This window comes from Elaeis guineensis, chromosome 8, assembly GCF_000442705.2.
Source record: "Elaeis guineensis isolate ETL-2024a chromosome 8, EG11, whole genome shotgun sequence".
In the NCBI taxonomy this organism is placed as follows: Eukaryota; Viridiplantae; Streptophyta; class Magnoliopsida; order Arecales; family Arecaceae; genus Elaeis; species Elaeis guineensis.
Genome location: NC_026000.2, coordinates 29,081,965 through 29,133,372, shown reverse-complemented (window position 1 = coordinate 29,133,372; position 51,408 = coordinate 29,081,965). Strand labels below are relative to the sequence as shown.

At 36.2% G+C, this 51,408-nt stretch overlaps 2 protein-coding genes across 6 annotated transcripts; one reads left to right on the top strand and one right to left on the bottom strand.

Annotated features, from left to right (window-relative positions):
- The first annotated feature begins 14,227 nt into the window (after positions 1–14,227).
- Positions 14,228–32,837, top strand: LOC105049779 (uncharacterized). Of its 3 annotated transcripts, none has more exons than XM_073261514.1 (9): positions 14,228–14,524; positions 17,598–17,733; positions 17,953–18,022; positions 18,128–18,221; positions 19,653–19,866; positions 20,913–20,987; positions 21,075–21,216; positions 24,864–25,034; positions 32,486–32,837. In XM_073261514.1, exons 1-9 carry the CDS (start codon positions 14,278–14,280, stop codon positions 32,675–32,677), a joined length of 1,341 nt encoding a protein of 446 aa, XP_073117615.1. In that variant the 5' UTR covers positions 14,228–14,277; the 3' UTR covers positions 32,678–32,837. The 3 variants fall into 3 exon arrangements, with proteins under 3 accessions (XP_073117615.1, XP_073117614.1, XP_010927829.1); XM_073261513.1 differs by having other exon boundaries at positions 20,832–20,987; XM_010929527.4 differs by lacking the exon at positions 20,913–20,987 and having other exon boundaries at positions 14,229–14,524.
- Positions 32,838–35,024: 2,187 nt separating this feature from the next.
- Positions 35,025–42,090, bottom strand: LOC105049778 (adenylate kinase, chloroplastic). 3 transcript variants are annotated; one of them, XM_010929525.4, is made up of 7 exons: positions 41,772–42,086; positions 41,282–41,377; positions 40,611–40,739; positions 40,385–40,519; positions 39,260–39,406; positions 38,981–39,055; positions 35,025–35,435 (listed from the first exon to the last, which is right to left on the bottom strand). In XM_010929525.4, exons 1-7 carry the CDS (start codon positions 41,991–41,993, stop codon positions 35,316–35,318), a joined length of 924 nt encoding a protein of 307 aa, XP_010927827.2. In that variant the 5' UTR covers positions 41,994–42,086; the 3' UTR covers positions 35,025–35,315. The 3 variants fall into 3 exon arrangements, with proteins under 3 accessions (XP_010927827.2, XP_073117618.1, XP_073117617.1); XM_073261517.1 differs by lacking the exon at positions 35,025–35,435 and adding an exon at positions 38,383–38,658 and having other exon boundaries at positions 41,772–42,088; XM_073261516.1 differs by lacking the exon at positions 35,025–35,435 and adding an exon at positions 38,384–38,653 and having other exon boundaries at positions 41,772–42,090.
- Between the last annotated feature and the right edge of the window lie 9,318 nt (positions 42,091–51,408).

Sequence of the window (51,408 nt, the reverse complement as noted above, 5' to 3'; positions counted from 1 at the left end):
GCAGCTCCGCCCGGACTCCTACGGGAGCCGGGCATCCACCCGCCGACAGCAAGTGCAGCTCCGCCCGGACTCCTACGGGAGCCGGGCTCCACTCTCGACATCAGCGCAGCTCCGCCCGGACTCCCACGGGAGCCGGGCTCCGCTCTCAGTATCAACTGCTGGTAAGCTCAATCCGGACTCCTATCAGAGCCGGATTTCACCCTTAACTTTGTTTGCAGTGCAGCTCCGCCGGACTCCTACGGGGAGCCGGGACCTCCACCGCCGACAGCAAGTGCAGCTCCGCCCAGACTCCTACGGGAGCCGGGCTCCACCGCCGACAGCAAGTGCAGCTCTGCCCGGACTCCTACGGGAGCCAGGCTCCACTCTCGACATCAGCGCAGCTCCGCCCGGACTCCCACGGGAGCCGGGCTCCGCTCTCAGTATCAACTGCTGGTAAGCTCAATCCGGACTCCTATCAGAGCCGGATTTCACCCTTAACTTTGTTTGCAGAGCAGCTCCGCCCGGACTCCTACGGGAGCCGGGCTCCACTGCCGACAGCAAGTGCAGCTCCGCCCGGACTCCTACGGGAGCCGGACTCCACCGCCGACAGCAAGTGCAGCTCTGCCCGGACTCCTACGGGAGCCGGGCTCTACCGCCGACAGCAAGTGCAGCTCCGCCCGGACTCCTACGGGAGCCAGGCTCCACTCTCGACATCAGCGCAGCTCCACCCGGACTCCCACGGGAGCCTGGCTCCGCTCTCAGTATCAACTGCTGGTAAGCTCAATCCGGACTCCTATCAGAGCCGGATTTCACCCTTAACTTTGTTTGCAGTGCAGCTCCGCCCGGACTCCTACGGAAGCCGGGCTCCACCGCCGACAGCAAGTGCAGCTCCGCCCGGACTCCTACGGGAGCCAGGCTCCACTCTCGACATCAGCGCAGCTCCGCCCGGACTCCCACGGGAGCCGGGCTCCGCTCTCAGTATCAACTGCTGGTAAGCTCAATCCGGACTCCTATCAGAGCCGGATTTCACCCTTAACTTTGTTTGCAGCGCAGCTCCGCCCGGACTCCTACGGGAGCCGGGCTCCACCGCCGAAAGCAAGTGCAGCTCCGCCCGGACTCCTACGGGAGCCGGGCTCCACCGCCGACGGCAGTTGCAGCTCCGCCCGGACTCCTACGGGAGCCGGGCTCCGTTCACGACCCCTATCGCCAGGAGGGCCTCACCCGGACCTCAACAGAAACCGGGCTCCGACCGTTATCGAGCTTCAATCGACAGATCCACGCCCCCTGACAGGCCCTCAAAACGGCCACGACCATGCTCCACTTCCTGTGGCGGACTCCGCGCAGTACCATCATTCCCTGGCAAGCTGCAGTAGCCATAGCCGCCCTGCTCCACTTTCTGTGGCGGACTCCGCGCAGTACCATCATTCCCTGGCAAGCCGCAGTAGCCATAGCCGCCCTGCTCCACTTCCTGTGGTGGACTCCGCACAGCTCCACTATCCCCTGGCAGGCCACAGTAACGGCCACGAACCTGCTCCACCTCCTGCGACGGATACCATGCGATTCTCCTGACGACAGACGCTGCTCCACCCCTCATAACAGATTCCACGTGGCGGGTCGAGGTGATGCCCACGTATCTGCTCCATTATATTTCGCAATCAATTCTCCTGACCATGGGCGGCCCACTACCAGGCGGTTACAAACGTCGCCATCAGTCCGTTGCCTCCCCCGCCTATAAAAGGGGGACTCAGATACGTTATTCTTTAAGCTCTTTTGCCTTATCTCAAAACTCTGCTAAATTCTCCGTTCGAGCACTCCATTCTTGTTGAGGCAGAGAACTGACTTGAGCGTCGGAGGGTCTTGCCGGAGCAACCCCACCTCCGGTTTAGACTTCCCTTGCAGGTCCCGGCGGCGACCGCGGCTTCCCCAACTCCAGCTTCTCCGGCGCAGGCGGATTTTTGCACCAACAAATTGTATGTTGTACTATAAAAAAAATATGAAGAAGATGTTATGTTCTGTGTATGGTCACCCTCAGTATAAATCAAGAACATCAAGTTCTTATAGGCAGAAAGATATACCTTATAAGGTATTACGTTACTTATCACTGACATCGAGATTTCAGCAGCTTTATATGTCATAAAAAACTTCCAACCACATGATATGGCATGCTTATAATCATTGTAGAAATGGATATATAGCATATCTTGCTGATGGTAAGGCATGGAAGCACTTCAATCATACTCATCCATCATTTGTATTAGATAAGTGAAATGTGTGAATTGGATTATGCATGGATGGATTCAATTCTTTTAGGCAATTTGGTACTCCTTACTCATGTTGGCTGGTAATTGTTATCGTATATAATTTGCCTCCTCGGATGTACATGAAGAATCCATACATGTTCTTGACTATGGTCATTTCAAGCCTAAAGAATTTGGATAAATACTTAGATGGGTTCTTAAGGCCCTTAATAGATGAGTTGAAAATGTTATGGAGCATCAGGGTTAACACTTATGATGCATCTAAAAAACAAAACTTTCAGATGAGAGCGGCACTTATGTGGATAATCAGTGACTTTTCAGTTTATACTATATTGTCTGAGTGGAGTACTCATAGGAGGTTGGTGTATCCTTATTGTATGGAGCATACTAAGTCTTTTGTACTTGAAAGTGAAAAGAAGATGTCATATTTTGATTGTTACTATCAGTTCTTGCTTGAAAATCATTCCTATAGAAAATAAATGGATAAATTCAAAAAAGGAGTCATTATGAATGACTTGCCACCTCCTTGGTTGTTCAGTGATGAAATATTGATTCGAGTATTTGCCCTCCTTGATATCACATTTGGAACAAAATATGGTAATAAAAAGATAGCTGGATTTGGTATAGAACATAACTAGATGAAGAAGAGTATTTTTGGGAGCTGTCCTATTGGAACACTAACCTGATTTGTCATAATCTAGATATAATGCGCATCAAGAAGAATATGTTTGAAAACATCTTCTACATGGTGATAGATGTTAAGGGCAAAACTAAAGACAAGCTAAAAGCTCGAGAGGACTTAAGGAAGTATTGAAAGCATTCGGAGTTGGAATTGGTGCATTCAAATTGGAGGATTATAAAATCTAAAGCTTCTACATACTAAGCAAGGAACAACAAAGAGATGTATGTCTCTAGCTTAAAGAGCTAAAACTCCCTAATGACTGTGCTTCAAACATATCTCGGTGTGTGAATGTAGAAGATCTTTGGTATTATAAATTTAAAAGTTATGGCTGTCATGTGTTTATGAAGAGGTTACTCCTAATTACATTTCATGATATGTTGCCCAACCTAGTGAGGGATGCATTAACCAAGATTAGTAATTTTTTCAGGGACATATGCTCAATAGTTATGCAAGTAAATCATATAGAGACACTTGAGAAGAATATTATAGAAACTCTATGTAAACTTGAAAAGATATTTCCTCCAGGATTCTTTGATTTAATGGAGCACTTACCGATTCATCTAGCCTATGAGGTAAAAGTTGGTGGGCTCGTGCATTATCATTGGATGTATCCTTTTGAGATGTAAGTCTCTCAAATTTTTAGAAATTTTTGGTTTAACTCTAAGCATACTAAGTTGTTATATACTAATTTTCTTAATAGTGTTTGTATAAAGTAGGTATATGCATAATTTAAAGAAGAAGGTGCAAAATACGGCTTATGTTGAGGGTTCAATTTATGAGACATACATCATACAGAAAATTTCTACATTCTACTCATTTTATTTTGAATCCAACATCTAAACAAAGTTAACTCAAATCCCATACAATGATGATGGACGAGATGTAGAACCCATGCGATATCTTTCTATTTTTCGCCATCCTGATTAACCATTTGATCCTGATAACTCCTGAAAGATAATGTCTAATAACAAGTACAAGGCTGCACATATTTATGTTTGGTTAAATATCAAAGAAATTATGCCATTTTCAAGTAAATATTAGAGTTATATTATGAGTAAGTTATTATGCATTTATTCTAATAAGCTAACTATAATTGAATTACAGGAAATATAATGAATATCTAATACAATTGGACCCAAGTATAGATAATGAGGACATAGATAGATTATGTGGACATGAGTTTGCAGATTGGTTGAGGCAGTTTGTAAGTTCAAAATACTTTCAAATTTCTTTTCTTCTCATATGGTGATAAGATATGTGTTGATCGTTATTTTCATTAATAGGTGATAGAATAAAGGAACCAAATAGATGCCGCATCTTGCAAATAGTGCAAGGTCCTTCATATATGGTAAAGTGCTACAAATGATATTTTACAAATGACTTCAACTTTCACATACAACCGCAACAAGAAAAAGATATAATGAGCAGTGGTGTTTGTATAAAAGGAAGTTGCTATAATGACTATGAACGTGACTACTATGGTATGTTGGTTGAGACATTAGAGCTGGAGTATTTTGATATTGGAAATAAGATTATCTTATTCAAATATGATTGGTATAATATAGAAAAGGGGTTAAGAGTACATCCTTATCATGATCTAATCAAAATTAAATATAAATCTAGACTATTCACAAATGAGCCATTTGTGTTGGCCCAATAGGCTCAACAAGTGTACTGCATGAGTTATCCATCAAGAAATAGAGAAAGAAGGGATTGATGGGCAGTGTGCAAAACTAAAGTTAAAAGCAGAGTTGATCTTCCTTTAAACGAAATATAAGATGAAACTATGATTCCCATGATGGAAATAGTTTATCAAAAAGATAAGATATCTATACCAAAGTCAGTTGTACTAACAATTGACCTTGATGACCCAAATATTCTCATTGATTGGAGTCATGTAGACATTGTAGATGAAGAGGAAGAGCATAATTTGGCACAACCTATGGAGGAAGAGGACGAAGAAGAAGAAGAAAAATTTGAGGAGTTTGAAAATAAGCTTAAAGAAGAAGATGACAAGATTCAAATTTCTAGCACTAATGATGATATGCATGATTGACTTGTCTATGTTTTTCTTATAATTTTTTATATTCATATAATGGATTTGGATTATGATTTTATTGTTTATCTGTTACATTGTCCATATGTGGCTTTTTGTCTAGAATATATTTTGTATTTTTGGTCATTTGGCTACTATATATTGTAATTAGTACTTTGCATTTTATTAATACCAGATTATTTCATCACGAAGAAGTTTACTATATTTTTATGAATATTATCTCTTCATGCATATAACTAAATATTTTAGACTTTAAGATGAAATGAAAAGCCACTAATATATAATATAAATTTTATTTTGGATTGCAGGTACAATGGTTAGAGATGGTGCTAGTAGACGAAACTCAGCAAGAGGTAGAATGATAGGTTCAAAATCATGAGGAGGACATAAAGAGGGATACTCAAACTCATCACCGAGACTATCTCTAAGGTTGCATGCAAAGGCAGCCATTTCTCCAGATCAACGTGAGGAATATGTTGATGGTGATAATATTTTATCAATCTTGTCTAGCATAAGAGGCATGAATTAGGAGATCCAAATATCTATTAATCCTGCAAACCGACAATCATTAGATTTGATGAATAAAATTGAAATTTGGTTACACATATAAATATGCATACATACATACATACATACATATATATATATATATATATATATATGTGTGTGTGTATATGTATTATATTAATATATAAATTTATGTATCTTAAACTATATTTTATAATTTATTTGATTTCTCACAGCTTTGTTGATTCTTCAGTAACTTGTGTCATTATCTAATAATGAAACAGTACTTCTCACAATCTTAAGAGAAAGAGACGATGGTGCCAATACAAATTTATAACCTTTTATGGAATAAATTTCAGATAATCTTTTACAGTTTAAGAGCAAAAGAAAGAAGAAGAATAAAAAGGATTGAAAAAATATTGATGGAATTTGGTAACACCTCTAAATAATTATGTATAATTAAGAAAAATCTTTCATTTTGATTTGAAAGATGACCCATGTGATGTGAATGTGTAATCTTTGGGATGTAAATATATAATATTTGTGTTAATAAAATTATGTTGTATTTGAGAAATTAATTTGGAAGTAGCATGTTAATTGTAATGCAGATTTAAAATTTGATAAATGTTCATATTTTAGGAGAGATTCTGCCAGAATTTTATGAAATAATAAATTACTTAGTCAATTTAGATTTGGATAAAATAATTATTTAGTTTCTTTTATGATAATTTTTTTAAAGTTATATCTTTTTGAGTTTTGTTAGGAGAAATACACATGGCTTGATGATCAAACTTCTGAGGTTAAGCATGTACGGGAGCAGACTTCTAAGAGATGATTTTCTAGTATGCTTAATCCAGCAAGAAATGATGCCTTAAAGAAGGTTGGAGATAAAGAGGATATTCTTGAGGCCAAAGGTCATTGGCCTATTAGGATCGCATCAGATGTTTGGAATAAGTTGATTGATATATAGAATTCTCTAAAATAAAAAAATAAATCAGAAGCTGCACGTAAGAACCAGATGATAAAGAAGGATGGTAGATCACCAAATATACAGATGGTTCAATCATATTTTTTACACATAAAAAAAATGATGCATTAAACTATATTTTTTTACTTTAGAATATTTATCATTCAGTTATTTATTTATTTATATACACTTTCTCATAATTTTATTATTTCTCCTTTTTAGACTATGGAGTTGGGTAGGCCACCAATACAACTTGAGGTATTTGAGCAAACTCACAAATAAAGAAAAATTCGGATAGCTTTGTGGACAACAAGTTCAAAAAACTTTCGATAAGTTTATTTATTCTACTTAATGATAAATTTATTATTTATCAATATATTATAATGAATATTAAGTTAATATATTTCTTATAGTTTTAGAAAGAATATTCTGCTACTCTCATAGTTAAGTATGACTTAGATATCTCGTCTCAACCTAAAATGCATAGGTCCAAGCAACTGGGGTCCAAATATGGAAAGATTATATAGATTTAGGTCTAGGGAAGATCCTAAGCTATTATTAAAATTTATTGCTAGTTTCTATTCAGCAACATCAAGATATCCTACTTCTTCAACGCAGTATCTTATTGAGAAGCAAGTTCAGCACTTAATTACATAACATCATGATTAATGGTGAGAGGAGATATGTTAAGAGGTATACCAAGAGCTACAGTGGGACATGGTTCAAATGAAAAAGTAATGTCGGAAAAGATGAAGAAAATAATTCATGCTATAATGTCGGAACTCAACCAATCACATGCCTTTCAGCCTGATCATGACCATTTAGATGTGTGATAATTTATTTTGGATTCTAAATTATTTTATTATGAGATATTTTGAGAAAACTTAATGTAATATTTTGCTACTATGAAATAATTTTAATTTTTATCTTGATATTTATAGTTTTTGAGAATAATATAATGTTATAAATGAATGAATGAAGAATATTTGAGTGGTTTATTAGATATTTTAGGATTATTTTTGAAAAAAAATTAGATTTAAGGGTGAATTAGTGATGGATTTGGGATGGAATTTATGATAAATTTATAACAAAATTTTGTGATGGATTTGTTCTGAATGTTATGATAAATTAGTGATGGAATTTTATGATGGATTTATAGAATTTTATGATGGATTTGTTCTGAATATTGTGATAGATTTGTGACAGATCAGTGATCGAATATTATGATGAACAATCTGATATAAATTTTCATCACTAATCCATCATAAATTGTCATCATAAATCTATCACAAATTTCTATCATAAAATTTTGTCACAAATTATGATGAATTTTGTTCTGAATATCATTTACTATTCGTGATGGAATTTATGATAGAAATTTCTATCACAAATTTTTTTTGTGACTACATTTTCAATGATGGATTTTTTCATCACAAAATCAATCATAAAAATTATTTGTGATGAATTTTTAGGCCAACAAAATGTGACGGATCTTATCCGCAAATGTGATTGATGTCAAAGGTATACTAATATTCAACAACAACCTGCAAGTCAACTGACCCCAATCTTGGCATCATAATCATTCGCTCAATGGGGTGTCGATATTCTTGGTCCATTCTCAAAGATGACTGGGTAATAAAAATTCATTATCATTGCAATTGATTACTTCACCAAATGAGTAGAAGCAGAATCATCCAAAGAAAATTAGAGATTTCCTTTGAAAATCAATTATAGGTTGTTTCGGGCTACCGCAAGCTATAGTCACAAATAATAGATGACAATTTGACAATCTTAGATTCAAAAAATTTTATATGGAGCTCTATATTACTTATAAACTAACCTCGATTAGACATTCTGGATTAAACAGAGAAGCTAAAGTGACAAATAGAACTATTCTACAGGGCCTTAAAATAAGGTTGAGCAAGGCTAAAGGGCTATGGGTGGATGAATTTTATAGCATCCCATGGGCCTATTGAACCACTCATTGGATTCCAATTGGGAAGACTCTATTTAACTTAGCATTTGGAACTGAGGTTATGATCTTGATTGAAATTGATTCACCTACAACAAAAATTGAACATTATGATAAATCAAGCAACTCAGATCATCGACGTTGCCGACCTCGACCTAATTGAAGAAATATGAAGGCAAGCAAAGATGAGAATGGTATTGTATCAATGATAAGTAGCCCATTACTACAATACTTGGATTAAATCAAAATTTTTTCAACCAAGGGATCTTATCTTAAGATGGGCTGAAGTGTCAAAGCCAATCGAATTAGAAAAGTTATCTCCAAATTAGAAAAGTTTTTATAGAATTAAGGACGTAATTCGATCAAGAGCTTACAAAATTTAAAATCTTGATGGTTCGCAAATAACATGAACTTGCAACTTCAAGAACCTTCGGATGTATTATTAGTAAGTCTTTTTTTTTTGTATCAATTACTCAAAGTGCTTTTTAGCAAACTTATGTATAACTTTACCCAATAAAAAGTGATAATTAATTTGATTCACTATGGAACTCAAGAAGGTCTTCTAGTTATGGTCTATAATACTCGGCCATATGCCAATTAATTTGGTTGGCTGATATCCGACCACAGTAAGAAAATATACATGTATATATACACAATGGTCGATTAATACTCGACTAAATTGGTTGGCTAGGATCCTGCCGTGAAAGGGTTACAACTGTGAGATAACATCTAAGTATGGATAAGGTCAATTGAAACCCAACCACACACACACACACATAAAAAAAAAACTCAACTGCATATAATATTAAAATTTTTCTGACTACAAAGTATGCTAACAGAAAGAAGTACAAATCCGATCTTGATACTTAAAATTTTGATGAAAAATTTCATTCTTGACATTTATTCGACTATGAGCTCAGAAGCTCCTCGGAGGAACAATAACTCTGACTCATTCAAAAATTTTGAGGTTAATGACTTCTTAAAATAGATGACAAATGAAAGTGAAAAGAAAATTTTTATTGCTGAAGAAAATTATTCTTACAAGCTCGAAATAATGTCGACAACAAAAAGGCAAAATAAGAACAACAAAGAAAAGAATATTAATCTAAGTTTGGACCTTAAAAGTAGCAAAGAAAGAAGGCTCAGCATTTGCCTCTGAAGAGGTATTTGGCCTAGCAGTAGTGGATGTTGGCTCCTCTTCAACTTTCTCTGCAGCTCTAACCTTGCTTAGATCAACCTCAAGATATAACTGGGCTACCCAAGCCTTATAGTCTTCAAAGCCCAACTAATATACTTCTGCTAATCCCTCAATGACCACCTCAGCAAAATCCTATGATTCCTTGAAGTCAACAATTGCTCGAGCAACAAAGTCGCAAACAACAACCTCAATAGTAGCTGCTCTTTCTTCGTTAGCTCTGGCAGCCTTTTCAGCAACAACTGGCTATCCCTCCGAGGTCATTAGTATTGGCTTACAAAGATCAAGCTCGGTGATAGTTTCTTGGAAGAAGTAGTCGCCTTCTTCTCTTTTGCCACTTGCGCTTCAAGTGCAACCGTCTCCTCCCATGCTATATCAAGCTTGGCCTTAAGCCAAGTAACCTTCTCTTTGTTCTTCCTCTCCCACTCCTCAACAATCTTAGGAGCTCTTTAGTGACTTCGGCCTGAACTTCAGCAGCCTAGCAATCTTGAGTGGCTGAGTTGGCCAAAATTGACCGGCCTCTCATGTGGAACAGTAATATCATGTGTTAGCTATGAAAGAATAGAAAAATATTTTTGAGTAAAACGATCAAGCATCAAAGAAAAAGAAAGAAAGGAGAAAAGAAAGTATGACCTCGAGAAGCAACGATAGCAAGAAGAAATAATCTCATCTAGAGGACCAACTTTTCTCTCCAACCAATTGACTGGTAGCAAAATTATTTTCATGATTAGCTCTCAATTGAGCTAATGGTTGTAGAGTCCGAAATCACTAGCTTGAACTCTCATTCTTGGAGCAATGAAACTTTTCTCAGACGAAGCCAAGGGAGGATGGTTGGCAGGATGTGAGGAGGGTTGTGGAGTCCCTCCTTAGATAGCGCCCAATGATTGATCGAAGGATGCAGTAAAAGATTCAACATCGATAAATGCTGGAGAGGTGGAAAAAGGGCTTAGGATGCACTTGGTTCTAAGGGTGCAAGTGCAACTGCTCTGATTAGTGCAGCCTCGATGATCGACTTTCATTGGGGTAGAGCTCGAAGCCCCAAACCTCAGGATAGGTAGTGAGTCATCCTCGATGGCGTTATCCTCTATTCTTGAGAACTAGATTCTACCAGCTGCTTCAAAGTCAAGGTCTCCTAAGAAGAATTTTCTCACAAAGATCCTGACCTCTTCCTTGCTACACTCTAATCATCTCAGTGGTAGGCTTTCTGACCGCAAAATTGAGCAAAAAAGTTAATAAAAAATATGAGAGAATAGTTATGATAATCGTAGAAGAACTAAAGTTATACCGAGGGAGTAAACTAGACTCAGTTTGGCATTACATAAATTTCGCTTAGTCAGTAACTGTTGCTGAGGCGGTACTTGAGCACTAAGCAAAATGTGAAAATCTTCCTCATCCTCATGAGGACCTGAGGATTCTAATTTGAGGAATGACTGGGCTCACCCAGACCTAGCTAAAGCCCTAGGGGTGGTCGATTGAGATGAAGAAAAATTGATTCTTTCGCCCATGAATTGAAGAAGGGAGCTTGGTAATGCATTATTGGTGGTGAATACGAGGGCTCGAAAAAAAGATGGCCTCAACCTAACGTAGAGGATATCATAAAGAAAATAAAAGAGCAAAGTATCCGAATGGAATTCGAAGTGACTTGAGTGAGGATGATTCGATAAAAATCAAAAATATTACATATAAATGGATGAAGAGAAAAATGGAGGTCAGATCATAGAAACTCTTTGTAAATGCTGATGTGTCCCTCTAGACCAAAAGTCACTCGATTTTTTGGACTCAGGACTAAAAGCTGCTACTGACTTGAAATGTGAAATTGATTCTGCAATCTCTCCAAATCAGCTTCTGTCAACATGCACCCTTTATTCCCTAGATTAGAGAAATGCTCGAAAATTATACTTTTCGATCTTCAAATCGAGGAATGCTCTGATGGGACAAAGAGCCTACTTCGGTTGAGGTGAGGTTTATCCCTGGGCCTCTTCTAGAGAAGTGGAGGCTGAGAGTTGTGGTCCCTTAGGTGACTCTCATCTCCAAACTCGTTTCTAGGGTTTGACATTAAAAAGAAAAGGGAGGAAGACAAGAAAATGAGAATGGAACAGAAAAACGAAGAAGATTTGAAGGAAACACAAAGAAAATATATAAGCAATAGAAAAAAAGAGAGAAGAAAGAAATATCCTTTGAAAGTTGCAAAAAATGGCCAGAAAAAATGAAGAAAAGCAAAGAATTGGAGGAAATAGAAGGGAGTAAAAATCCTCTTTCGGCTAAAGATCTGACTAGAGAAGAAAATCCCAAATGGAGTAAAGGGAAGCTATTATATATATGATATTTGGATGGTCTAGATTGACATGTTGATGTACTGCAAAAAGTCGATCTTGACATGCGGCATGCATCCACACCACAAAAAATTCATGACTCTTCATCGTACCCATCTTATGATGATGCTACGTGAGATGAATCCATGAGAGATACCTCAGAACCAATCTTATCCTGACATGTGGCATGTTGCAATCAACCCAAGAACGATCGCAAAGATCACTGAATCATTCAAAATAATTATGATATGTCACCTCACATCAATCATCATCCACTATAATAGTTATGAGACTTATGAAGTGATATCCCTTTTCCAAGATGGCAATAAATGTAGAATGGCATAAAAAATGACTCGTTAGGATCATACCAAAAACTAAGGTCGAAACCATAATTACAATACTCCCTTCACTTGAGATGATAAAACTATCTTAGGTCTGAGAGTGGGGGGCAATTTTTAAGGTATCTACTAGGCTTTTTGACCTCGGATGGTTCCCGCAAAGAGTTCTCAACAATAATCTGATAATCACCCCCAACTACGAAGGTCTTATGGGATTACACCGATAAGTTAAGTATATGCAAGTAGTTTGAAGCTACCTTATGCAACTAGCTATGAGAAACTTGAACCAACAAAAAACTTTGGTAACCTGCCAACTAGGAGCTCAAAATCCTACCGACCTACTAGCCACAATAATCATAACCAATAACTCGGGATACTAGAGGTCATGGATACAGTTACGATGCATGAAAGGCATATTAATTACTCAAAATTAACTGTCCATAGCTATATAATGGTAGGTGTATTGACCACCCACTAATATCTCGACCAATTCGGTAACTCTCATGTCTCAAGGATAAAGGAGTCTAAATTTACAAGTAATGGTAAAAGATAATCCTCCATATAAGAAGTAAAAGGGAGATTGGGAGTGAGTTTTTCTTACAGAAGGCAAACACAACCTTTTCCCTTCTTTCTTCATTGGTTTTTTCTTTTAACTATACTCTATGACCCAGCTAACTTAAGAATCGAAGGATCTTTCGTCGAATACTGTTTAGTAAGTAGATATTTTTGTAGGTGTCCCAGAGTGAGAGCACCACCTTCTCCATACTTGACCTATCTCCGGCTATATTTTCTATCAGAGTTTAGCAGCAACACCTATATAAATACTAATGTAGGCACAAATGCATGTTATTAGATATTCTCCTTTGCAATGACGAAATTCATTTTAAACAAAATTGCATGTACTACAATGCCCTTAGTGCCAAATTCTGAATACTAGCCATAGTTCCATGTTAAAAAACCCCTGAGGAAAACCACCAGCAATAGAAAGTCCAGCTATTACTTATGCCAAGAGTTTGAACCGATGGAGGGTCGGGTTTTTTTTATGATTATCAATGTCCATGTGCCAAAGCTAGCTCACTTTATATTTCATTATTGCCGTGCCAAAAAAAAGTTCTCACATGATGATCATCCTCATCAAATTTTGATGTCTACCCTTCAGTCACCACCTTCATGCACCGGGGATATAATTTAACTATCTTGTTTTCATTTCATAAATAGTAAAGCAAACTAGTATATATCCTGCATGGTTATGAAATATATATTTTTTCCCTTTTTGCAATTATATTAAAATATGATACTATGGCATAATAAAAATTATATATCATAATGTTTTTATGCTAATTGTGCTACAAGGTGTAATTTTTTAACAAAAATTAAATATTAAATGAAAAATAAGAAAGATACACATTGAAGAAAAAAGAAACCAATTCATCTGAAAAATTAAAGTTGGAAAGAAATAATGAATAAAAATAACAAAGAGATAGAGGAAAATAATACGACATATCTGAACCTTAATTCAATGTGAGAGAAGGATTGGATTTCATGCAATGAATCAGGACTCCGATACCGAAAGGATAAAACTCCTCGAACTTCAAATGGATCAACCATAACAATTAATAATTTCTTAATGACTTGGATATGGATTTGATCGGGCTTGCTCTCGAATATCAATATCCACATGTCGAGCGGAAAGCTTGGCCTTGTTTGGTACCCATGTGGATCAGCCATGTCTACGCTTGTGATCACTTGCAGGTAAGAAGTGCATAAAAATTATATATATTACATGCAGTTTGTTCATGGATAGCATCATTGTTTAGTCTTTACGGCTTATCTCATGGCGACTTCCGTGTTTATCCATCCGCAAGCCTGACAATTAACAAATCAGGCCAAAACCCATCAATGTCACGGTGCCCCCCAAAGTCTCGCGGCGCAGCCGGCCACCAAACATTTAAAATACTCCCCATCCTTCACTCAGAGGCCCATTCGCTCTCTCTCGCCCCGCCCACCTCCCATGGCTTTCTTTCGTTCGGTCTCTCGCTCTCTCCTCTGGAGGCACCCCAAGCCCCACGCCTCTCTCTGGCGATCGCTCTCCGGCGCTGCCCCCAAGGAGGAGAGGATCGACGCCGCAGGCTATCACGTCGCCGGCGGCCCATCCTTCATGCGGGGAGCCGTCTTCTGGGAGCCCAACCGGCCCCTCACCATCGAGGAGTTCCACATGCCCCGCCCCAAAGCCGGCGAGGTCCTCATCAAAACCAAAGGTCACGAATCCTTTTCTTTGAGCCTTGTTCTTGAATTCTTTTCCATGTTTATGCTGGAAACCTGTTAATCCTATCTCCTAATTTGTTGGATTCATCTGGGTTTTCAACTTGATAGCTGAACCACTTAATTGATTTCTATATTGGCTGTAAGTAGTTGGTCTGTCGTACCTTGCTTCAAGATCTGATCCATTGCTGGTTATCCTTTTAATTTCACCGTAGATAACAACATAAAGAAAGAATCTTGCTCCCTTTTGTTCGTCAAATGATAACAAATAGAGTTCCTTTTGAAGTAGAAGACTACCTTAGAACAGGCAATAACTTTCCAATAAAGCTAGGAACAAGCTATGGCTACCGGTACTGGTTTGAGTGGGATCTCGGATCTGGTGCTCTTTGTTTGGAGAATATGATAGCCACATCTTTGATGGGAAGAAAAGGTTGGAATATTCCATTTAGGGAGGAGGGGTCTCTGGATTTGTAATAATCATAGCCGGAATAGCTAGGAGTCAGTCTTGTCATTTTTCTAAAAAATTATGTTGTCTCTCTTTCTATTCCATCTTTCTATGATATACCAATCCTTTTACTGATTTTACTTTTCTCTTACAAAGTTTAACATTATAATAGGGTTATAATACAAGGGAAAGAAGAGACATCCCTTTTTCTTTTTCTCCTCTTTTTGTTCTTCTTCTCAAGCCTGTGTTACTAGCTTGTGCCGCCTGTGCCTGTGTTCTTTTCCCCCAAAGAGTTCCGGAGTTCCCTATTCACCAAGACCCAATCTGGGTTGTCTCATGTGGTAGGATACCAAAATCTCCCTCGAAAGGAATTTACCAGAATATTAGTTTCCATTCTTTAGCCACACACTACCTCACTAGGTACACATGCTCTAGAGGTTCCTTAAAATCATACTTGAGCAACTGCAGCAATCTCCATCATTGCAAAAATTCCTTCAAGCTTTTGTGAAATCCTTTTTGCTGATTCTAGAAAACCCTGGAGCTTTGTTGCACATTAGAGATGCTTAAGCAACACTTACGTTCCCTATCCATTGCTTAAAGATGGTCCCTGATTTGAACCTTCTTGTCCATTATGTCACTTCAAATATTGACTGGTGAAATCCAAGTGTCCTTTTTTAAATAATTATTTTACAAAACTTTCTTTGATGTTAGTTGAATTCCAACTTGAAACCTTTGTTAGCTTTGTATGACCCAATTAGAACATAATGGAATACTATTTTACATTATTTTGTAGCCCTACCCTTGCTTATTTGTATTTGTGCTTTGAACTTTAAAGGACAAAATGCATTTCCTTTAAGCATCCTTCCATGTTCATTTTAATTCAAGTATTGCATCCTTACAACCAATACATTGGCCTTTCTGTTTTGCCCCTCGTTACCAGTATTCTGTCTAGATAACTTTATAATTCTACCAACTTCTTGTCACCCACAATAATCCTTTTCTTTATCCCCATGACATGCTTCATCCCACTTAACTTTTGTTGTGTATCCTTATTTGGTGCTCAGTGCTCTTCATTCCATCAACTGCACACCACATTGTTCCCTATTAGAAAATTCTTCTCACCACAGGGCTTCTAAGGTTTCAAAACAAATCTTGTATGAAAACAATATTGAAATCAAGCAAAAATGATTATGCTGATGTTGCTTAGAAATAATATTCTCGCAATTATTAACAACCCTGAATTGTTCAATACATTTTTTTTCCCACTAGCCATATGATTCACCAAATTACAGTCAGTTATGGAGTCAATCTAGAGTTTTTTCAATTATTAATTAATTTTTCATTTTATTTGGGAATTACTTATGACTTCTTCAAGGAATATCCATGCCGATTTTATTTATTGTTTTTGGTGGTGGTAGTGTTGCTACTATTTATTATTCATTTACTCTTGCCTCTTTGATTCTTGTATTTATAATTTTTATCCATGCCAATAGCATTTTTAGCCTTTTCTGTTTTTTTCTTAATTTTTGATTTTTCCAAATTGTTTCAAGTTCTTGATGAACTCTCTGTGTTGTTATTTTCTGAATTCAAGATCCTTGCACCCAGCACCATGGTTCCTAATGCTGTTGTTACGATGCAATTATTGAATAAACTTATAAAACATCTCTGTCACTATTTATATCATTCAATTTCAGCCCTTCCACAATAATAGTTTCTTGGGTCCATGACTTCTATTTTATGTCTTTAAGTTTTAGATTCTCTTGCAGCCATTCTTTTACATGTAAACTGGCAATGGTAACAAAATCACAAATTTAACCTTCGACCTTTGGTGCTCCTTTTCAATATAATGGAGGGATGATTCTAGATTTATGATGACAATTGATTTTGAGTTGGTGTCAGTTTTAATTAGTTCTTTCCTTTTTTTCACTAAATTCACATTATGTCATCTTTGCCTATGTTGCTAAATTCACATTATGTAACCTTTGTCTATGTTGCATTAATGCGCCACAAGCATTTGAATTTTGTCCATAATTCCATTGTTTAGAATCTAAACTGGTTCCATTAACATTATCTTGTCAATAAACAACACATACTATTAGTATCCTTAACTGCAGCTCATTTATGAAAACCATATTCAGAAATCTTAAGACTTAAAGCTTGCCCTTGAAATAGTGTGAAAACAAAATAAAATTAAGTAGCCTGTTTATTATACAAATTTTATCGTACTTAGCTTTAGTTTATAAGAATAATATTATACATCTTCATATATGTTGTAGCAATGTGCTGTCATTTAATTTCTAATCATTTGATATTCTCTAAATACTTCTTTCTATTTCATGATACTTGGTCCTATAATCAACTGGTAAAGTAGGATCTGCAAATGCAGCTTGAGTAGTTGGAATAAGATTCATTTCTCATGTAGTCATACATTATTAAATTTGGCTTTGATGTTACCTGTCCCTCTAGGTGCATTCAAATTTCTTACTTCCTCTTCTTTGAAGTTCATTTGCATGCTAACAAAGTTCCAGTTGGCAGTAATTGCCTTTGGGAATTCTTTATCATGGTATATTTTATTCTTAGTATCCTGCTATAGAATTGTATTTTACCTTCAATATCCTTTGCAGCTTGTGGAGTCTGTCATTCTGATCTTCATGTCATGAAAGGTGAACTTCCCTTTTCAAGCCCTTGTGTTGTTGGTCATGAAATAACCGGAGAGGTTGTTGATCATGGTGCACACACGGATACTGGGGTTATAAAGAGGTAAATATACAAATAGGAAATTCTTGAACAATGATAACATTTGTTTTTCTAATTTTTAATATATTTCTGTATTTGAAACATTACTTGATAAAACATTTTTTCTAATTTTTAATATATTTCTGTATTTGAAACATTACTTGATAAAACATTTGAAGTAGTTTAAAAAATTTATCATGTCAGATGCAATTATTATCCAGCTTTGTTGGTATAAAATTTCAGGTTCCCTATTGGAAGTCATGTTGTTGGAGCATTTATAATGCCTTGTGGTAACTGCTGCTTCTGTGTGAAGGTAGATTTGTAGAGACATGATGTTTCTTTTTGGCTTTGCATATGTTGATTCATGAGTCATCAGGTTTGTACCCCTGAGTAGAATTTAACTTGATTCCACCAATAGGGTCAGGAAGATCTTTGTGAGGCTTTTTTTGCCTACAATCGTGCAAAGGGAACACTTTATGATGGTGAAACCCGACTATTTCTGCGCAGCAATGGTACTAGTTCATATTTAAGTTCAATATGTTCCATTGTTTATTGAGATTATTGCTGCTTTTGCTTTAAGTGAACAATTTACTATCTTCAAATTCTAATCTTGCTGTACTGACAATATTCTATATTTAGAGAAAGGCATGTTAAAGATTTGTCCATGAAGATGCCTCTGGAAGAGTTGGTAAAGTTAGTAAAGGTCAGGTTCTAGCGGCCTGGGTTTGAGTCCCACCATCACTGTACTGAAAGTAGGTGGGATTTTGCATCAGCCTCTCCAAAGTAACCCCCCCCCCCCCCCCCCACAAACCATCCACCCCCCCTCAAACAAATTTGTTGAAAGTTATGACCTGAGAGAGAGAGAGAGAGAGATCTTGAATTAGAGGGTCTCACATTCACCTTCCCCATAGAGAAGGGGAAGAGAGACTACCTCTAGTAATATTAAAGAAATAACCACTAACAAACTAAATTTTGATATGTAACTAGAAAGTTACAAGTGGCATACTCTAGAAAGAATTATAGGGAATGAAGAATTGTGGGGTCTTAAACTCAAAACATGGAATCCTTGTCTTTCTTTTTTGCGAGAGAAAAAAGGTGAGGGCTTCTATCTCATATGGTCATCCCTCAGAGAGTCTGGTTTGGCCGGTAATATATAATTCACAACTATGAAATGGACAAAATTGAGTAAGCATGTGCAGTCTGACCTCTCACTTTTTAGATTCTGTGTAATGCTTATCGGAAGGGAAACAAGAAAGAGGAAATGGATTATCAGTATGAAGAATGCATAGAATTACACAAAAAAAAAAGAAAAGAAGGCACCATTCAGAAATTGTAGTAACCTTTGACCTGAGAAGCACTATGGGAGCAGTTGTCATAAGCTCAAAAATGTGGCTAGAGCTGTCTTACTGCTGTCAGCTATAAAATATGTCCTCTTGTTTTTTGATGAAGGTTGTTAAATAAGAAACCTTGCACCTTTCTACTAGCTGTCAGTCTTCCCTTTTTAACTTTTTTTAGTATGATTGGAAATTATTTCATATGGTTCCCCAATTGTGGAGTTACACTTTCTCAATTCCATTGGGTGTTTGGTTGGGGGGAGTGGGGGGTCTGGAATCGGAATGGGTGACTCCCATTCCAACCGTTTGGTTGGGAGGAGTCCCATTCCGATTCCGATTCCAGGGTGGAATGGGAATGGCTCAATCCATATAGAACTCAATCCCTACTCTCCTCTATGGATTCAAATTTTCATTCAAATTCCGATTTCGATTCCGGTCACGAACCAAACGCTTCGGAGGATTTGGTCATTCTGATTCCGATTCCAAACCATTCTGATTTCCATTCCCATTCCGATTTCGGTTACAAACCAAACACCTCCTTAATGTTACTGCCCTATTATGGAAATATCCTTTACATTTTACTTAATTATTTTTTGTTGTATTACCTAGGAAAGCCGGTCTACATGTACAGCATGGGCGGACTTGCTGAATATTGTGTTGTGCCAGCTAATGCATTGGCTGTTCTTCCTAATTCACTGCCGTACACCGAATCAGCAATTCTAGGATGTGCAGTCTTCACCGCCTATGGTGCCATGAGACATGCAGCTGAAATGCGAGCTGGTGATTCAGTTGCTGTAATTGGAGTTGGTGGTGTTGGATCAAGGTGATGACCTACATTTGGATGTGATTGCCAGCTTCTCCATTTTATCCACTAGTTGTATGCTATACTTTGCAGTTGTACCCAAATCAGTGATATTCTGGTGGAAAATTGGGAATTTGCATTGATTTAGAATCACTAAAGTCCTTCAACCTTTAATTTGTCTGACTCCCTGCAATTCAAACTATAAACATATAAATGTGGATCAAGAAAAGTTCCTTTTCAGTTTTAAGTACTACATGATTTTGTATGATTTCATTCTTGTATTTGATGCTAACAATTTATCAATCCATGGTCTAGAAAAAAATTGTTTCTAGGTGACCTTTTTAATTTATTAACTGAGTGGCTGAATTTATTGGCTTTGCTACAAGTTATCAGTTGGAACCAGTTATGTAAGTATTACTTTCAAATGCTAGGAATAAGTAGAAGTATTCTTGTGAACATGCTGTCTGCTTAATCTATGAATATTGTGAATATTTCATTTCCTTTACATTATCACATGCGTAGTTTTGCATGTTTCCACAGATAACATGAATTGGTGACAATGTGTTTGCATGTTGTTTGCTTCTCTATCAAATATAAACTCTGTTCACTATGACCAGCGCATCTATAAATTTTGAAACTAAACAATTCTTCCTGAAGGAGAAGGTGACTGGTTGATACATCATGAAACATCTATAGCCATTGCATACACATTTATGCCTCCAGGGAGGGTTTTGTAGTGCCTGTATTGTTAAAGTATGCATTCCATAATAGGAATGAATAGTAAAGGGAAATCAAAATATCTTATATTAGATATTTACTATATGGCTTTTAAATTCTGACTATGATGTGATTATTCAAGTCTTTATGTGGTTATGCCTTCTCTTCCAGTAGGCTTTAATAGAAGTCCTTGCATATGAATTGCAAATTGTAGGATTCCTTATTGCATAATGTAGTAGAAATCTTAGTAGTTGGAAACTTCTGCTTAGGGTGGCTTACCAGCTTCGGAAACTCAAAACCCTGCTCCTACTTCCTTGTGGTGACCTTGTTCTATTTTTTTTCTTTGAGAGACTGTTTCCCGCACCCACTCCCGCGCCCGCACCCGCACTTGAATTCACTTCTGCACTCGCTCCCGCTTCCAGCAAGTAAGGTACAAATCAGCTTTTATATTTACTTCCTATGATGATTTGAATTCATGTATTGCACCGTTTTGATTTGATTATTTACACCAGTTGTTTGCAGATCGCAAAGGCATTTGGGGCTGCAGAGATTATTGCAGTTGATGTTCTAGATGAAAAACTTCAAAGTGCAAGAATGCTTGGAGCAACTCACACAGTAAATGCATTGAAAGAAGATGTTGTTGACAAGATCAAGGTAAATTTCTGAATATTTCGTTCTTAGCTTTTGTGGTTAAATATGAATGGATTCTGTCTCATAGTTGCAATGTTATGGATACATAGTTTAATGAGAAAACCATACAAGTTATGTGTTTGCTTTGTTCTTTGTTCTTTTGTCTTACAATTAGATTTATTTGTATTGATAATAGAAAATAATCGTGCTTTTGTTGGGCTGCATTCATTAGATATTTATAATGCTTTGAATTATCATCAAGCCACACATCGATTATGTCTTAGAGATGCTTGCTAGATGGAGTGATTAGTTAAAGACCTGTATTAAATTACAGTAAGATAGTCAAATCAACTTTCTGAGTTATATACTACATATAGATACGTTGATTATTATTCCTGTCAGGTGTTCACAGTGTAGCATATTATATGGCATAGTAGAAGTGCCAGACCTTAGTTTATCCTCCTTGAGCTTTGTTACTCCATTAAAAGACTTACAAAAAGAAGACACCAACATATTTGTTCCATAATATCTCCGTTCTTTAAAAAATGGGCTTATATTATTTTACAGCTTTTTTCTTTGATTCTTTTGATTATCTTTTCTGATGTAACACAAGCATATGAGAGAGCCACATCTATGATTGATCATGGTCCACATAAGCAAGTCACATGATGGAGATTTTTTCCGCATTTACCTACCTAGATAAATTAAGAAGTAGGGTCAAGTAACACATACAAACTCTCAAACTCCATGCCTTCTTTCTCTGTTTATTCTAGCTATCAATGAACTTGATAAGCTCTTTTGTCACTCATAGCATAGTTCTATTATCTTTTCCATTCTTTCTCCACTTAATTTTGTTGGATTAGACCATCAGCTGCTGTTCATTTGCATATAATATCTCTCTTCACTTCACCTTTCCATCTGCTTGAATCAATCATTTGCACAAGCTGTGTGAGTATATTCTTTTTCTACCTGGTCAAACATTTACAAATATGGTCAGATCTTCAGTAGCTTGTGCAACTCGTGTGCTTCTTTCTCTCTCTACCTAATATCAGTCCTTAATAATATCATTGGCTCCATGTATATAGTTCAGTCTTGCCACTTTATCCTAACTGTAAATATTGATCAGATTATCAATTGTGTGTGCTATTTTGATGCAAGTCCTTTCTTGCCACCTTTATCACCAGTGCCCACAATCCAATCATATGTTGATGTATGTATTTGTCCGCTTAGCCATTCATGCAATTGATACTCTAATAGTTAGACATAAATTGTATAACGATGCTAGTTTATTTTGTATTGCATATGCTTCTTTATATGTATAAATATGTATAAATTTAACCGATGCCTCCTCTCTCTCCTCTCTCTCTCGTTTATCAAACAAAGGACTGTAGATGAGGAGGAAGCTGTTATTTGCACAATCTGAGACTCAACGGGTTTCTTGGTTGTAAACTAGAATAGTCGTTTTGCTTCTTTGATGGTTTTCAGAAGAAGGATGTATTCTATTGGTGGCGCAGGAGTCATCTAACACAAGGTTCACCAAATCAGTATTGGGACTCATATTGATCGGTGATTGGCATGGTATGGGACGGGTCTGTATCGTGCTGTTCTAAGACGTACCTATTTTTTTTCACTAGTTGAGTCAGCAAATCATTTGTTAATTTCAATTTTTTGCCGATTTCGAATTGACATCAGTAAAAAAAAAAGAATAGGATTCTTCCGTTTCAAAATGAAACAGGGAACTCCCCATTAACAAGCTGAGAGGGCTTTTGAGCCCTTGCTCTCTCTCGGCTTCTCTCTCTCTCTTCCTCTCTCACCTTTTCTCTCACCCTCCATTTTGAATTGACGGAATGAACCATGCCGAGATTGAACTATGCCGATAATCGAGGGGTCTGGTACAGTACACCCCAAACTGGCTGGCTTGGCATGTTTTAGCAGACCTTGATTCAACATTTTTGGCTTACTTTTGGTCATAAATATGTAATACCAGGGTACTTTGTCTTTCAGATTGATACATAGCTGCCAGTGAGGGAAAACATATTCGGGAAGCGGTACACAAGGTGAAAGAGTGTAACAACTAATGAATAGAACATGCAATTTGTGTAATGGGAGATTTTCTTGTAAAAGTGAGAAACAAAAGGAAGTCATTTCCTAGTAAACTTGCAACTAAAGAAATTTCTGTAGGCATCTCATGCTTCCCTAAAGTTACCTGCACATTTCCCTTTCAATGCTTGTGATGCATGGGAGCATAGGAAATATGCTTCCCAACATATATATATATATATATATATATATATATATATATATATATATGAGTTGAAAATTTATGTCATCATAGATAACAAGCCTAATCTCATTAATTTAGATCAGTCATTTTGTTCATACTATGAAATTAATCCATATGCATGGCTGGTTCCTCTTATGCAGAAAATAATCATCAGTCACTTTTCATCACTGTCCGAGCCTTCTTTAGTTTTTTCTGTTTCTATACTCAAATTTGTATTCAGGATCCCCTTCTCACTAGAAACTGCATCCTTCAAATATAAAATAGGGACTTGGAACTCACTTGATGTGAGCCTTAAAGCCGAGAAACAATAATGTGTTTCCTGCTGTATGGTTGTGTAGTGAGGAAACAATAAAATTTCCAATCAGAAGATATAGAAATTGGGTCATCTTTTCCAAGTTTGCTAAATGCCTGTAAACCTTTTGATGCAACAATATAGTTTCTATGAAGTAGCTGATTTATAAACTCTCATGCTTGACCCATGAACCTCTGTAGGATGCTTGGTTTTCAAGAGAACTAGCTGTATTATCAAGATTTGTTGAAACAAGAGTGAGAAACAACCTATGTACGATGTTTAGGACGTAAGAATGATGAAAGAACCACCCTCTGGGTGTTATTTTATCACACAGTCTGAATCAGAAGGATTGATAATGGAAGCTAGGCTCTTTTTCTCTTCTTCTGTGTTTTTCCTTCATGCTTTTCTCCAGTTCCAGTAGATAGGTCCTTTATTGTTGACTGTGGTTTATGCAGTATAAAGTAATGGCATTTCAGAATATTTGCTGTACGGTTATGTTAGCTTTAAAATTTGATGTCGCACAATGGAGAAGTGAAACTTGTTAGGATTTTATAGAGCAAGTTACCAGGCCTATCATTTATGAGGGCATTGCCATTGTTTTCTGATTTAAGAGTGGACATGATAATGCTCCATGATGCCCATTCCCCACCTCCCCTGCTCCATCCCTTTCTTCTATTCTGGTGTTTCTAACTCTGCTACTCATTATGAAAGTTTTTTTATTGTTCCGTATGCTATTATAAATGAGCACATGGTCATCCCATTGACAATCCGCAAGGTTATTTCCACAAGCTAAGTAGCTTTAACTTGTCATGCTGTGTTAAGTGCACATTGTAGGATGTAGAAAATGAAGGTTTCTTTGTCATTGCTTGACAGCAATGATGTGGAGAATATTCTCCACTCCATAGTATATTTGTCGTTATTAGTTTAAAATTGTTTCTTTTTGGCTTTTCAGGTATCAAAACTTTTTTCAGTCCAAAAATGTTTTTTAAAAATTTATGATGAGTCGAGCTTTTTCTCACCATTTGCACCAAGTGTCTCCTTCAGATAATTGGACATGTGCTTGGTAGTGATATGATTAATGCTAATTCTTGATAGGAAATCACTGGAGGAATGGGAGTGGATGTGGCGGTAGAAGCACTGGGAAAACCATTAACATTTATGCAGTGCACTAAAAGTGTACGAGACGGAGGGAAAGCTGTTATGATAGGACTTGCTCCAACAAATGCTATGGGTGAAGTAGATATAACTCGTCTTGTTCGCAGACAGGTAAGTTGATGTTTACATATAACTAATCATCCAAAATCTTTTTGTTTTCTTTCTTTTTGCATGTAAATGCCAATTGAATTTGCAGTTTGCTATAACTTTATGCACCTACCAAAGTGATATGGTCAATGCAGTGCTTTTCCATATGACAAAGAATACAGAAACCGCATGGCATAACTTGTGAATAAAGATGGCTATATACCCTCAATGTTTTTCTACCCTTTCACAGGCTTTGGTGTGAAGCTTATATAAACTCTATTGTGAACAACTGAACGTTTTGTAGACTAGGACTTCACAAAGGAATGTGGTTGTAGCCTTCATGCGAAAGAAGGATATGCATTCCTTTGTGCCCGGCAACCGTTGGATCATCTGCTTCACAAAACTCAAAGCACTCCGAACTCCATGATTCATCCACCTGCGCAGATCTCAAAGTGAGCAGTGGATGATCCAATGGTTGCTGGGAAGGAAGGAGTATCCTTCTATCACGCAAAGGATACGACCATGATCCCTTCATAGGTAATTCCACAAGGCATATAGTGGATGGAATTTGAGGAAAATAACATCTTAACTTTATTAAAATCAAAAATGAAATGGCAATAGATCTCAATATTTTTCACATGTTTATAAGGAAAATAGCATCTCTAATTGATTAACATCATAAATGAAATGGCAACAGATCTCAATATTCTTTGCTTGTTTATGGAATTTGAGGAAAATAGCATCTTAACTTGATTAAGATCATAAATGAAATGGCAACAGATCTCAATATTCTTCACATGTTTAAAGAATTTTGATTTGTTGGTGCAGCCTTTATAATGAAATGGCTATCGGAATATGTACTGGTGGGTCCATCTCAACAATCTTCACATGTTTATGGAGTTTTGATTTGTTAGTGCAGTCTTTATAATAAAATAGCTATCACAATATGTACTGGCAAGTGGACAATTCTCAAACCCCTAGTTTGTAGGTGATACTGAAGCCAAATAATAAATAATGTTAGTAGGATGATAGGCCACATTGTATGTCATAGCCTTTCAAAAATAAGAAATGATATCAGAGTTTCAATTCAAATAGCCCTTGTAACTTCTTCTTAACATTCGAATGTGAATGAGATCATTACCATTGAATTTTGTTTTCCATATAAAGAAGAAAGCTGTTACTGTAAAGAGAAACATCGGGAATGAATCAAAAGAAAATGGGGAGAAATATGAGCGAACATGTCATAGCCATGTCCGCCATGCAAGAATTGTGTTGCTATCTATTCTGACTAAACTTCGCATATTGGACTTACGAGACTTGTACTCTTTCAACTAATAGGATACATCGATCTGATATTGCCTTCTCTACATTCTTTGAAACCTGAAATGGCGTGATGAAACCAAATAAAATGTTGATGTGGGTGACAAAGGCTAAGAATTGGCTATGTCTGGATTTTGAAAATTTCAGCGAAGAGAAAGACTTTTATACTGGACAAAAATCTTCTATGCTCCTAGACAAAGCCATGTGCCATCAAATGATCTTAAAATCAAGGTTTTAAGTTCTGGTGAGATAAGAGGCTTCTCGCCTGTCCAGTCCCGTTCCTGTGAGAAAATGAGATTGAGATGGTGTTGAGACTCTGAAACTCATCTATGTGGAGAGAAAAAGAGAAAAAAGAAATGAGGGAAGGGAAAGATGAAGGAAAAGAAAAATGAAAGAAAAAAAGAAGAAAAAGGAAAAAAGAAGAAAAAGGAAAGAAAGGAAGGGAGGCTACCAATTTAGGTTCGAACCTATAGGGTCATACACATAAGAGGTTGTAACTTAATCAGATGGTTAATCGATGATTGAAAATCATTCTAAGGTTAAACAATCAATGTGATTGATGTTTGACCTAATGCAAGTGTTGTAAGAGGATCGATTAGTAATTGGATTGCTAATTGGCTCAATCTGATTGAGCAATTGGGCTGAGATCAAGTCTAATTGAATTTGATTCAATTAAAATTAGTTTAGATTTAATTGGATTAAGTCTAATTAATTTATTGGATAAGCCAATTGCAAGGGAGAACAAGTCCCTGTTTGACTAGGACTTATATGCACCTAATTCCTAATTAAGTTAGGATTTAAATTAGAATTAAATATGATTTAATCTGATTTAATTAGACTTCTAGTTAGACTAGGATCACCATTAATTAGGTTGCAATTAATTTGGATTGGATTCAAAGTGTTTGACCTAATCTACATAAGAATCCTAGTTAGACTAGGACTCCATCTCTTCTCTTGCGCCACCTAAGAAATCTTAAGCCTATGCCCACTAATTAATTTTTAGATATTTTTCTATGATATCCATGTCCAAGGAATATTATCTCACACCACTTATTCTAGAGATTTGAATCAGATTTGATTTGATTCAATATGGAAAAAGATTTGGCTAATTATGGAAAGTGGTTTAGGTTTATCTTTTTTTGAAAGAGTCTCTCTTCACAAGGACTCTTCTCTCCTCTCTTGCGCCAACTTTTCTCAAGCTTATCCCTTCTTTTTGTCACCCCTTTTGTGGTTATTTTCATGCTCTCCATGAAATTTATGAGGGAGGGGGCGTCCAAGAGTTGGATGCCCAATAGACTCCTTGTTAGACTAGATTTTATGACCTAGTCTGCCATATATAAAGTTGCCGCCCCATATGAGATGAAATAGGCAGTCAAAAATCGATGAAAAATAGATAAAAAAATCAGAGGAGAAAGAGGATGGCATGGGTGGTTTGAGGTGCCAAGATCCTTGGAGAAGAGTCTTCAATCAAGAGACCAAAGGTTGATGTCTTGTAGAAACAAAAAGATAAGAGAAAAGATTGTTTTCTCTTATTCTTTTCTTTTCAGATTATTCTCTCTTTATTTTGTATTTTTTATGTGATAAAAATTTGAGAGAGAAAGAGGGAGGTGTGGTGGATCCATGCTCCAATGAGTTGGAGCATGGTGATCTAATTTTGGATATGATCTGATCATGTTCTATTGAGAGAAGAAGAAGAAAAGAAAAAAATGAATGAAAAGAAGGAAAGCAAGAAGAAAGGAAAGAGAAAGAAGAAGAAAAAGGAAAAAAAGAAAGATGTAAAGGAAAGGATAAGAAAAATAAAGAAGAAAGAGAAAAGAAAGAAAGAGATGGAAAATGGGAGGAAAGAAGGAAGAAAGAAAAGAAAGAACAAAAAAAAAAAGGAAAGGAAAGAAAAGAAAAAGGGGAGAGAGATAGAGAGGGTACCTATGGGACTCTCAATTGGTATTGCTGTTGGGATGAGGCAGGACAGTGGGGCATCCCATTTTATGGAGAAATCAGGACACCTTCATCTCACAAGATTTAAAATCTTGTTTAAAATCATTTGATTATTTGATTTTGTCAACCCATGTACATAAGATATGTGTCTTAATAGCTAGCAAAAATAAAATAAGATTCTATTTAAATTAAAGAGCACTTGGCTCCCAACTAACAACCTCTTATCACTAGGAATGCTGATAAATCTCACAGCATACACAAGCTAGAGGGATCAGAGTCAATGGTTTGTAGATGGTGGTCGCGAAAAGAATGGTGATAATTAGAAGTGGGAGTGAGGGACGTGGAATTGTTAGCCTAGGTTTGAAATAATGAAGGTTGGAACTGAGGATCCCTACCTATGTCCACAATATAACAGCCTACTGCAAGCTGTCGTAATAACGACGATGCCAGAGAAGGGTCAAAAAGCAGGAGAAAGAGGATAAGGTGATGGCTCACTTAAAAAAAGCATATTAAGAGAAGTATCAGTGCTAACAAAGTAATAATGGAGAGTGACACAGGAACAAAGGAGGCCAAATAACATAACAAGCATTCGCTAGTGCTTCAGCAGATAAGGTGACAAGAATGGAATTCTGTGTCTAAACCCTTAAAGACAGCTGCTGAGCTATTATAAAGCCTTACACAAATAAGAAGCAATAAGTTGCTATAGGCAATCAGACATATTGGTCTAAGTTGGACCCACTGTTGCCCACTTGTCAATAACTTAATCTTTTTGAAAAAGTCCTGAACTTAAGAATATCCAAAAAGACACAACAAAGCTTGGAAGAGAAAACAACATTAACCACTTGCACTCAAAAAAAATCTACTGGAGTATTTCCTCAGAAGATTAACAGGATTGAGATGACTTAAAACCATATACATCAAATGAAAGCACGCACGCGCACACACGCGCACACACACACACACAAAAAGAAAAAAAAAAAAGAAAAAAGAAAAAAAAACCCAGAATTGATACCATGGACAGTTAGACACACAGGGAAGCAAAAAGAACAGGCAAAAATAAATGAGCCTCTGCAATTAGTGATAAGTGCACAAATAAATCAACCTATTCTTGATTCAGCATCATGTATTGAAGTTGCAAAAGATGGTTCAATATCAGGCCCAATTTGAGCTGTTTAGATAGCTAATTACTTCAGCAATAGAAATGGCAAGCAATGAACACATCTAAAACATATTACCTTGGATAACCCAGAAGCATGTGCCTACATGTTCTGTCCAGGTATGCAAATTGCAAAATTATCTGTACCTAGCATCTACAAAAATTAGGTGTCTCAAAAGATAGCATCTACCAAAATAATCTGCCGCGAAAGATCCTGTTGGAATATGGGCTGCGTGCTGCCTTGCAGACCTTTCTATGGCAATTTATTAATTAAATATTGCCATGCATATGAGTTCTGGGTATATCAGATCTTTCCTGCTGAATGTGGGTTAACATTCATCTTCAACAGCCTCAGTTATTGCTTTATTCATATGCTGCTTTGGTCATATGCTACCTTTAGGCTTCTCTCTGACTTGTTTTCATTTTGTTTGCTAACATCCTGAGTGTGTTGCTTTAAATTGTACTTGATGTGGCCAGAAGTCTTGATGTATGACTAATTTTTAAAGAATTTTTGTCGTGATGAAACAACAATAATTCCTCTCATATATTTTTCAAACATGCAAAAGGTAATGGGATAATATAATTATTTTGTAGAGTTATCTGTTTTTTTGCGTTTGTGCATACCTCCACAGTACACACACATATATTTACATACATATACGTCCTTGAAAAGGAAGTTAATGATTTTAAAATACACACACATATATACATACATATATATTTAAAAAAAAAGAGTTAACAATTTTAAAATCAATGTTAGGCCATTCAAATCAAACCACTTAACATAATCTATGCCATAGAGAAATGCCTAGAAACCAAAAGTTATGACTTTAGGTGGTTTTTAACCTATCTATCAAGTTGATACAAAGATGAATGATATCAATTGTGCTACTGTTGTAAAATACATGATAGGGCAGATAAACCAAAAACCTACTTTATGAATCATGATCTACGCATCTTAAAGCATGGGTAGATTTAAATTCGCTAAATTTTGATGATTAGACCATAGTAAAATATAGTATTATACTATTAAAACTATCAATTTTGATATCAACTTATGATTAGGTTAAAGATTGTCAAAATGCATGAATGTTGGTTCAAAGAATATTTAATGGTACAAATCATATTTAGCATTTTGGATCTTGAATTTGAATGGTCCAACATTGGATTTGAATTATTAGATTCTTTTTAAAGGAGGTAACATAAAGTGCGTAGTCCAACTACATATACATATATATGCACTTTATAAAATACATATTGTTTATAAAATATGTACATGTGTACATATATGTATAGAATCGGATTACATGCTTTACATTAATTTGTTGAAAAAGGAGTTAACAATCAAAAATCAATGATGGGCCATCCAAATTTAAGATTTAAACCAATAAATATGGTCTATACTACACAAAATTACTAGAAATAGAATTTTATCTTGGTAGTCTAATCTAATCATCAAGTTGGTATAAAAATAAACAATTTTAATGGCATAATGCTTTATTTTACTATAATCTAATGATGAGTACTTAGTGAAAGTTGAATTTGCTCATGTTGTAAGATGTGTAGATTGTGATTAATCAAGTGAATTTTCAATTTATGTGCCGTATCATGTTTTTTATTTTAGTAGTACAATTGATACAATTTATTTTTGCACCAACATGATGCATATATAAAAGATCATCAAAATATATGAATTTGATTTCTAAGCATTTCTTTATAATATAGATCTTGTTCAATAGTTTGGATTTTCAATTTGGATGGGCCATCATTAATTTTGAGTCATTATATCTTTTAAAATGTGTGTGTACGAGTAAATTACAGAAATCCTTCTGAGATTTTTGTTTATTAAACTTACACCCAATAGTTTGTAAAATCTACACTTACACTTATATAAATTAATAGCATCAATCAAACTGTTTATGTAATATAAAAAGTTGAAAGTATCTCTGAGGACTCTCATATTTTTTAATCTTTTTAATGATGTTTCTCTCTCTAATCTCGAAACAAAGAAAGAGACGAATAGGAAGGGGATGCAAGTGGGCTGCGGACGAATGACTGGAAGTTTCCAACAGAGAGAGTGCCCTAGTCATCATTGCTAGCAACGAACTCCTAGAGGCAGTGGGTAGTGATCGAGCTATTAGCATGACCGATAAAGAGGAGGCTCTCGTAGCGTCGGGAGGAAAAATAGCAGAGCATGGAGGCCATTAGGGAGTTAGAGATGGAGGGGAGCTCGATGAGGATATTGTTGATAGAGGAGAAGATGTAGACCCGCCCTTGGGAGTCACCAACAACAAAGTACTTGCTGAGGCTATTGAGATCCTCATAGAGGAGGATGATAGTGGTAGAGGCAGAGGTTTCCATCGACGTAGTTTCGGCGAATTGGAGTTGCTTCGACCATCAGGTCTTATGCTTGATCACAATGAAGCTAGGGGTCTAGTCGCCATGCACCAATGGCTTGGGCGGCGGCTGTGTGATGAGGGGGGAAGAGTCTCTAGAATGGGAGGAAGGGGATGGTGGGATTGTAGGACGGAGCAGGCAAAGAGGGAGGACTTAAGGGCAGAGACGATCTTGGAGAGGGATCTGATGACGATGTCAAGGCAGTGGAGTTGGGCCTCTGGGCGGTCTAGGGAGGGTGGTGGTTTTTCAGCTGCTACGGTAAAGGAGAAGAGGGAGAGGAGGGGAGAAAGGTGTTGCCTTTGGCCGCCATGGATGGAGAGTGACAGAAGTCTACTACAAAGAAGATGAATGGATTCAAATGGAGAAAAGACTGGTTATTAAATTATGCAAGGTTATTATGGTCATTTTATAAATTTATTTAGACATGCCATTTAAATCCTATTTAAGTTTAACGATTTGACTAGTGGCATTGGTTAAAATATAGACTAAAAATAAATCTTAATGATGTAAGTCTAGCTTTTTCAAATTATCAGATGTAAGTATAATTTTTATCTAATCTCAGGAGAATTTTTATAATTTACTCTGTACGTATGTGTGATCTTGTATTTTTTTTATTGATCCATTTTATTCACCTAAATCTGATATATAATCATGATTTTTGGAGCAGATAAAGATAATTGGTTCATATGGGGCGAGAGCAAGACAAGATCTTCCCCACTTGGTGAAACTTGCAGAGACTGGCATTTTCAATCTCCAAAATACTGTATCAAGAAAATGCAAATTCGAGGAAGCAAATAGTGCATATGAGGATCTTAACCATGGGAAAATTGTTGGACGAGCGGTGGTTGAGCTGATGTAGTTGAAGATGTACGAGTAGTTTGGTTTTGGTATGAGATCATCTTCCACCTTGATGCTTATCTTAGTCACTGTTGTTATTTCTCATTGTTGTTTTGATGTGAATCACTGTCTTTTTTCATGTCAACAATAAAATTAATCAAAAGTGTAGTTCAAATGTTTTCTTTTGGTGTGTCAGTTGTATTATATATTTTCTCAAAATCCTCCATGCAGAAATCCAACAACTTGAGAAACCTAGGATTCTTACAACCGAACCCCGCGCCCCACCCCCATGTGCATCATATATTGCTCTCTCCTTTTGAATTCAGTTTCAAGCCTCCTATGTCCATGATATTCTTTCTTACAATATAGGAAGCATGTAATTCAATTGTTTAACGCACACACAAGAATGTTCTTGCATGAAATAGTTGCACGACTATGTTTCCTGCCGTGTGGGAAATAACTATTGTTTTTTTTTTTTGGTAAAATATTGGAAATAAATATTGTTGGGCTGGGGGTTCATACAAGAAGAGACCCATAACCACTTCGAAAGCTTGCTGACTATTTGTCCTCCCCAGCGCTTAGAGCTCATAGATGTCAGTCGTGAAATCTTGATACAGAGCCATTAAGTTTTGATACCAAATAATAAGGCTTTGCATGCTCTTGTACTACAAATATGAAGGAATGGGAAGACTAAAAAGGGAAAGCAAGGAGATGGATTCCTAAACCTATAGATGCAAGCTTTATTAACACGGAAAAATCAGCATCAAAGTATTTTAAAGAACTTAATAGAAGAAAACTTAAATAGCAAAGTAAGTTGAATTCTAACCTAGCCGTTAAATAAATTGCAAGGAAACCCGCACCTCGCCACTCTCCTTTCTTCTTTTTAAGTCAAAAGAAAAGGCTATTCCAGCCACATTCCACAAAACGCTCAGCACAAGCTACAGCGCTGTCATACATGATTAAGTTCTGTAAGTTGGTGGTAACTATTGAATCAGTCATGATCCATTGCCTTATTGGCCCCCACCTGTTCATGATCCAGTTCTTCTGCAAGGGGGAAAACGAGTATTTGTCTCAATAAGGAGAATATAAATGACACAGATGGACTTGGACAAGCAGTGCGCCTGGTTGAAGCTGGACTTGCATCGCTAGGCCAGCTTGACCTTTTCCTAGAGGAAACTTTTGCGAATCTGACACTTTGATCCTAAATCTACAAAAATAAAATAAATTGAAGGCAAGGGGTGGAGTAAGATGGTCATCACGTCATGACAGTTAATCATCAGACTACTAAATGCTCTGACCCACTACATCCGTCAGTAAATCTCTTTCTTAGCAGCAATGGAGATTTTATCATATCATTGGTCATCTCACGTTCCCACCTTGTTGATAAAATTCTCATCATACATGTCACCTCATCCTCTGAGACTTGCATATCTAATTGATAGATAAAAGAGGACACGAATAGATAGACGGATGGCAGCCATTTTAGTGAACTTTTCTATGATACTGGTGCTGGTGATGATTAGTCGGTGACGGAAAATCTCTCTAGCACTGAAAAATCTGTAGTTCAAAATGCTATCTCTGAGGCCAACTGGGAGCACGCATGCAGCCACCCAACGTGGCTAGTTGATTCATAGGTATCGACCCAAGCTTCATGCAAACGGTAAACTCCTCATATGGTTTGTACCGGGCTACTGAGTTATGGACGACCTTAGATCAACTCTACTGACAGGGTATAGGTTAAATCCTCTGCCTTCCACTGCCATCTCCACGAGCTATGCTTCATTGATGCTGTTCAGGGGTATATTGCTTGCAGCAGGCCTCGAGCTACTGAAACCAAATTCAGGGTTCTCTTGCACACAATTCTGTAGCCTATGTACTGTTAGAGAAAATAATGATGATATTTACGAGCTTAGTAAAGAAACAGGAAGGTCCGGTCTGATGCTTGTAGCTCGGCAAAGGGCGACATTGGGCCAGCGGCATCACATTGAACCCTGTTGGCCACAAGATTGCTCATTCCTCAACTCCATTGGACTACCAGAGGAGTTCAGATGCTTTAAATAGAGGGCTGCAGCTGGCTAAGAAGCTTGGGATGGGGAAGGTCCTGGTGCAAGCAGACCAAGGCAGTGATTGAAGCAATCCGCAGGAGGCTGATTTTGAATTCTGAGGTGAGAGTGATCATTAGAGATTGTCCGGAAATTTTGGGCTGCTCTCAGTGGAACGGCTGCCATGAACACTGGGGAGGCAACCACAGGATGTGCGGGCATGAAATGACCCAATGACGCCCGTCAAGAACTTGAAAGTGGTGGTTTGGTTGGATTGACCATGAGACTGCTAGATAAAGAATTATATTACCTTCTAATGCATGTATATTCAAAGAAGCTCCTGTATGTGATTGAGTAAATTGTTACATTTACATTGGAAGTGTTGCACAAGAGCAGGTCTCAAAGCTCAAAATGTATGACAAACTATGGAAAAATCAAAGATTTCTTGAAACAAAAATACATCACCTTTGGATGCATAGAGCTGTTAAAAAATTTTCTTCGATTTAATCAAAAGCAATGTAGAAGGGGGCCTTTCGGTGTTCGCCGGAAAAATTAAAACCCACCATAATGTTATGCCAATTCTCCTGTCCTATCTGTAATGTATGGGCACTAGCAAATCTAACAACTCATACCAGCAGCCATGGATGCTGAATCTGTTCTTGATTTTTTATCAAGAATTGAAGACAATGCCTTGTCTATTTCAGCAAATACACCTTCAATAGGGGCATCCCCATTAACCTGCAATGAATAATTGGAAGAGTACATTGTATGTTAAAAACACAAGGTGATCCAAAAAAGGTAACAAATGATGATCACATGTGTGAGAAGTCTCAGCAGTTTGACTAAGTAAATATTGCCTACGATTTTGGTTGAGTTGGAGAACAATGAGTTATATTGGCATAGGTCTAATCTCATCCAATGAGAATTAACTGCAAACTATTGAGGTCAGCTCTAAAGCCATCTGGCCATGTAACTTGAAGAAAAACAGCCATGAGAATTAACCTAAAATTTATGAAGTTGAAAGGGATCAAGCAGACGTGTAACTCTTGTAGAACTCAAAGTCAGCTTTGAAATGAGTACTCCCACACATCCCAAAAGACATGCACAACTCCAGTTATGCCTTTGGAAAAGTAGCTGACTTGGAAGACCCAAACAACGACAAAATCCTAAATCCTAATCCTAATAGGAATCCTGATTTGCATCTAATTCATAAATCCCCTACATCTAAGACCAGAATTTTCTACGTTGAGCATTTCATGTTTGTGATTTTCATTCTCCACAGTCTTACTTTCTCCAACCATACGTCTCAACTGATTCAATTTAAAACTTCTTTTGATATTTATTATGTAAGCACAAAACAATACAAATTTTAAGATCTATTTTATTGTATGCACTCCCCTACCTATCATCTCCAGTAACACAAACAAGACACAGGTAGGACAGATAATTTCCACTAAGCGACAACTAGATCTTCCCCTAGAGGCTAGAGTACTAGGTGGAAAAGTTTTAGACAAAAGATTTGCAGCATGGTTCCCTTCTCTCCATACATGATTGATTCAATAATCTTCCAAAGAGGCTAGAAACACCATAATTTCACAAGAAGGTGGCTAACATCCTAAGATGTTTCCCCATTCTTATTAATCCACGCCACAAGTGTTTCTGTGTCCACCTCAATCCATAGTTTTATATGGTCTTCTTCCAGCTTTATGGCATGTCCCGATACTTGACAAGCACCCATGAATTCATCATATGATACATGTGGATGGAACAAAGACCTATGATAGTACCACAATAGAGATGAAACAAAGACCTACCATAGTACAACAACAGAATATCCCTGGCTTCATCCTTAACCAAACCACCATAACCAGCATTTGGCTGATGCATAGATCCGTGAGAATTTAACTTTAGCTACCCACTAGCTGGTCAAACCTGTTGGAAACAAAGGAGTCATGGCTTTGGAATTGGAACTTAAAACCTTCAAATGCAGTCTGGGAGATTAGCAGATTTAAATAATTTCCCTTCTTGAAGCTTGTTATCTAAACTAATAAATGCTGAAGGGATAAAACTTAACAGGTTACGGTGGCATAAGAGATCCCAAAGGTAGGTTATGAATCTGGTGAGGAGAATAAAGGTGCTGATTAGACAATGGGCTTTGGCTATCCCTGATAGGAAGAGACTGGCTTATGAGAGAATCTTGGTAAAATTGAAAATCCCAGGTAGGGTCTAAGGTGATGGAGGTTTGGAGGTGCTGGGATTAGTCTTTCTTCTTTCTTCCTTCCTTTCTTTCTTGTTTTCCAGACTCTTACCACCTCCAGGTGGTTTTTGAGGTTTACTTTCATCTTTATAATGACAGCAGACTGGATCCTATAGTCCTCCACAAGAGAGAGAGACAGAGAGAGAGAGAGAGAGATCACAGAGTTAAAACAACTAATGAAGGATTTACAGCAAACAATCGATGAACTGGTGTCAATACACTGAGGAAACCAGTCAGCCAACACGAGGCAGAAAATCCTTTTTATGCCCAAAGCAACCATCTGGATGTACATTATCACTAAGTCACTGTATAAGAGACAAGGTGCCAAGTGGAGAGAGAAATGCAGGCAATGAAGACACAAGACCAAGCAGTGGACTGTATATTGAAGGATTTAGCTATTATAAAATTTGAAAAGTTCAGGAAAGCAACAGGAGGTAAATGCTGGTGTCAATACACTGAGGAAACCAGTCAGCCAACACGAGGCAGAAAATCCTTTTTATGCCCAAAGCAACCATCTGGATGTACATTATCACTAAGTCACTGTATAAGAGACAAGGTGCCAAGTGGAGAGAGAAATGCAGGCAATGAAGACACAAGACCAAGCAGTGGACTGTATATTGAAGGATTTAGCTATTATAAAATTTGAAAAGTTCAGGAAAGCAACAGGAGGTAAATGCTGGTGCAAAAGGAATAATCAAGGGTCAAGGATAAAGTCAATACTGGCTCTTCATTGCTTTACAGGCTTTTCACATTTCACTGCTTCATTTGGACCAATCTTCTAGCGACCCTGAAGTCTGTCAAGAATTGAGTAATCAAAAACTTTCTAGAGAGGCCCTAGTTGAAACAACTCCATTAGTTATTAAAGGAATGCTAAAATCTCCATTCTGAGAAAGATTGTTAAGAAGGGGTTGACTGAGAGTGGGGCACCTTAGGGTGTATGTCTAAAACTACTGACTTTTTGGCATGCATGCTTAAGGTTATGTATCTGAAGTTGTATCAAGTGTCCATTATAGAGATAAGGTGTACAAGGTGCAGTAAAAACTGATATTGCCCTTGCAACCCCAGCTTTAGAGTCTGGACTGCATTTTCATTACGACAAACTTCAATCCCCTACAATTCAAAAATTAAATATTGGCCAAGCATTTGTGGCCAAAGAACTAGTGATTTAACTGTTAACACTAGACTAGCCAAGGATTTGTAATTGTATTATAAAGAATTATGTCCACATGTTTAATTACCTCCCTCTTGATATTTATTTGACTATAGCCAAATTCTACTTTGTTTTAATTTATTAGAGTTACTTTCAATGCATTTGCATTTGACTATAGCCATGAAGAACCAGTACTCTTCCGGCTCTTTCTTTACTCCTTGTGATTAATACTAAATAGAGAAGGCAATCTTTATTGTATTCATATAATAACAAAATCAATCGACAGCGAAGGAAATTAAAAATATCGGCCAACTACAAGCAACAATCCTTTCCCCATTACTTGGATTCCATTTTATGTCTTGCCTCACTTGATTAACGATATCAAAGTAAAGAAATTTATCACTTTTTTTTTGACAATTTCTCATGCATGCACATGCAAGGTCTTTAAGTCTTCAAACTTTCGCATTACCATCCACTTTCAGCTCTAAATTTTCAGCAGTTAATGAAAGCACCTCCCTTCTTTACAACACAACAATGGATCTCTTTTGCCTGTTCTGATCAAACAAATATAAGTCAGGGTCCCCAAATAGACTTTTCTTTCTTAATTCCATAGGCATCACAATGTGAATTTCAATAACTCTGCCTCTATAAATTGCATTGTCTACAATATATTATATTTATGCCTAAATTTTCAACTAGTCATCAGTCAGAGAGACATAACAGATATGCAAACAAGACCCTGCTTTTTCTATTCCATCAAGAGGACCATGTGAGCTTCAACATATATATGAATTGCATTACCGAAGTGTTTTATATCAGTATTTCCATATATAAATTTTTATCTCATCATCTGAGAGAGAGAGAGAGTTCAACTACCTTGAATATAACATCTTTATATGTTGAAAGGACATCTTCAACATTCTGATGATGAGTCTTTAATCGCAACTTTACCTTGAGAAAAGAAAAGAGAAAAAATATATAAAAGCCATATAATAGAGATGCCTCAAAAGTGAACCTTTCTTTTGTTCTTTTTCCTGTCTACCCATATATAAATGAGAGGTGATTGATGTATGGAAGCAAATAGTTCAGGTGGCTTACTCAGAATTAAAATAATCAAACAAGGAAATTTAATCAATGACCTGGCACATGGGTTACCTTTTCTTCTGTGTCATCAAACCGCTGGGTAAGCCTTGCAGCAATTTCTTCATTCTCAGGTGGAGAGTACTTCAAATGGTATATTTTTCCAGTCACAGGATCAAGCCTTCTACCAACAACTCTCTCAATAAGTATCTCCTCAGAAACCTGCAAAAGAAATTAGTTACAAAGACAATATAACTTGTCCCATTACTTGACAAATGGAGATAGAAATTACATTATTATATTATATCATACTTTCAAGAACAGTTCATGCTAAAAGGCTAGAGAGAAAAAAGGCTTTGGTGAGAAGCCACATACTTTGATAATTAAACCTTATGCTTGTGTAGTGTTAAAAGACATTCCATGCTACATCTGGAACTATTTCAGGTGCAGGCCAGTACTGATAAAAATGATGACACCAGCAAAGTTCCTCTTCACTTGAGAGATACAGAAATTTATCCCCTGTTTTTTGTAGGTCAAAACAGCAGAGATTTACATGATGGGGAAAGGAAGGAGGTAATGACAGCATGCTTGTAACTACATCGACTAATTCAAGTAGAGATACTAAGATAAGATCATTTGGATATGGGAAAGAAATATGATTTGTGTTGCAATTTGGCTCTTTTGGCTATAATTTAGGCCTTAGAGATGTCTGCATGTCTGTTTTCATTCCTTGCATCATTTTCTGCTTTCAGAGATGTGCATATGTGTGTTCATTCCTCGCATCATTTTCTGCTTTATTTCCTCTTCATCTGGAATCTTTGTTAGTACAATGAAGCCTTGCACACTTTTTCTCAGGTGCATGAACCTGAATTGGTATCAATGAGTTAAGTTCCTTGATATCTTACTAGCTAGTTGGTTTTAACTTATTCTTTCACATAAGTATGCTGGATAAAAAATTCAATGTCTTAAGGGATGACTTATAAAATATTCTCAAACAGGAATACATATCCTTAATCCATAAAGCCTGAACTGATTGGAATTAGACTTGCAGGTTTTCAATATATAGGATGCAAAAGAGAAACATATGACATAGAGAAACTAAGAAATAAAATTAGTAGTATTATAATAGCCCCAAGAGTATGCATCAAATGTGACATCAGTTTGACATAGCAATAATTTCAGTTAAAATGAAGTGCTCACATCCAGGAGAATGAAAAGGTCAGGTTGAATTCTGAGATCTTCCAGAGCAGTTGCCTGAGATAAGCTTCTTGGGTATCCATCTAGGAGCCAGCCTTTTTCTTGAGCATCTGGTTGCAGAAGGCGTTCTTTTACCATCTGAAAGTCACAAGTTGCAACACTCCAATAAGAGACCAGATGATAAGGAAAGGGGGGAGGGAATGAGCATCAGGTCAGTAGATCGATATACCATGACAACAATTTCAGAAGGAACCAACATTCCCTTCTCCATATATTCTTTGGCACGCTTCCCATTCTCAGTGCCAGCTCCAATTTCTGCCCTAAGCAAATCTCCCGCAGCGATATGCACGAGCCCATACTGCATATATCAGCAATTTTTGATTCAATCTGTCTCTCTTAAGGAGCAATTCAAGCATGTTGATTCATCATTTGCAAATGAGACGTTGAATTATAAAAATTTTATCTAACATGAAAGATATGGGAATGAAGCAACAATTGAAAACAAAAACCAATATTAGAACCAATATTACTTGGATATTGGATATCTAGAATAAACAGAAACTTTGTAAACTTATAAAGATGCCTTTCAACAAGAAGTATTAGAAACGACATCGCAGTAGAAATTTTGATGAAAGGAGCAATTTGTGACACAGCAATGACAAGCTAAAGCAAAAAAATTACAAAAGCAAATGCTTTCCAATGCATATTATGCCCAAAAAATGTGTTGCACCAATAAAAAAATGGATTGACCAAAACATCTTTACTCAATCACACTTGTAAGAAAGTTAGTACAACTAATGCAGCAAGTCAGTATTTGCACATATATGAGTTATTGTATGCTCAATATATATTCATTCAGAAATGAAAACTTATGACTGCAATGTTGAAATTTTAACTTACTTTCTTCTTGATGAGCTCACATTGTGTTCCCTTGCCAGATGCTGGAGGCCCTGATATCATAATCTTCATAGGCTCTGGTTCTGCAGCTGCCACAACCTGAATTAAAAATAATTAACACAGTGAAGACAGGGGGAAAAGTAGCAGCAAAATAAAAACTAATATTAAAAGAAAAACTGCTTTTTTCATTTTTCCCAGACCATTAGCCCCGTTACCAATTCAAAAATCCCAACTTGCTGCTCCAAAGTACTCATCCATATAAAGAAAAGGTAGAAAAAGATGGCGGAAGTCCAAACCAAGCACCCGCACACAAGATTCCAAGTTCAACAAACCCACATACTATTTTTCATCAAAAAGCAGAGTTTAAGAAATTATAGACAGGAACAAAAGGAGGAAACCCTAAAACGCTCTCCAATTATGGCTAGCACAACGCATAACAATTCAATTCAACCGAATAAACGGAGACAGAAATATCGAGATCCGAAGCACTGACCGGGCCTGATCGGGCGGCGGCCAATGGCTGCCGCCGCAACTCGTCGGAGAACCGGCGATCATAGCTGATTTCAAGACGGAAGGGAGCCCTTGAACTCTCCAAAGAGCGAGTTGCGTTGAGAGAGGCAAAGGGCTTGTTGTTGGAGCAAGAAGGAGAAGAAGCCAGCGAACGCATTGGCCTGCCTGCCGCTACAGACGAGATGGAGATGCCCAAAGAAGCCATGGCCGCTCTCTCTCTCTCGCTCGCTCGCTCTCTATTGATTGCGGGACTCTCGGATACGAGTCTACGACGGCAAGAAGGAATCGAGGCGTGGCGAGCGCGGAGATCCCGTCACCTCTGCTAGGATTGCGGTCATCTTACGAAAGGTAACTGGATCCAGGCCAACCGTCAACTTCTCTAGGATCCAGGCCGGGATAGGATTTACAGCGAGCCCGTGGTGAAATGAACCCGCGTAATAACTTTATCTTAGAATGGACTGAATCCATCTAGGATAATTTCATCTTACATCTACCATGTATCTGATCCATCTAATAATTTCTCCTCGCTTCCATATACCCACTGGGGCATAAGTTTGCAATCCTATGCAGAAACAAATCTAAAGATGCTGACATGAATTATTTGAGGGCCATAATGACATGTGAGATGGTGGGGGCGTTGGGAGGTTTGAAGAAGAAAACAATTGAGATGAAAAGCAAGAGATGGTAGCGTGACATGGAGTTGTGATGGAGCAAAAAGGTGGATGAGTTTTCTCAAATGATAAGAATCTGGTTTTTGTATTTTTGTATTAGTTTAAAGATGTCGTTCACTTTGAGCCATCATGGACTCGAGAAGGAATGAAACCGGCTCGTCATGACAAAGATATTGTCAATTAAGATTTAAGAATAAAAACAGATTAAGAAAAATATACGAGCATTGCATTGTACAAATATATTTGTCAATTGAGATTTAAGAATAAAAAGAGATTGAAAAAAAAATGTAGGCTTCATTGTTATCATTCCGTAGCTAAATTCATCATGGGGGTAAGTGAGCAAAACGAGAGGTGAGGTTGCCCTAGCTTTAACTTGGCTTATCTTGTAATCAACCCGAGTTTGAGCTAGCAAGTTTAACTTGGAGTCAAGTTCGATTTGCTCGCGAATAATTTGAGTTTATGTTTAACTTCTTTTTGTGTACCTCCATTTAATTTGCTTGATTTTTATAATTATATTTATATAGCAAGAATAATAATTTTGGTCATATATAATTTTATAACTGAATACATTTATTATATAGCCCATATTAATTTATGATAAATCTATAGTACTCCTAAAAGCAAATAGTAAAAGTGTTTGGTTGGCCTATATTTGGTCATCCTCATATAAATAATTAAATTACCTTGAATTAATTAAATAAAGTCTTAAAATAATATAAATTCATGGTAATCATTACTATTTTTTTATTATAGATGAAGCTAATCCTTATCTTCCACATTGCTCTTACCAATCTTAAGTGAGTGAAAAAATTTATTGTGTTGGAAATTAATCATATTATTAGTCTCTTTCACGTTGAATATTTGATATACAAAAAATGAAATTATTAGAAATTGTATCCTAAAGTCAATCGTTTGATAATTGTACTAATTATAAATATATATGAATTGATCAATAATAAAAATTATTTGGCCTTTTTCATCACAATGTTACATCTTCTAACGAACTCTTGTATTGTGATGAAGTCCTTAGGACTACTTTGATCGATAAAAGAGAATTTATCACGTAGTCTTTAAACTGGTTCGCGATCAAATGATATACTATTACTAGGACAATAGCGATATCAAGTGTAGATCATTGTATGCCATATGCGTTGGTTGTCCTCATAATCAAATGGTGTGGAGACACTATGGTATGTAGGTAAGATGTAGGAGTACATCATCATTGAACGTGACCAACTGTGAAGCACTCTGCTGTCAAGAGTAGCTCGTGAAAGATATGGATATAATTGTCCCTCCAACTTAAGATCACCATGATGACTTACAAACAACTCACTATACTTTGATGTCGGACTATCTGAATTTTTAATTCAGTGATGGAAGATTTTTGAGTGCAGTCAGGTACTTGTCAAGTCGGTGCGTGAGTCAAGATGAGATCGATCCCTCCGAATTAGTGGGAGTTAATGCATCACTGTATTTTAATTTGATAAAATCTAAGGCTGGATAATCCATGTGATGGATTTGAAAGATTGAAATACAATATGGATGACTAATTCAGAGCTAATAGTGAAACCCTAGGTCTCCTTGAGTATTAGGATCAAAGGGATGAATTATACGGTAACTATACATCAGTAAGTTCTTGAATGTTACTTCACCATCATTCGACCTATCCGGACATTGGATCCCATTGCTAGATAGTTATATCGATTAGTTCAAAAATTTATTCCTATGCTACCGACTCAGGTTCAAACCTATGGGGTCACACTCAAAAGAAGTTTCTGACTGATCATGTGGCTGATCAACGATTGAAAATCATTCAAGAATTTAATCATCAATTTGATTGATGGTTAATCTTATGCAAAAGTTGCAATAAATTTATTCACTGAGTATTAGTAAATTAATAGAGTATTAATTAGCAATTAGATTGCTGATTAACTCTATTTGATTGAGCAAACAGGATTAGATCAAATCTAATTGAATTAGATTCAATTAGATTTGATCCGATTGGATTATGAGATGATCCGATTAGATTATGAGATGATCTAATCGCTAAGGAAGAATTATTCCTGATTTGATCAGAACTTTGGTTCAATCAATTTTTAATTAGATTAAAATTTGATAAATGATTCATGAACCTAATTAGATTGGATTTCATCTATTTATTTGGGCTAAATCAAATATGATTTGGTTTGAATCAAATAAAGAATCCTTAAGTCCATGTAGTGATGGACTCTTCCCATGCGCCACCCAAATATTGGACACCACTTCTCATCATGCCAAAAAAAGTTTTGCATGAAGTTTTCTCCATGCAAAAAGATCATCCGCCCTCCCTTTCTCACATCCAAAGATAGATAAAATCTGGATTTTAAAGGCAGATTTAAATTTGATTTAAATGGGCTACCATATATGGATAAGGTTTGACCTTATCCATAAACCTTGCCACCCACTTCTTTTAATTCCCTTTCTTTTGCACGAGTAAAGGAAGAGTATTTTTGGCATGAGAAATTAGATGAGATCTGATTTTATCGTAAGAAAGAAAGATGGTTTGGGTGTCACAATTTTTTTTGCATGGATTTGTGAAAAGGGGGCGACAACTTATGTAGAGTCTAACATCTCTTGGACTCTTCTAACCCAACCTCTTGTGGACGCCAAATAAAAAGGACTTCTTCCTTTTTGTGCATGTAATGGACATCAGAAATAGCTCTCCATGGTGAGGAGGTTGTGGCGTGACTTCATGGCATGAAAAAGAAAGAGGAGAGCCCTTTCCTCTTTGGGTGAGCGAAATATAAAAATCCTAGAGTTTGTTCCTAAAGATTTGGGAAGAGAGAAAAAGAATAGAGAAGAATGTTTTCTCTCCATACTTCTTTCTCATCCTCATCTCCTCCAGATGTTCTTCTTCAACCTTTGAAAAGATTCGAGAGATTTGAAAAAAAGATCAAGATCAGCCAACAAGATGGTCTTCGCATGAGCTAGTACTTCTGAGGAGACCGATCAGATCGAAACTTCGAGTGGACTATCCATAGAGATCGGACATGTGTGCGACTGCGAGCAACCAGTGAGGATCTTTTTTATCAGGTCTCTCAGCAGCAACGATCATCGATCCTTGCTCAGGTATCGAGTTTTAAACTCAGATTAGAAGTAGATTTGATTTACTACTCACATGTATGCATGCAGATTTTATTTTCTGATTTTTAGATTTTATATATCATATATCATGTCATAGATCTTAAAATAAGTTAATTTATTGATCTGATCATATTCATGTTAGATTAATAAAATTAATCTAGTTACATTTTTCTGTGATTTATTTCGAAAAAATTTTTGAAATACATGCATGAAATCGCTTACATTTTTCAACAGTGGTATCAGAGCTTAGGTTCATTATGACATGTTATATGTGTATATTAAATCTAAAATTTAATTTTATTTAGATCTAATATGTGATATCTTAGATTTAAATTTAATTAATGATAAATCGTACAGACTGAGATAAAATTGTCCTACTGTAGGATTTATCCTTTATAGTAAAAAGGTTGTCCTAATTTCTACTGATCTTTGATAAAATTTAATTTTATATCTTGCATGTAATATTTATGATCTGATTTGGATATGATTTAAGATTGTGATCAAATCTGATATAATTTAGATTAAATCTAAATTCAAACATATATGATATATGATTAGATTAGATGATCTGATTAGTAAGTACTTAGATTGGGTTGATCACCAGACCGTCCGGTTATAGGAGCAAGAAGAGTTTAAAGGCCCTTTCTTTTCATTCGATGGGGTGCTCTTATAGTGTGTAGGAGTACCATGTGATTATATCCCATGAAGAAGAACGTGAAAGAAAAAACTTATTTTTTTACAAAATCTTACATCTTGAAATTCTAGATTTATTGTATGTGATACAAAGTTGTATGAAAAGTAAAATATCTAATCTATATGATTAAAATTATTTTAGTCATAAAAAAATAAAATTTAGAATCATAAAAAATTTAGATATAATCTAAAAAGATGTTTATGATTGATTTTATTTTAAAATTATGCAAGTTTTTTTAGATTTGAAACTCTTTGAAATGTGCTCGCACAATGATTGAGTCGATCCAGTTTCAGAACAAAAAGTTTTTGCATAAAATTTATTATAAATTATTTATAAAATAAAAAATTAAAATTATTTTAAACCAAAATCTAAACCTATGTTGAATCTACATTTAATTGAGAATTAAGTTGAACTACTTAGATCTAGAATTGTGACTTAAAGATCTAATATCATTCACATAAAATATGGGTTGATGAGTTTATGGGTTAGCTTGATTAGGTCATCTTAATTGGATTAGACCTAAGATTAGAATCAAAAAATTAATAGATCAAGTAAAGATATTGATTAAATCTAACTAAATATTAAATTAGTTTAAATCAGATTTTTTCTAGAATCAATACAATAGTTATAGATGATCAAGTTCATATCTTTGATTAGATCAAATGGACCTCGATCGTGGCTCAATGATCGAGTCCAAGTCTTTAAGCAAACCTAATTGAAATTGATGAATCAATTGGTGTCTAAGATAAGTTTGACATTTTGACTGATGATTTTTAATTGAAAAAGATTTATCTGACCATTTTGATGGTGTCTAAGACAAGCTTAGCATATCCTTCCACCAATCTCACTTATCTGATCGATATGGTTAATCAGCTTTTGATTAGGTTGCTCATTGATTCATGCTAACCCATGCTGCATAAGTAAATCAGTGTGACTGATTTAAGTGCTCTTAAATTAACCTGTCTATAGTCCTCTTCATGACTTGATGAAGTCAGCGGAAGGATTGTTGATTAGCTCGTCAAATCTCTTCTCTAAATTAATTCTTAAATTTTTTAAATTATTAAATCTCTAAAATAAGATAGTTATAGTTATAACTAGATCATTACCTCCTATTAAGTTAGATGATAACAGGTCTATTAGTATGATGATCATTGGAGGCTTAAAAGTCTGGTGCTCATCTGCTATTGAAATTATCATTCATAATATGATGACTCAGTCGAGTCTCTCTAGCAAGTAGTCAGATTGATCGGCCAAAATTGGGTCTAATCATTTGATAGTTAAATTTTTAAGTATGATTATGTTAATGGTTGGATCTAACCAGAACTTGCAGAGAAGATCAAAATCAACTGAAAAGCTATCTGGGGCAAAATAAATTATTAAAAATTATTTACTGAAATAATTGATTAAGAACCTACCCATAGATGTACATGAGTGAGCCAGCCAAAGTCGGGCTCATGTGCAACTGTGTGGATTCTAGTACCCGCTAAGGAACTAGTGTAATTCCTCGGATTGGAGGTAGAAGCTATCAATTCGACTAAATAGTGAGAGAATCTTTAAACTAAAGTCCAAATTTTTAGGCTTAATCAATTCATAAATATAGAGATCTTATATTTTTCTTTCAGTTATGGCTAGATGTCCATTGCTCCGTTCACTGTTTGATAGTGATTTATTTATAGGACCCAACTTCGATAGATGGTATCGAAAGTTGCAAATAGTTCTAGAGCACGAATGGATCCTATATATGATTATGGATCCAGTACCTGATATTTTTGTGTCCAACATACATGATGCGATCAAAGACACTTATCAAAAGTGGTTAAATGATCGTATCATCATGTGGTATTTTTGAGAGCAGTGAAGAACATGAATTTAGTTATAAATTTGATGATGCTCGATGGGAGAAAATCTTTCAAATGTTAAAGGAGATCTTTTGCAAGTCTGAAGATGTATGTTTAGTAAGACAACAATTCTTTGAGAAAGAAAAAAAAAAGGTGCAAGAGAGTCGTGCTTGGACTAAAAAGTCCGAACTGACAAAAGAGTCTAAGGTTAATCTAGTCTGGCAGAGTCTCTTAATTCGAATAGACTAAAGAAGAGAAATCAGCAAAGAATTACTGGATAAGGTATTTATATGATAACACCTTGTGATTTCTCTATCTGTGACACTACTACCTAGGTATTGGATATCGAAAGTCCATGCAAATTGTTGCAATGATTTCAGATTAGTAGAAAGATTGAAAACAGTAAAAAATTTTTGAATGTTGGAGCTTAAAGTCATATTTCAATTCTGGCTTTAGAAATTCTGAAGCAAGTTTTCGATTCTAATAATGTCATTTTCGATGATTGTCACTATTATCCATTTTGACAAATATAATTTCTGTAGGCCTTCTGGCCAAGGATGGATTTACATTATCAATATAGAGTAATTTTTATGATATCATTATAGATGATGTCAAAATCATGTGTGGACAACTGAAAAATGGTATTTACGAATAGTCATAGTCTATTAGTGTATAGTACACAACAAACAAACATCCTAGAGTAGATAATATCACAAATGCCTATCTTTGACAATTTAGATTCGATCATATAAACAAGAATAGGATCAACAGAAAATAATTTTCGAAGTTAATGATTGTGAATCATTGTCAACCTATCAATCCTATCTCAGTAAGATGATCAAGTCACCTTTTGCTGGAAAAGATGAACGAGCCAATGATATTCTGAGTTTGATACATACTGATGTATGAGATTTACGAACATATTTATCATAAATTTGAATTATTTAAAATATTCAAATAATTTTATAATAAGATAGAAAAATAAACTGAGAAGAGCATTGAAACTCTTTGGTCAGACCAAAGAGGAGAATACATTTCTAATGAGTTTTTGACATATCTAGAAGAGAATAGAATTCTCTCTTATTGGAATCGATTTTGTTAGACATAGTTTGATCTATTATGAGATTTATAAATCTGTCAGTTTTCTTTTAAGATTATGCTCTTAAGATTACTTGTCATGTTCTCAACTAGATTCCGAATTAATTAGTCGCAAAGACTCCATATGAGATATAGACTAGAGGTAAGCCGATACTCTCTTACCTTAGGATTTAGGAGTGTTTATTTTATGTCAAGCATTTGCAGACTGATTAGCTTAGATTTCGATCCTATAAATATTATTTTGTAGGGTAACTCCAAAGAATTTAGGAGATATTACTTCTATCTTGCTAAAGAATAAAAGTTATTCGATATTCTTTTTAGAAAATGAGTACCTTGGTGAAGGAACTGATACCTTTAATATGAAACTTATGAAGTTCAACAGATAAAAAAATCGACATAATTTAGTGAACCTATAGAATCAGATTTAATTAAATCAAATCTGAAATCTATTATAGAGGCACCATTAAGGAGATCCGATAGAGTATCGCGTTCGTCAGATAGATACTTCGATTTTTAGATCCGAAATATGATCCTATTGAACTCGATGAGAACAACAAAGATCTGATTACCTACATAGATGCCATGTAGAGGTCTGACTCTGATTAATGGCTTAGAGCTATAATATTCGAAATAGAGTCCATAATGGTCAATGGTGTATGGACACTCATTGATCCACTCGAAAGGATAAAGTCCATAGGGTGTAAGTAGATCTTCAATAGGATCAGAGGGTGCAGACGAGAAGGTAGAGACCTACAAAGTCCATCTGGTTGCCTAAGGATATCATCAACATTATAGTATTGATCATAACAAGATATTTTCTCCTATAGCAATGCTAAAATATTTTGAAGTTGGAACATACATTTTGATAAGTGATCAAAATGCATGACTTCATTGAGAACGAAGAAGAATCCTGCAAATACAAATAGATTAATAGTTCTGTAAGTAAATTTTTTATTTTGTATGTGAATGAAATTCTCTTAATCGATAATGACATTTCTTACATTACAGAGAATAAAAATTTTGTTCTTATCATTGTTCTCTATAAAGGATTTAGAAAAAGCATCCCTCACCCTAGGGATAAAAGATAGATCTAAGAGGTCGCTTAGGTTATCCCAGTCCAACGTACATAAAGTATTTATGAATAGAATTTATTCTATCATATACACCATGTATGAGACTGGATATGGTACACTCATTAGGATAGTAAGTGGATACCTACAAGATCCGGATGAGAATTATTAATAGGTCATCCATAAGTATTTGAGAAATACTAAGGACCAATGATTCGGTTATGGAGAATCTGACTTAAAACTTGTAGAATTTGACTTCAATTTTTAGTTGGATATAATAGTAAGAACGTATCGAAATACATCTTTGCTCTAAATAATAGAGCAATTTGCTGAAAAAGTTTCAAGTAAAAAAATATAGTCAATTTAAATTACAAGATAGAATGCATTGCAACATCCGATGCTTGTAAGGAACCTACATAATTAAACAGGTTCACTGGCAAACTAGGAGTGGCACCTTCCCATGATGGTTCTGCTGTATTGTACAGCACCGAAGTCATAGTTCATACCAAGGAGCCGAAGCCTCATTAGCTTATCAAGCATTTTGCATCGCTACCATTTTATTTGAAAAATCTATTAAGGTGATGTCGAACTTTAGAAGATCGATGGAAAAGAGAACCTGACCGACCTATTTACTAAAGCTTCAATATCTAGGAGTTCTGAGATGATAAATCAAAGATAGGTATATAATATGATACTGATTGACTTTAGTCTAAATGAAAGTTATTGGGAATTGTGTCTTAAAGTCAATTATTTGACGATTGTGCTCATTATAAATGTATATGAATTGATCAATAATAAAAATTATTTGACCTTTGTTATTATAAGGTTACATCTTCTAATGAACTCCTGTGTTGTGATGAAGTCCTTAAGACTACTTTGATCGATCAAAAAAGATTTATCGTGTAGTCCTTAAACTAATTTGTACTTAAACGATATGCTATTACTATGACGATAGCGATATCAAGTGTAGGTCGTTGTGTGCCATTTGCATTGATTGTCTTTATAATCAAATAGTATGAAAATACTGATATGGCATGCAGGTGAGATGAGGCGTATATCGTCACTAAATGTGATCAACTGTGGAGCACTCTGTTGTCAAGAGTAGCTTGCGAAGGATATGGGTATA

Excerpts from the sequence above, each read along its gene's own strand:
- LOC105049778 (XM_010929525.4), bottom strand. The coding sequence starts at position 41,993 with ATGGCTTCTTTGGGCATCTCCATCTCGTCTGTAGCGGCAGGCAGGCCA. Across the intron at positions 39,407-40,384 it reads ACCTTTTCATTCTCCTGGAT|GTTTCTGAGGAGATACTTAT; the intron begins GTGAGCACTTCA and ends TTTCTTTTGCAG. Across the intron at positions 35,436-38,980 it reads ATAAAGATGTTATATTCAAG|GTTAATGGGGATGCCCCTAT; the intron begins GTAGTTGAACTC and ends TATTCATTGCAG.
- LOC105049779 (XM_073261513.1), top strand. The coding sequence starts at position 14,278 with ATGGCTTTCTTTCGTTCGGTCTCTCGCTCTCTCCTCTGGAGGCACCCC. Across the intron at positions 14,525-17,597 it reads GGTCCTCATCAAAACCAAAG|CTTGTGGAGTCTGTCATTCT; the intron begins GTCACGAATCCT and ends TATCCTTTGCAG. Across the intron at positions 17,734-17,952 it reads GATACTGGGGTTATAAAGAG|GTTCCCTATTGGAAGTCATG; the intron begins GTAAATATACAA and ends ATAAAATTTCAG.